The sequence below is a fragment of the Lycium barbarum genome, chromosome 9, assembly GCF_019175385.1.
Source record: "Lycium barbarum isolate Lr01 chromosome 9, ASM1917538v2, whole genome shotgun sequence".
NCBI classification, from domain to species: Eukaryota; Viridiplantae; Streptophyta; class Magnoliopsida; order Solanales; family Solanaceae; genus Lycium; species Lycium barbarum.
The window spans coordinates 62,698,025-62,770,113 of NC_083345.1; positions in this window are offsets into that span (position 1 = coordinate 62,698,025).

Below are 72,089 nucleotides of genomic sequence, written 5' to 3' on the forward strand. Positions count from 1 at the left end.
GATGAAATTCTTACCTTTTTCTTCCAATTCTCTCTTGCCGCAAACGTAGTCCTCTCGCTAAACTAATTATACCACGTCGGAGAGCATCTTGCAGTTGCTAAGAATTCAAGAAGAACAAGATTTTAGGATCAAAGTTGATGGACTTGGAATTTTTTTTTTCTTTTCTTTATGCTTGGCCGAATGGCTATTTTGAGGTGCTCTTCAATTTTTCTTTCTTGAAGATTCTTGAATGAGGTGGAAGAATAAGCCCCTCCTTAATATATATTAGTCACATGATTTTAATTAATGGGCTTGGGCTTTTTATTATCCCATGGCCGGCCACCCTCCTTAATTGGGCCTCAATTATATATATATATATATATATATATATATATATATATATCTTTTAGCCCAATTCATTAAGATCTTATTTTGTAGCTCACGGAACTAATTTCTAAAATTCCAATTCTGCCCTTGGCCTTCTTCCGTATTTCCGCAACAATATTTTGCATGAACAACACACATATATGAAATAAAATAAAATATAGTCCTCATTTCCAACAAAGCAATATTGTTTCAAATTTTCCAAATGCGCACAGATGCGGGATATAACAGATATAGGGAGAAAATACGGAAGATACCTGGAGAGGTCAACAAATATAAAAAGGACAACTGAGACGGCACCATATGAGGCTATGTATAGCAAGAAGTGTAAGTCACCAATCGGTTGGTTCGGTGTTGGCGGAACTAAGTCAATTGGCCCACGGCCTACAGGCAACATAAGCTTCTAAAATGGATATGTTAAGTGATCGTATGTGAAAACTATAAAGGAGACCTCCCCGATGTATTATAATACACCATGAGGCTAGTTCAACATTCGAGGACGAATGTTCTAAAGGGGGGCAGGATGTTATATCCCGCATTTTGTACATTCGGATAAATCAAGACAATTGCAAGAAGTTAAGGACAAGGCTATATTTTTACCTTGTTTAATACACAAGTTGTTTATAAAAAAATTTGAAGTGGGAATATTAAGAAAGGCTAGGGGAAAAAAGGGAAATTCGCAAGATGGCTCATGGAAAATATGGAGGAAGGCTAAGGGCAAATTTGGAATTTGGAAATAAATTTTCATGAATTACAAAATAAAAAAAAGGATGGGCTTGAGTTAATGGGCCATTTGGCCGTCCAAAATGGAGTGGGCTTAGGCCCACATAGAAGCTTAATGAATAAGATAAAAGATGACTAAGAGCCCGTTTGGATTGGCTTACAGCTTAAAGCTGTTTGCAGCTTATAAGCTGAAAAAAATAAGTTGGGGTAGTCTAACTTATTTTTTTTGGCTTATAAGCTGTTTCCAGCTTATAAGCTGCTTTAGATAAACTAAGTCAAATGGGTCCAATTATTTTTTTGAGCTTATTTTAAGCATAAAATGACTTTAAGCTGGCCAGCCAAACACTCAAAAAAGCTGAAAACAGCTTATAAGCCAACTTATAAGCCAATCCAAACGGGCTCTAAGTTATCATAATTTTCATCTTTATCCCTAGAAATTTCAAGAAACTTGGAGAACAAAAAGAGAAGGAGAAAAATAAGAGGCCATTCGTCCATACCCAACCATACAAGAACCTTGGAAAAAAATTGATCAAAAATTATTTTCTTCTAGCTAAACAACCAATTGAAAGGTCCTTAGCAAAGTGAAGTGGTCATTGGAGCAAGTAAAACATATATTCTTGCAAGTTACAAATCCTAGCCAAGTGAGAAGTTAAGGGGAAAAGGTAAGATTTAATCCTTTTCTTATATGTTATGGATGATTATGTATGTTGTAGTATGTAAAAGTGGATGAAATTCATGAAAATATGGATGTTATATGTGGCTGTGTATATGTAGTGTGTGGTCGGGTAGACATGGTGTGGTGTGGAAGAGAATGAATTAATTTTACTTAGTATTTTGGTTGTTGTTGTAATGGAATCTATGATGAGAATGAAAGTTTAATGATTCTGGTTGAAGTTGTAAGTGTTGGAGAGTTGTTTAGAAGCTAATGTGATGTTAAAAATCATTTCTTGTATTTATGGAAAATGATGTTGTTATTGTGTAAATTGTTGGTATGGTTCATGAACTTGAAGGAAGGAAATGTGTTGTTGTCGTTCTTGTTGCGTTTGGATGGTTTCGGGTGGAATGGCATATTGGTTAGATTATTTTGAATATTGTGCGGACTATTTGAAGTGTTCTTGAATTTTTTTGAATGGTTTTGGATTAGTATTTGAATATGTAAGCGATTATGAATTTAACACAAATCGAACGCCGTCGAAGTTTGTAGAAAGAAGTTGTTAACGTTGGAATGAGTTTTGGATTGATTGTTGATATTATTAGAATGACTGTTGATATTGTTGTTGATAAATTGGCCAAGTTAAATTCTCGGATTTGTTGTTGATGATATGGCCGAGTTGGATTCTCAAGGATGGTGTATTTACAGGGGAAATGCTGCCGAAATTTCTGTAAATAAAGTGTTGATTGAGGATTGGACTTCTAAGTAGCTATAACTAATGTTTTGTATATACTAATATTGTTGTAGATCTTGCGAAGCCAAGGATTTAAATTCGGATTAGCTTAGGAAGCGGGCAAGGTATGTAAGGCTTACCCTTTATTTCCTTTGGTGTGATCTTTGTGAAACGAACAGACGATATGTATATGTTTTCAAAGGAACTTCCATTCTTAGAGCCACTAGGATGGCTAACGTTCTTGATTTCCATAAGCTGTTCTATATGGTTTTGATGCGTATTTATGATGTCCGAAGTTCAGTTTGATATGTTTCCGAATGGCATTCGAAAGATAATTGATATGACTAAAGTTTTGATTTTCAAATGCTAGCACGTTCGATTATTCCATTGAGTCTTTGATATATTTTGATACGTATATATATGGTTCCAAAAGCTCTATTTTATTTGGTCCTTAACGATATTCGATAGGTACTTGACATGATTGTTGCTTTGATTTTCCAAAAATGGCTTCTGAAACGTTCGTAGACGGTTCTGTACTTCAAACGCTCATAACTTTCTTATACTAAGTCGGATTGACCCGAAACTGGTTTCTGAGCCTTCAGGTGTCGGTTTATGTACGTACCCATCGAGTCTTGAAAATTTATTCTATGTGCATATGTATATGAAGCAACGCCTTATGTGACTTATGATCTTATTCCATGTTCTCTTAACGCTGTTATTCGTTGCTAGTCTCATCTTATAATAATTGTTCTTTCAAGGTGAGACAAAGACATGATGATTATTCCATATTATATTCGGAGGTTACCGACCTTACGTCACTCCGATAGAGACATATCATTCTTTGGGCTCTCCTGCATGCTGCTTACATGATATATGTATATGATATATGTATATGATCCATGAACATGATATATGTATAAGTATATGGGGTAAGGGAAAAGGTGAGGCGCTATAGACGCATAGCCACCAGATCAGTTGGTATAATATGATATCGTCCCGGACGCGGGATATATGGATAAATGGATCGGGCTGCACGTTCCGCAGAAATATAATATATAAATGGATCGGGCTACACGTTCCGCAGCAATATAGTATATATATATATATATGGATCAGGCTGCACGTTCCACAGCATTATAGTATATTTATAAATGGATCGGGCTGCACGTTCCGCAGCACTAAGCATGCATGGTACCCGCCAAAAGGCACTCATATGTACAGGTTGCTCTTCTATCTCATGATATGTTCTATATTTCCTTTATGTCATTATTCATGCTATGTATCTCTCGTATGTTATTATTCATGCCTTACATACTCGGTACATTACTCGTACTGACGTCCCTTCTTGTGGACGCTGCGCTTTATGCCACGCAGGTAAGCAGGTAGACGGGTTCGATTCCTAAGAGCTCCACCAGCGGTACATTGAGAGCGCTCCAGTTGTTTCGGAGCTTCAGTTTATTGGTACTACTTTTGTGTATATATTTGGGCACGGCAGAACCCGGCCCTCCGTGTGAATATATGTATCTTGTTTAGAGGCTCGTAGAAAGATATGTACAGTCAGATGTTTCACACTCTTGTTCGCCCTTGTTGCTGTATAATTTGTTAGTAAAGCGTATTGACACTTGTTTACGAGTATGCTATTAATGATGGTGTTGAGTAAAGAAATGACGGTATCGTCTATACGGCCCACTCAGTAGTAAGAGTAAGATGCGAGATAAGAGGTGCTCGGTATAGTAGTATCGGTACCCGTCACGATTCCTAGTGGGGTCGTGACAGAGAGGCTGTTATACCCCGTATTTTTGTACGTTGGATTATTTGTAAGCTAATCGACATGAATTCAAGGACAAGGTTATTTTTGAGAAATGAGACAAGGACTTTTTAATCTCGATTTTAAAAAGTGCACGATTTGCTTGTAAATTTCAATTAGTGTGGAAATATTTGTGAAGATTAGGGATTAACTAACCATGACTAGATTATTAAGTGGGGATTAATGATTAATTAGCCTAATTAGTGTATTAGGTGGGCCACACGAAAATGTGGACAATTGTGATTGGGCATGGGTGAGGACATGTTAATGAGACACATGTCAATGGGCTGCCACATGTCAACATAATGGGCAGCATATATAGGTTAGTTGATGACCAAGCATAACAATTCATTTCATCTTCACCAAAGAAAATTAAGAGGGAGGAACTCCTAAGCTAGAGAGAGAGGGTCACGGCCATGGCCATGGCAGCAGCCCCTTGAGCTCACGGCAGCTGCTATTTTACACCATTAAAATTGCTATCTTGTCTTGAATTGAAGAAGGAAATATGACCAGCCATGGCTGCCAAGCTCACGGCCATTGCAGCCCTTGATCAACCTCAAGTGTTGCAAGAAAAATCAAGTTCCTAAGGTAAGGTTTAATTCCCTCTTACATGTTTATGAGTAGCACATATAAACTATTTGTCAATCAATATAACAGATTTAGAAATTTAAATTACCTGTAAGTATAGGGAACAAGTGAGGATATTTCTTCTTCATTTCGTCCTCTGCTTCCCAGGTCATTTCTTCTCTATTATTGTTTCGCCATAAAACCTTAGTAGAGGGTATGTCCCTGGTACGCAGCCTCCTCACCTGATGATCCAAAATAGCTATAGGTTGCTCTTCATAAGACAATTCCTCCGTCACCTGAATATTATCCGCTGGTAATATATCCTGGAAAAATCACCAACACATTTACGGAGCATGGATACATGGAGTACCGGACGTACTGCCTCCAGATCGGATGGTAAGTCTAGCTCATAGGCAACCTCGCCTATCTTCCAAATAATCTGATACAGCCCGATGTACCGCGGACTAAGCTTACCCTTTTTACCGAATCTCATTACACCCTTCATAGGCGGTACCTTCAGAAATACCCAGTCGCCAATCTGGAACTCTAACGGTCGACGTCATTTATCTGCATATGGTTTCTGTCGACTCTGGGTAGCCAATAACCGTTCCCGAATAAGTTTCACTTTATCAACTGCTTGCTGAATCATATCCGGCCTAATTAGTTTAGTTTCGCCCAGGTCGAACCAACCAATCGGAAATCTGCATTTTCTACTATATAGGGCTTCGTACGGTGCCATCTGAATGCTGGAATGATAACTATTATTATAATAAGGAAATTCAGTTAGCAGTAAATGATCACCTCAACTATCCTTGAAATCAATAACACAGGCCCATAGCATACCTTCCAGTGTCTGAATAGTACGCTCGGCCTGTCCGTCGGATTGAGGATGAAATACTGTGCTATGACTCACCTGAGTTCCCAGTCCTTCCTGGGATGATCTCCAGAAGTTAGCCGTAAACTGAGCATTTCTGTCGGTTATAATAGATACAGAATTCCCGTGAGGTCTTATTATCTCTTTAAGATACAATCTGGGATACTCCTCAGCCGAATAAGTAATTTTGACCGGACGAAAATGGGCCAATTTCGTTAATATCAACAATGACCCAAATAAAATCGTACCTGCGTGGAGTATGCGGTAAACCTATAATGAAGTCCATGTTAATCGTTTCTCATTTCCAAACTGAAATTTCCATTCCCTGTAGCAATCCGCCTGGCTTTTGATGCTCGATCTGGGCTTATTGGCAATTTGGACATTGGCCAACGAACTCGGCAATGTCTCTTTTCGTCCCGTTCCACCAGTATAAGCATTTGAGATCGTAATATATTCTAGTGAATCCAAGATGCACAAAATACTGAGTATCGTGCTTCGCCCATAATTGGTCGCTGCAGCCCTGCAGCGTCAGACACATATATCTACCTCTGTATAACAATACCCCATCAGGTGGAGCCTCAAACTGGGTATTTTTCTTATAAGGAGTATATCTCTGCACCATATTAGAATGGTATCCTTGAACTGACGCTAATTTACCTTTTCCATAATCGATGATTCAACAACTTCTCGGACAGAAACCCCCAATATTCCCAGAATCGTCCAAACGGACTCTAAGGCTAGCTAACTGACGGATTTCACGAACCAATTTCTCCTTTCTGGCTGCACGCCGGTCAAATTGCCCATGGGTTTGCGACCAAGTGCGTCTGCCAAAACTTTAGCTTTTCTAGGGTGATACAGAATATCGACGTCATAATCTTTCAATAATTCAAACCATCTTCTCTGTCGCAAATTCAGCTCTTCTTTGCTTAAAATATATTGGAGACTCTAATGGTCTGTACAAATATCAACGTGGACTCCATATAATTATGCCGCCATATTTTCAAAAACATGAATCACCGCGGCTAATTCCAGATCATGAGTGGAATAATTTCTCTCGTGCGGATTCTTTACAAATATGATTAAACACCACTTCGTACCGATAATCCATATGATTTCATGGCGTATCTTCTCATGTTTCATGTGATTAGTGGTCCATGAACTATTTTCTAGTATCTAACGAACCCCTTTCTTTCCTTCAAAGATTTCCAAACTACCAAGCACTGGTATTCCTATTACGATAATCGTTATTACCCGAAATATCCTTTGAGCCTGATAATCCTTTCCATTACTCTTTAGGAACCTAACTCGCAGCCATTTTCTTGCCTTTATTACTATAAAGGGGATTCAGATCATGACATAAACATATCACAATTCATATTGGCAAGAAGCATTTTCTTAAGGCATCTTTCATTCCTTCCCTTTATTCTCTTGGTATGTAGATACATTTAAGCTCTGGCCTCAGGCCAATAGATTTCCTTTCTTAACACCTAAAGATATTGAAATGCTGTTTTAAGTCCAACGTAATACGTTCTCCCCCCCCCCCCCCCCTTTTTAAGGGGCTGTACTTATACCATATCCATGCCTTTTCTTTACAATCTATAACTTGATTATCCTCGTACGAGACCTCAATAAAATCACGAGGCGATGAGAACTCTCGATCACATATTACAAAATCTTATCTGATAGCTGGTCCTCAAATAATGTAATTAATGTAGCAATTTGTCTTTTAGTAATCCTATTCTTCCTCATTGGAAGATGCGTCCAAATTATCCCTTCTTTCACACCCGTTCCTCATCTGTCGTTCTGCTTTCTCGATAATCGAATTACTTGATATTCAAATGATTCATTGTTCCATACCATAGGTTTTCCTTTTGCCCTGTACTATTACATTCCAGTTCCTTTTTGCAACTAATTTCGTGCTTTGGCCATCGGCTCTTTTTGAGGCTCTGCTTAGTTACGTTTCTTACCTTTAACTTTTCTGACGTTCTGGTCTCCTTATATTCTACTCACTTACTCTTTTTACTTTCTAAATATCGTTGTGTTATAAGTTTCCAATCTCAGCCTATAGAAAAGTCAATATCAATTTATTTCGTAACATTTGTACCATACTGTTACACCTCGGAAATTTTTCCGTACTTGTGTGATGAGTAGAACAATGAATGACTTGAGTGTATGGTGTTTTACTAAGTCGGGAATGGCTAATTTTGCATTTTTGGAAATAATAAAGTTGCAGAAACAATTTCACCCAGTGGTCGTATATGGCACTATACGGCCCGTAATGTGATTTACGGACCGTATAGTGCAATCGTCTTTCATTTCGTCAAAAATCTCAAGTTTCTGTTAAGTGTTGAAATGGTTAAAAACAACCCAGAATACGGCCCGTAAACTGGTTTACGGACCGTAAACCAGGTCGTAAACTGCCATGTCCACCAGCCAAACTCTCTGTTTTTGGAATGCTTAAATACGACCACAGTGGACGACCCGTAAATCAAAATACGGTCCGTAAACTGCAGTTTACGACCACTATTCATCCCGACAAAAATTCATTAAACATCAGCTTTTGAGTTATTAAAAGGAACTTAGGCCTCATTTTATTTCATTCTTCATTCATACAACTCAAGAACACTCTAGAACTCTCCAAATACTTCCTCCATAAGAATCCAAGAGAATCAAGGGAAAGCTAAAGATCAACAACACAAAACCTATGAAATCAAGTGCAAGAACACATCAAGGGATCATCTAAGTCAAGTAATTCCCAAGAAGGTGAAACTAGGGTTTTGTCCAGAGTGAAGTATTGCAACTCAAGACTTGTTCAACCAACATCCAAGGTAAGTTCCAGGATATATTCATGTTGTTCAAGGCATTGAAACGCTTAGACACTTGAAATGTAGAAGAACATAGAAATGGGTCATTATTAAGTAAATAGTGACATGAATGAATGATAGTGGAATTGAACTACGAATATTGGAGTGTTGTGAGTACAAATACGTTATAAATGATGTTTATATCATGAAACAAGCGTTAACGCATGAAAATGCAAGGACGAGTCATAAGGCTAATTATGAGGGAAATTGGAGGAAAATGGTGGATGGTGCTAAATGTACGTAAACGACGATTGTTGATTTCGATATTGTGAGTAATGCTATGAATGTTGGGGGTTAATATAAAACATGGAAAATAGTATAAACAAGAGAAGCGCTGTCCGACTTCTCCTAGAATTAGCGACGCGTTCGCGTTTGATCATAAAGAAAACAGGATGAAAGATAAAGGACGGGCATGAAGGAAAGGACGTAGAAATAAATTGACAAGGAGTGTAATATGAGGCAGATATTGTCACGACCCAGCTTTGTGGGCCGCGACTGATGTCCTATCTGGACAACCCAAACAGTCTTACATACTGACTCGTCATATTTTTATCTAACTCAGACTTTCATATTAATCATCTCAAACAGATTGAAAGCAAATATTATCTTAAGCGGTCGCACGTGCAAAAATTATCATATCATAGTCAGAAGGGGCGGCGGAATACACATCGCCGATTAGATATACACATATACAAACATACGGGCCATTATGGCCGCCATAACAGACGGGCATATCATAAAAAAACGAACACACACACGACCCATTACCCACATATATGACTACAGGCCTCTACAAGTCATAACAAAATCATATGACGGGACAGGGCCCCGCCGTACCCCAATAGTCAAATATACAGAAGCATATACATCACAAAAGATATGTACCAACATATGGGCTCCGGATCAAAAGGAGCACTCCGTAATAGCAGAATGTGTGGCCTACACTGGCAGATCACGAACCTCTGTACCTGCGGGCATGAAACGCAGCCTCCGAAGAAAGGGGGTCAGTACGAAAGATGTACTGAGTATGTAAAGCATAGAGTACAGAAATCCAAACCATAACTGAAATGAAGGGTACAGAGGGAGAATACCAGATCAATATATCAAAATCTGTACTGAAGGCATATGTACATAATGTAAACAGAAAATCATGCATAAGGCTCTGGAACGTGGTCACCACTCCAACGCTGGTGCCACAACAAAGCATACTCCAGAAGGTTTCAAATCTCCATACAACCCCGAACATAACATATCATCACAGTATATCGTATCATCAAAGCATATCATAGGCCATATCACAGCATAACTCCATAAACGGAACCCGGCCCTATGGCGAGGTCTCGGGAACCGTAACACATCATACTGCCGAATATATCATAGTACGCACGATTACAAAACCGGCCCGGGAACCGGCGAATGATATCATAGTAATAGGCACGAGCAGAGTAGTGCGGAAACCATATGCATATACACAATTAAATTCCAAGACTCGACAAATAAATACATATACATATATATATTGAGATCAGAAAGCTCAAAGAAAGTATCGAGTCTGTCGGAATTAGTATACAAAAGATATAGGCCTTTAAATTTACAAAACTTGCGAAAAATACCTCATAAGCCATTTTCTAAAAATTTAGTGTCATTCACATTAAGGAGCTTTCAGATAACTTATGGAGCAAATCAAACGGAGCCTTAAATTCATAGACAGAAGTCCTCTTTTTATATCATACCAAAATAGCTCAAGTAAGGCAAACGAAGAAAATCTCGGGACTAGCGGGCCCACCTCGGGTCAAATCGAGGTGGCGGACATAAATTACGAACATTAGACTCTATGGAGTCGTCCATGTAAGTTTCAAAATGATTCTATCGCATTTGCGCAAATTATGGATGTTCGAATAGTTTTCAAACAAAACATAAGAATTATAATTCAATTACATTGAATGAATAGTTCTTAAAATCAGACTCGGATTTCTATGAACAGAATTGCCCCCGAGGCTCAAATCTCAACCTAGTATGTCTAGGACATGCCAAAAGAAGGAAAGGGATAGCTTTACATACCTTATGTGTGTCTTACGCTTGCTTAAGCTCAAATCCCTTTTACTCCAGAATCTACAAATGGTCACAATTACCAAATGCAAATCATAAGCTCTAGTGACTCAATCTTAAACCATACTTGTCTACAAAAATTTGGGCAGCACCTCCCCTATAAATTCAACATCCCCGAGAATTAACTCGGCCATAATATCAACGACAACACCCACAACAATACCAACAACATCCAGAATCACAATAGAACACATTCTAACATAATTGCTCTTCTTTTCTACCTTATGCAACAACTCCCATTCTAACTTCACACTTCCAACCCAATATCAATGTTCTCATATTCATTTACTAATTCAAAGTTATTCAAACATAATTCAAGAACATTGCAAGCAATACTCAAGGATTCAAACAATCCGACAATTCCATATTCTATCCAAAACTTCTACAAATGCGACGAAACAACAAAGTCGCATTGTTTTCTTCCAAATTCATGAATGGCTACCATGATCCACATTTTAGAATTCTACTTTCATAGTTACATAAAAACTATATTAAAAGCATATAATTTCCCATAACATACAATCAATTTCAATGCCGACTTAAGTCGTTAAACCTTTATTTACGTCATAAATGCCATAACGACACAATTAACACACTACATGAATTTCATTTCATTTTCCCTTCACTACCACCCTACCACACGACCACATACTCTCCACACACCCACACGGCCATACACACACACATCACCATTTTCATGATTTTATGCATTTCTAATCATCACCACATATATACTTTTTCCACAACATAAAGGATGAAATTCTTACCTTTTGCATTCAATTCTCTCTTGCCGCAAACGTAGTCCTCTCGCTAAACTAATTATACCACGTCGGAGAGCATCTTGCAGTTGCTAAGAATTCAAGAAGAACAAGATTTTAGGATCAAAGTTGATGGACTTGGAATTTTTTTTTTCTTTTCTTTATGCTTGGCCGAATGGCTATTTTGAGGTGCTCTTCAATTTTTCTTTCTTGAAGATTCTTGAATGAGGTGGAAGAATAAGCCCCTCCTTAATATATATTAGTCACATGATTTTAATTAATGGGCTTGGGATTTTTATTATCCCATGGCCGGCCACCCTCCTTAATTGGGCCTCAATTTTATATATATTTTTTTAGCCCAATTCATTAAGATCTTATTTTGTAACTCACGAAACTAATTTCTAAAATTCCAATTTTGCCCTTGGCCTTCTTCCGTATTTCCGCAACAATATTTTGCATGAACAACACACATATATGAAATAAAATAAAATATAGTCCTCATTTCCTACAAAGCAATATTGTTTCAAATTTTCCAAATGCGCAAAGATGCGGGATATAACAGATATAGGGAGAAAATATGGAAGATACCTGGAGAGGTCAACAAATATAAAAAGGACAACTGAGACAGCACCATATGAGGCTTTGTATAGCAAAAAGTGCAAGTCACCAATCGGTTGGTTCGGTGTTGGCGGAACTAAGTCAATCGGCCCACGGCCTACAGGCAACCTAAGCTTCTAAAACGGATATGTTAAGTGATCGTATGTGAAAACTATAAAGGAGACCTCCCCAAGGTATTATAATACACCATGAGGCTAGTTCAACATTCGAGGATGAATGTTCTAAAGGGGGGCAGGATGTTATATCCCGCATTTTGTACATTCGGATAAATCAAGACAATTGCAAGAAGTTAAGGACAAGGCAATATTTTGACCTTGTTTAATACACAAGTTGTTTATAAAAAAATTTGAAGTGGGAATATTAAGAAAGGCTAGGGGCAAAAAGGGAAATTCGCAAGATGGCTCATAGAAAATATGGAGGAAGGCTAAGGGCAAATTTGGAATTTGGAAATAAATTTTCATGAATTACAAAATAAAAAAAAAGGATGGGCTTGAGTTAATGGGCCATTTGGCCGTCCAAAATGGAGTGGGCTTAGGCCCACATAGAAGCTTAATGAATAAGATAAAAGATGACTAAGTCATCATAATTTTCATCTTTATCCCTAGAAATTTCAAGAAACTTGGAGAACAAAAAGAGAAGGAGAAAAATAAGAGGCCATTCGGCCATACCCAACCAAACAAGAACCTTGGAAAAAAATTGATCAAAAATTATTTTCTTCTAGCTAAACAACCGATTGAAAGGTCCCTAGCAAAGTGAAGTGGTAATTGGATCAAGTAAAACATATATTCTTGCAAGTTACAAATCCTAGCCAAGTGAGAAGTTAAGGGAAAAAGGTAAGATTTAATCCTTTTCTTATATGTTATGGATGATTATGTATGTTGTAGTATGTAAAAGTGGATGAAATTCATGAAAATATGGATGTTATATGTGGCCGTGGATATGTAGTGTGTGGCCGGGTAGACATGGTGTGGTGTGGAAGAGAATGAATTAATTTTACTTAGTATTTTGGTTGTTGTTGTAATGGAATCTATGATGGGAATGAAAGTTTAATGATTCTGGTTGAAGTTGTAAGTGTTGGAGAGTTGTTTAGAAGCTAATGTGATGTTAAAAATCATTTCTTATATTTATGGAAAATGATGTTGTTAATGTGTAAATTGTTGGTATGGTTCATGAACTTGAAGGAAGGAAATGTGTTGTTGTCGTTCTTGTTGCGTTTGGAAGGTTTCGGGTGGAATGGCATATTGGTTAGATTATTTTGAATATTGTGCGAACTATTTGAAGTGTTCTTGAATATTGTTTGAATGGTTTTGGATTAGTATTTGAATATGTAAGCGATTATGAATTTAACACAAATCGAACGCCGTCGAAGTTTGTAGAAAGAAGTTGTTAACGTTGGAATGCGTTTTGAATTGATTGTTGATATTATTAGAATGACTGTTGATATTGTTGTTGATAAATTGGCCGAGTTAAATTCTCGGATTTGTTGTTGATGATATGGCCGAGTTGGATTCTCGGGGATGGTGTATTTACAGGGGAAATGCAGCCGAAATTTCTGTAAATAAAGTGTTGATTGAGGATTGGACTTCTAAGTAGCTATAACTAATGTTTGGTATGTACTAATATTGTTGTAGATATTGCGAAGCCAAGGATTTAAATTCGGATTATCTTAGGAAGCGGTCAAGGTATGTAAGGCTTACCCTTTATTTCCTTTGGCATGATCTTTGTGAAACGAACAGACGATATGTATATGTTTTCAAAGGAACTTCCATTCTTAGAGCCACTAGGATGGCTAACGTTCTTGATTTCCATAAGCTGTTCTATATGGTTTTGATGTGTATTTATGATGTCCGAAGTTCAGTTTGATATGTTTCCGAATGGCATTCGAAAGATAATAGATATGACTAAAGTTTTGATTTTCAAATGCTAGCACGTTCGATTATTCCATTGAGTCTTTGATATATTTTGATACATATATATATATATGGTTCCAAAAGCTCTATTTTATTTGGCCCCTAACGATATCCGAAAGGTACTTGACATGATTGTTGCTTTGATTTTCCAAAAATGGCTTCTGAAACGTTCGTAGAAGGTTCTGTACTTCAAACGCTCATAACTTTCTTATACTAAGTCGGATTGACCCGAAACTTGTTTTTGAGCCTTCAGGTGTCGGTTTATGTAAGTACCCATCGAGTCTTGAAAATTTGTTCTATGTGCATATGTATATGAAGCAACGCCTTATGAGACTTATGATCTTATTCCATGTTCTCTTAACGCTGTTATTCGTTGCTAGTCTCATCTTATAATAATTGTTCCTTTCAAGGTGAGACAAAGACATGATGATTATTCCATAATATATTCGGAGGTTACCGACCTTACGTCACTCCGATAGAGACATAACATTCTTTGGGCTCTACTGCATGCTTCTTACATGATATATGTATATGATATATGTATATGATCCATGAACATGATATATGTATAAGTATATGGGGTAAGGGAAAAGGTGAGGAGCTATAGACGCATAGCCACCTGATCAGTTGGTATAATATGATATCGTCCCGGACGCGGGATGCCCGGACGCGGGATATATGGATAAATGGATCGGGCTGCACTTTCCGCAGCAATATAATATGTAAATGGATCGGGCTGCACGTTCCGCAGCAATATAGTGTATATATATATATATATGGATCAGGCTGCACGTTCCACAGCATTATAGTATATTTATAAATGGATCGAGCTGCACGTTCCGCAGCACTAAGCATGCATGGTACCCGCCAAAAGGCACTCATATGTACAGGTTGCTCTTCTATCTCATGATATGTTCTATATTTCCTTTATGTCATTATTCATGCTATGTATCTCTCGTATGTTATTATTCATGCCTTACATACTCGGTACATTACTCGTACTGACGTCCCTTCTTGTGGACGCTGCGCTTTATGCCACGCAGGTAAGCAGGTAGACGGGTTCGATTCCTAAGAGCTCCACCAGCGGTACATTGAGAGCGCTCCAGTTGTTTCGGAGCTTCAGTTTATTGGTACTACTTTTGTGTATATATTTGGGCACGGCAGAACCCGGCCCTCCGTGTGAATATATGTATCTTGTTTAGAGGCTCGTAGAAAGATATGTACAGTCAGATGTTTCACACTCTTGTTCGCCCTTGTTGCTGTATAATTTGTTAGTAAAGCGTATTGACACTTGTTTACGAGTATGCTATTAATGATGGTGTTGAGTAAAGAAATGACGGTATCGTCTATACGGCCCACTCAGTAGTAAGAGTAAGATGCGAGATAAGAGGTGCTCGGTATAGTAGTACCGGGTACCCGTCACGATTACTAGTGGGGTCGTGACAGAGAGGCTGTTATACCCCGTATTTTTGTACGTTGGATTATTCGTAAGCTAATCGACATGAATTCAAGGACAAGGTTATTTTTGAGATATGAGACAAGGACTTTTTAATCTCGATTTTAATAAGTGCACGATTTGCTTGTAAATTTTAATTAGTGTGGAAATATTAGTGGAGATTAGGGATTAACTATCCATGACTAGATTATTAAGTGGGGATTAATGATTAATTGGCCTAATTAGTGTATTAGGTGGGCCACACGAAAATGTGGACAAATGTGATTGGGCATGGGTGAGGACATGTTAATGACACATATGGCAATGGGCTGCCACATGTCAACATAATGGGCAGCATATATAGGTTAGTTGATGACCAAGCATAACAATTCATTTCATCTTCACCAAAGAAAATAAGAGGGAGGAACTCCTAAGCTAGAGAGAGAGGGTCACGGCCATGGCCATGGCAACATCCCCTTGAGCTCACGGCCAACTGTTGTTTTACACCATTAAAATTGCTATCTTGTCTTGTATTGAAGAAGGAAATATGACCAGCCATGGCTGCCAAGCTCACGGCCATGGCAGCCCTTGATCAACCTCAAGTGTTGCAAGCAAAATCAAGTTCCTAAGGTAAGGTTTAATTCCCTCTTACATGTTTAAGTGATGATTTGGTCTTTGTATGAATTGGTGGATGCGGAATTGGATGCAAGAATTGTGTATGTTGATATTGAGACTTTGTTTGGGTCGTATAGGGGCTGTCTTAATCTACAAATAGTGAATTAATTTTAATTAGTGTTGTTGTTATTGTTGTCATTGATTATATAATGAAAACGGAAGAATTTGATATTTCAAGTTAAAGTTGTATTTGTTTTAAGGGTTGTTTGGGACGTGTTGTTGTTTGCGTTGAATTGTTGGACTATTATAGAGTCATTTCGATGAAGTATGGTCGTTGTAGATTATTAAGAGCAACTTGAATATGTCGTAGCCGTTATGCTAACGATTATTGAATGTTGTAATATGTGGGTTTATTGGAATGCTATGTGGGCTGTTCAGAGTATTCATGAATCATGTCTTAGCTAGTATTGGTATAGTATTTGAACGTGTGGTTGTTGATGTTGACTTGGTTGTTTTATAGTTGGCTTGAAAACGAGGGAAATGAACAATATAGGGGAAATGCCGCCCAATTTTTTAGAAATAAGCTACTAACGTTGGAATACGTTTTGAACCTTACTATAGCTTAACCATAGTTCTTAACGTCTTAATATAGGTTGGGACACTTCGGGCAGCGTATACGTATTGTATCACGGATAAGCGTTAAAGGTATGTAATGCTAACCTTTCATTCTTTTTGGCATGATCTTTACGAAACAAACAGACGACGTATATATGACTCCAGGAAGCTCCTATTCTTAGACACACTAGGATGACTAATGTTCTTGATTCCCAGAACTTATTTTATTATGTCTCGATACGTGTCTATGATTCCAGAAGTTCTATTTTGATATAATCCATAGTGACATTCGAAGGGTACTTGACATGACTGTTGTCTTGATTATCAAATGATGGTTCATCTTGATTATTCTATCGAGTCTCAGATGTGACTTAGTTTGCATATGGTTGCTCACTACTCTGCTCGTGCATGCCTCAATATATCTTTCACCGAGTCCCGGGCCGGGTATGTTTTCGTGCACAGTTTCACTGCATTGTTCACCGAGTCCCTCACTAGAGGGCCGGGTACGGTATATATATATATATATATATATATATATATATATATATATATATATATATATATATATGATATAATGATGTGATGATGTGATGATATGATGATATGATGATGTGATTATGGCGCCAAGGATAGCATGTGATGACTTTATTCACCGAGTCCCATAATGGGCCGGGTATGATATATGATATTTATATGCATGATTTACATTTCATAAGGCAAGTGTGTTGGTATTTTGAATGTCATACTTGTCTCCTGTGATCCCTATTTCAGTCGTGATCCTCTTTATTGTATTTCATGCTTTATATACTCAGTACATATCTCGTCCTGACCCCCTTTTCTCCCGGGGGCTGCGTTTCATGCCCGCTGGTACAGATACTCGATTTGGCGATCCTCCAGCTTAGGATTTCCACTCAGCTGTCTTGGAGAGCTCTATTGTTTCGGAGCCTAGATTTTTGGTACAGATCTCTTGATGTATATATATAAATGTTTATCCAGGGGTACGGCGGGGCCCTGTCCCGTCATATTTCACTATCGATACTCTTAGAGGTCTGTAGACATATGTGTGGGTTGTGTAAAAGTTTTGTTCAGCTGTGTCTATACGATGAGCTATGGATATGTTCGTCTGTAGTGGCAGCCTTGTCGGCCTGCATATGGTATTGATATATAGTGGCATCCTTGTCGGCTTGCGTATCATATTGACATGTAGTGGCAGCCTTGTCGGCTTGCGTATCATATTATGTTTTGACTAGTTGTGACTCCTCAGGAGACACGTTATCGGGATATATATATATATGATGACATTATGAACCTTTGGAGTTCTTTTGCAAGTTTCCATATTGTCCTTAGGTCCAGTTTGACTATATCTAACAGGTGCGTATACGAGTGTCCAGCTCGGGCACTAGTCATGGCCCACGTAGTTGGGTCGTGACAGAGGCATTCCTTCATTGTCCACTACAAACTCATGCCACCTTCACCCAAATGAAACCCTACGCCTTTGGAAGCAAGGATTACCCAAACACATGTGACAATGGTCTAATGGAAGTATATCACACCAAACCTCTTCTTCTTGGTAGTCGCGATGGGTAAAGAACACCTTCGCGCTCCTATCAACCAAGAACCCTCGTGAATCATAATAAGGGTCTTGTTTCATCATACACTTTATACCCAATTGTGCAACTGCTTGAGGTGCAAGGTAGTTGCCATAACTCCAATCATCCAACACAAGAACATACCCCGCACTACCAAGCAAAGTGATTTTTGTCTCAAGTATTCGCCTCTCCGGGTCATTTCTCACTTGAGATCTTGCATTCCCTCTACTTTCTTCACCTATAAACATTCCCCTCCTAGCATCCACACCATAACCATGAGAACATGGCACATTTGTTCTAGGATAAGAAGCATGATTCATTGTATTTCTTGAAGTAGGAAATCTATACTCTCTTCTCCTTCTCGGACTACTCCTACTTGGACCAATCCACACACTTATACCATTTTGCTTTGAATAGGAAGCTTTACCAGGCGATGTATGTGAATGTCTACTAGAAGACCCCATATAAGAATTATATGCAATCCCATTATCTTCACAAACATATTCACCGTGAATTGCATAGCCACTAGGCTCATCATCACCACATTCTTCCCAATCTTGCAAGTTCTCACCAAGTGGTTCATATCGAAAGTGTGAGGAAGGAGCATACCTCAATTTTCCCCCATGTCCATGGCATCTAGGATGAGACTTGTCATGACCAAGCTAGGGGCCGCGACGGGTACCCGGGGCCAGCCACCGAGCACCACTCGAGCTACTACTCATCTTACTCACTTAATGCTCTTTTACCAACTTTATACACTAATTGTAGGAAAATCATATTTTATATGGAAACATAAATGCTTTATATACATTTTCCTCTCGGCCATTAAAATAATATATACACATAATAGCATCTTGTGAGACCATCTAACCCACACTGCGTGTTATATCCCATATTTTGTACATTCTGATATTTCAAGATAATCGCGATAAGTTAAGTGCAAGGTTATATTTTTGATTTTGTTTAACACACAAGTTACTTAGGAATATTAAGGGCAAATTTGGAATAAGGAATTTAATTCTTCATGAACCACAAAAAGCCACAAGTGGTCGTGTGGCTTGGTGTGGGCTCCCACCAATGCCTTGGACAATTGCTTCAAGCCATGAGGTGGGGCATGTGTTCACTTTGTATGGACAATGTATTAATATATATAGATGAGTGATGACAAAGCAAGACTCATTCTTCATCTTCACAATTCAAGAAGCTTCAAGAGGGAAACATAGTAGTATTCGGCCATGGCTAGGAACATTGATGCCATAAAAATTGATCAAAAAAATAATTTTCTTCTAGTATTTCAACCAATTGGAAGGACCTTATTAACGTGGAGTAGTTGTTGGAGCAAGCAAAGCATTCATTGTGCAAGTTGTAGCCCCTAGCCAAGTTGAGAAGTTAAAGGATAAAGGTAAAATTTAATCTCCTTTTCTATGTGTTAGGGATGATTTGTGAGTATTGTAGTATGCAGAAATGGATGAAATTCATGAAATATGTGTGTGTTGGTTGTGGCCAAATGGGGGCTATGTTGGTAAGATGTGATGAATTGGTTTTATTTAGTATTTTTGGTTGTTGATGTTGTGGATTCCATGATGAAAATGAAGGTTTGATGGCTTGAAATGAAGTTGTAATCGTTGTGGGATTGTTGTAGAAGTTAATGTGACGTTAGCATGGTTTCTTATATTTGCATGAATAATGTTGTTAACGTGTGGTTGTTGGTATAATTCATGAACTTGGGAAGCGAGGAATGCGTTGTTATTGTTCTTATTGAGTTTGGAAGATTATATGTTGGGTTGTTGTGGTTAATTTGAATGTAAATGAAATGCCGTCTAATTAGGTAGAAAGGGTTGCTAACGTTAGAATACATTTTGAATTAATTGTTGAAGTTGTTAATGTGGTTGTTGGTATTGTTGTTGATGATTTGGCCGAGTTGAATTCTCGGGGTTGGTTGAAAATATAGGGGAAATGCTGCCCAAATTGTTGTAGGTGAATGGCTAGCTTAGAATCAGATTTCTAAACACCTATAGCTAATGTTTGCTATCTTCTGACGTTGTTGTAGATCTTGGGAAAATCGAGACCTAAGTTCGGATTAGCTTAGGAAGCGGGCAAGGTATGTAAGGCTTACCCTTTCTTTCTTTTGGCATGTCCTAGAGCTAAATAAGGTATGACACGCACCTTGGGGTAACTCTATTCTTGAATTCCAAGCTTGTTTATGATTCTTATTCACTTCTTGACATGAGCATACTTAGTATAGCCGAGCTTATTGTTATATCCCGTGTTCTCGTACGATTGGAAATCGAGAAATAATTATGACTCGGGTGTTAGAAGGACCTAATTTAATTTTTGTGAATATGACTATGTTGGTTGTGAAATCTTTAATGCTAAGCCCTCGGGAAAGGCCAAGGGTAAATTTGGAACTTCATAAATTAGTTTCGGGAATTACAAAACGGGACTTTTTAATTATTGGGCCAAGAAACCAAAATTTGTTAATTGGAAGCCCAAAGGAAAAGAGGGAGCCGGCCAAGCCCATTCTTAAAGGGTCATGTGCTATGCACATGACCCCTAAAAGGATATATACATGGATTGCACTTGGAAATTTCCATAAACCGACAATAATTCAAGAACATAGAGAGAAAAAGGGGTTCGGCCGTGTATAGGATAGAAAAAAAAAATCCCAAGCTTGTGTGGTGGTTCAATAATCCTAGTTTCTACATATTTGTGAAGTGCTCAAGACGCTCTCCGACGTGGTATAAATAGTTTGGCACGAGGACGACGTTTTCGACAAGTCGGGTTTTCAAGAAAAGGTAAGAATCTTGCCCCTCTAATGTTATAGAATTGCTATGAATGTGTTAAGGATTGGAAGTGGACGAGAATCCCGTAATTTAGACGTAAATAGAAAGTCGTGGGTGTGTGTTTGTAGTGTGTTTGGCCGTGAGCCATAGATAAGGAAATGGGCGTGAATTGATCTTGTTTAAGTTGGCATAATGTGTTGTTGAGACCCTTAGACCGTAATTGATTGATTGTTGAATTAAATTGGCGGTGGAAAATGAATTCGGATGTTATCGGAAAGTGTATATCCTTGGTATCTTTATGTATATCAATGTGTATTTTTGGTGCTAGAGACTTTAGATATGACTTTTTAACGATATGGGTGGATTTGGAATGAAACGACGTTAGTTAGAATGTTCGTTGTGAATTTTAGTGTTTTGAAGAATTATGGAAATAAATTGATTTTGGTGCAATTTCGTGTATGGCTTAGATTGAATTTGGAATGTGTTTGACTAGTGTTGAATGGTTAAATGAATACAAATTATGTGAATATAGAATCGGGATTTTGAACGTTTGAACGAAAAGTTGCCAACTTTGGAAGTCGTGTAGAACTTTAATACTTGAATGGTTTGATTGTTGTTTGGTTTGGTTGTTGACGTGTGGGCTGTTGTAATTGGTTAATTTGAGCCGCGCTATGCCTCGGGGACGTTAGATTTATAGGGGAAATGCTGCCGAAATTTCGGTAGGCAATTATGGAGTTTAAGGCATTCTTTGAGCCTAAGAATCTCATTTGGTAACTTTGACCAATTGCAGATTTTTGACGAAACGGGACGAGACATTTGGAAGAGCTTACGACGCCTGTGAGGTATGTAAAGCCTCCCACTCTTTCATTTGGCATATCTTAGTGTGTCAGTCGAATATGAGACCTTTCGGAGCATTTCTGCTCCTCGAAACCCGATCCACAGAAAAGTTACTATTCATTCAATTCTATTGTAGCCTAAAGACTCCAATTTGGCCAGATTGCCACTATTCGTCCGAAACCTATCGAAATGTGGTCGGGTAACCTAGAAATGATAATGTATGACCTTTGGCATATAAACGCTCGTAGAAAAACGTTCGCCACCTCACTTCGACTCGAGGTGGGCCCGCTACCCCAAAATGCCCGATTTGCCCTTCGGGCCACCTTTGATAATAAATTTGTACATACTACTTCGGATCCTTGGAACATCCTCCTACGGGGTAGGTTTGGACAATTCGATACGCTAACCTATGTTTTTGAATTATATGGACCATTTTGGAAACGTGTTGCGAAATGAAACTTTATGTCGACTAAGTATTCGACTATTTTGTAATATGATATGATTTATGAATTTACTTTGTTTTGAAACACTATTTTGAAAGACGATTTGCATTTGTTTGCTCACGACTCCGTTCGTGCCTTATTATGACTTCGTTCGCCGGTTCCCGGGCCGGTTTTGATTCGTGCGCCTTATGATAATTCGGCCGTATGCTGTGTTACGGTTCCCAAGGCTTCGCCATAGGGCCGGGTTCCGTTTGGAGTTATGCTGTGATATGGCTCGGGATGCGATACGCTCACCGATGATTATGATTATGTTCGGGGATGTACGGAGATTTGAAACCTTCTGGTGTTATGCTGTGTGTGGCGCCAGCGTCGGAGTGGCGACCACGTTCTTAAGCGTTTGCATGATTTTACTTGCATAATATATATGTATATGATTTCGATACAGACTTTGACATCTGATTTGCTTTCGATTTTGATTCATATTTCTGTACTCCGTGCTTTACATACTCAGTACATATTCCGTACTGACCCCCTCTCTCCGGGGGCTGCGTTTTATGCCCGCAGGTGCAGATTCCGGTGATCTTCCGCAGTAGGCTTCACCTATTTCTTTCTCGGAGTACTCTTGCTAGATCCGGAGTCCACTCTTGGTACAGACTCCTCCACTTTGTATATACTTTGTACATTTGACGGTTTGGGTACGGCGGGGCCCTGTCTCGCCATATGTTATGTTTTGAATTCGTAGAGGCCTGTAGTCATCTGTGTGGGGCGAGGGTCCTATGTGTATACTGTATGATTTTGCTTTCGGGTCTTAAAGCGGTCTGTTTGATATGATGGCCCCAAATGGCCCTTCTGTATATAGTTGTATATTGACCGGCGATGCCTATTCCGCCGCTTTGTTTGGGTTTGATTTGATATGACCGCTCAAGACATATTTTCGATATAAATTATGTTTGATATCACTTTTGTAAAACTATGAAATCAGTTTGGATTTGGAAACGAAAATGCGATTTGGTCTGGGTACCCAGGTAGGGTGCCAGTCGCGGCCCACGGGGCTGGGTCGTGACAAAAGTGGTATCAGAGCAGTTTGTCCTCGGAATGTCTACAGGCCGTGTCTCGTAGAGTCTTGTTTATCGATGTGTTGTGCACCACATCTATAAACGGGAAGCTACAGGGCATTTAGGACGTTACTTTCTTTGTAATCTTAGATCGTGCGATAGAGCTGAGCTATTAGGATTATTTTGGTCTGACTCGCCCTTGTGTTTGCAGTGATGCCTCCGAAGAAGGCTACGGCGGCCCAGAAGGGCAAGGCGAGGATTGGAGAGACTAGCCAGGCACAGCGAGCTACCCGGGCTCGTGTTTATGATTTGCCTGAGGATGTGCCACAGTCTGAGGGGTCTACTACACCCCCACCAGTACAGCCTGGAGTAGGACCTTCAGCAGCTCCAGGGGTCCGTGTACCCGCACCTGAGACTCCAGCTCCTCAGCCAGGGGCGGAGGATCGGACCTTGAGGGAGGCTGTACAGTTGCTGACTACGTTGGTAGCAGGGCAGGCTCGCAGACGCGGGCGGAGGGACGATGATGACGATGACAGGCGGGACAGCCTGAGAGTTCGGGAGTTTCTGCTATGTGGCCCTCCAGAGTTCTTCGGGTCTAAGCCCGATGAGGACCCCCATGACTTTATTCGGGGGATGCGACGCTCGCTGGATTTGGTCAGGGCTTCTGAGACCGAGTCAGTTGAGCTGGCTTCACACAGGCTCCGAGATGTGGCTACTCATTGGTACGAGACTTGGGAGCTGTCTAGGGGAGAGGGTGCCCCTCCAGCCACTTGGGATCAGTTTGTGACAGCATTCACCCGCCACTTTTTGCCGCCAGAGTTACGGCGGGCACGAGCTGATCGGTTTTTACGTCTGCAGCAGAGGGGTCGGAGTGTTCGCGAGTATAGCCTTGAGTTTGATTCTCTGGCCCGATATGCACCGGCCGTGGTAGCAGATATGTCCGATCGGATGCACCGCTATGTTATGGGATTGGACCGGTATTTGGTAGACAGCTGTATGGCCGTGTCACTGCAGACAGACATGGATATTTCCCGGCTTCAGGCCTATGCGATGGGTATGGAGGACCGTCGCAGATCTGATCCTGCTGGCAGAGATAGAGACAGGAGGCCGCCCAAGAGGGCTAGATCCGCGGGTTATTCAGGGGATTCTCGAGGCGGACAGCCTCAGCAGCAGCAGCCGTCTGACAGATATCTTCCTTCTTCCGGCCGGGGTACTCAGTCAGGCAGCCGGAGATTCGACAGTACGGGACCGTCTGGGGCCGGTCAGAGCTCCAGAGTGGCAGGTTCGCAGGTATCCAGGGGTCCCAGTCAGGCCAGACCACCTAGACCCCGTTGTCCACATTGCGGGAAGTCTCATCCCGGGGAGTGTTACCGAGCGACGGGAGCTTGTTTTACTTGTGGTGGTCAGGGCCACTTTATGAGAGACTGCCCATTGGCCAGTGGTTCGGGTAATGCGGCTCAGCAGACAGGGTCAGCCGCCGGTTCTTCCTCTGTTCCATCTGTTGCACGCCCTGGAGGGCGGGGTATTCCAGTACCGGCAGCACGCGGTCGAGGCCGCGGTGGCGCTTCAGGTTCTAGCGGTCCCTCGAACCGCATATATGCTTTGGCCAGCCGCCAGGATCAGGAGGCTTCGCCAAACGTTGTCACAGGTACATTACTGGTTTTCTCCAGATCTGTATATGCATTGATTGACCCTGGCTCTACTTTATCATATATTTCCCCGCTCGTTGCTAGTAAGATTGGGATAGTGTCTGAGCCTATAGAGCCATTTGAGGTAGCTACGCCAGTTGGGGATTTTATTATAGCGAGACAGATCTATAGGGATTGTTCTGTGACCATTTATGATCGTAGCACTAAGGCTGATTTGGTAGAGTTAGACATGCTCGAGTTTGACGTCATTATGGGTATGGACTGGTTGTCTTCCTGTTATGCTAATGTCGACTGCCAGCAAAAGGTAGTCCGTTTTCAGTTTCCAGGGGAACCAGTCATAGAGTGGTTCGGATCTACTGCATCGCCGAGGGGTAAGTTTATTTCATACCTCAAGGCTAAGAAGATGATCCAGAAGGGTTATATCTATCATTTGGTTCGTGTGCACGATACTGCAGCGGAAGTACCTACCCTTCAGTCTGTCCCGGTCGTCAGTGAGTTTCCAGATGTTTTTCCTGACGAGCTTCCTGGCCTTCCGCCGGAGCGGGAGATTGATTTTTCTATTGAATTGATGCCGGATACGCAGCCTATATCTATTCCTCCCTACAGGATGGCACCAGCTGAGTTGAAGGAGTTGAAGGAGCAGCTGAAAGATTTGCTGGATAAGGGTTTTATCAGGCCCAGCACGTCACCCTGGGGAGCGCCGGTATTATTTGTCAGAAAGAAGGATGGGTCGTTGCGGATGTGTATTGACTACCGGCAACTGAATAAGGTGACTATTAAGAATAAATATCCCCTTCCCCGGATTGATGACTTGTTTGATCAGCTGCAGGGTGCTAGACACTTCTCCAAGATAGATCTGCGCTCAGGCTATCACCAGGTGCGAGTACGGGAGTCTGATATCCCGAAGACTGCTTTCAGGACCCGGTACGGGCATTATGAGTTCAGAGTTATGTCTTTCGGGCTGACTAATGCTCCAGCGGTGTTTATGGATCTGATGAACCGGGTATTTCGGCCTTTTCTGGATATGTTTGTTATTGTATTTATTGATGATATCCTGATTTACTCGCGCTCAGCCGAGGAGCATTCAGATCATTTGCGGGCGGTACTTGGCATTCTCCGTCAGCAGAAGTTATATGCTAAATTTTCTAAATGCGAGTTCTGGTTGACTTCTGTGGCATTCTTGGGTCATATTGTCGGTGCAGACGGTATTCGGGTCGACACGCAGAAGATTGAGGCTGTGCAGAATTGGCCCAGGCCTACTACTCCGACGGAGGTGCGCAGTTTTCTGGGATTGGCTGGGTATTATCGCAGGTTTGTGGAGGATTTCTCTTCTATTGCAGCACCACTGACGAGGCTTACCCAGAAAGCAGTAAAATTCCAGTGGTCAGATGCCTGCGAGCGCAGCTTTCAGATGCTGAAGGAGAGATTGATTACAGCGCCAGTTTTGGCTCTTCCAGAGGGAGCTGACGGGTATGTTGTATATTGTGACGCCTCTGGTATTGGGATAGGATGTGTATTGATGCAGCACGGTCGAGTCATAGCCTATGCTTCCCGGCAGCTCAGACCGCACGAGAAAAACTATCCCACTCATGATGTTGAGTTGGCCGCGGTGATTCATGCTCTGAAGATTTGGCGGCATTATTTATATGGGGTCCATGTTGATATCTATACGGACCATAAAAGTCTCCAGTATATTTTCAGACAGAAGGAACTAAATTTGCGGCAGCGGAGATGGCTTGAGTTACTAAAGGACTACGACGTTGATATTTTGTACCATCCGGGGAAAGCCAACGTGGTAGCTGATGCGCTTAGCCGCAAGTCCGTGGGCAGTCTGGCTGATGTTCCACCTGATAAGAGAGATTTGGTTCGTGATATTCATCAGCTGGCCAGCCTCGGGGTTCGTTTGGTGGATTCTGGAGATTCTGGGATTTCTGTTCGTCCAGTTGCTGAGTCATCTATTATTCAGGAGGTAAAGCAGCGCCAGTTTGAGGATCCTCTTTTGATTCAGTACCGGGATGCGGCCCTTAATACGACAAAGACCCAGTTTGAGATCTCGCCTGAAGGGGTACTATTGTACGACGGCAGACTCTGTGTACCGGACGTTGCGGGCTTATGACGGCAGATTATGGGCGAGGCACATTGTGCCCGGTATTCTGTTCATCCTGGTTCCACTAAGATGTATCGGGATCTTCGGTGTTTGTATTGGTGGGACGGCATGAAGAAAGACATTGCTGAATTTGTTAGTCAATGCCCGAACTGTCAGCAAGTCAAGGTTGAACATCAGAAGCCCGGTGGGTTGCTACAGGAGATGGAGATTCCAGCCTGGAAATGGGAGATGATTAATATGGACTTCATTGTTGGGTTGCCGCGTACTCTACGCAGGTATGACTCCATTTGGGTTATTGTGGACAGGCTGACGAAATCAGCCCATTTCCTTCCGGTCCGGACTACTTATTCGGCTGAGGACTATGCCAGATTGTATATCAGAGAGATAGTCAGACTTCACGGAGTCCCGATATCTATTATTACTGACCGAGGTACCCAGTTTACAGCAAATTTCTGGAGGTCATTTCAGGAAGGATTAGGGACTCAGGTGAGTCTCAGTACAGCTTTTCACCCTCAGTCCGACGGGCAGGCCGAGCGCACTATTCAGACGCTCGAAGATATGTTGCGGGCCTGCGTTATTGATTTTAGGGGCAGCTGGGATGATCATTTGCCGCTTATTGAGTTTGCCTATAACAACAGTTATCACTCCAGCATTCAGATGGCTCCGTACGAGGCCCTTTATGGCAGGAGATGCAGGTCTCCTATTGGCTGGTTTGACGTGGGCGAGACTAAGTTGATTGGGCCAGATGTAATCCAGGAGGCTGTAGATAAGGTAAAGCTTATTCGAGAACGATTATTGGCTGCTCAGAGTCGACAGAAAGCTTATGCAGATAGACGACGTCGACCGTTAGAGTTCCGGATTGGCGACTGGGTATTCCTGAAGGTGTCGCCCATGAAGGGTGTCATGAGATTCGGTAAAAAGGGTAAGTTGAGCCCCCGGTACATTGGACCGTATCAGATCGTGCGAAAGATAGGCGAGGTCGCCTATGAGCTAGACTTACCATCCGACTTGGAGGCCGTACACCCAGTGTTTCATGTGTCTATGTTGCGGAAATGCATTGGTGATCCTGCCAGGATATTCCCAGTTGACGACATTCAGGTGACGGAGCAGTTATCTTATGACGAGCAGCCTGTATCTATTCTGGATCGACAGGTGCGGAGACTACGCACTAAAGAAGTGCCCTCCGTCAAAGTCCTGTGGCGCAACAATAATCGGGAGGAGATGACTTGGGAGACGGAGGACGAGATGAAGAAGAAATATCCCCACTTGTTTCCGACATCCGCAGGTAATCTAATTTCTTTTTTTCAGTTTGTTGTGTCGATTGCTAAAATAAATTACGTATGTCATTATTAAAAGGGACACCCCTGCCTTGATCATAAGACCTTATAAGATTAATCTAACATTCGGGGACGAATGTTCTTAAGGGGGGGAGAATGTTATATCCCGTGTTCTAGTACGATTGGAAATCGAGAAATAATTATGACTCGGGTGTTAGAAGGACCTAATTTAATTTTTGTGAATATGACTATGTTGGTTGTGAAATCTTTAATGCTAAGCCCTCGGGAAAGGCCAAGGGTAAATTTGGAACTTCATAAATTAGTTTCGGGAATTACAAAACGGGACTTTTTAATTATTGGGCCAAGAAACCAAAATTTGTTAATTGGAAGCCCAAAGGAAAAGAGGGAGCCGGCCAAGCCCATTCTTAAAGGGTCATGTGCTATGCACATGACCCCTAAAAGGATATATACATGGATTGCACTTGGAAATTTCCATAAACCGACAATAATTCAAGAACATAGAGAGAAAAAGGGGTTCGGCCGTGTATAGGATAGAAAAAAAAAAAATCCCAAGCTTGTGTGGTGGTTCAATAATCCTAGTTTCTACATATTTGTGAAGTGCTCAAGACGCTCTCCGACGTGGTATAAATAGTTTGGCACGAGGACGACGTTTTCGACAAGTCGGGTTTTCAAGAAAAGGTAAGAATCTTGCCCCTCTAATGTTATAGAATTGCTATGAATGTGTTAAGGATTGGAAGTGGACGAGAATCCCGTAATTTAGACGTAAATAGAAAGTCGTGGGTGTGTGTTTGTAGTGTGTTTGGCCGTGAGCCATAGATAAGGAAATGGGCGTGAATTGATCTTGTTTAAGTTGGCATAATGTGTTGTTGAGACCCTTAGACCGTAATTGATTGATTGTTGAATTAAATTGGCGGTGGAAAATGAATTCGGATGTTATCGGAAAGTGTATATCCTTGGTATCTTTATGTATATCAATGTGTATTTTTGGTGCTAGAGACTTTAGATATGACTTTTTAACGATATGGGTGGATTTGGAATGAAACGACGTTAGTTAGAATGTTCGTTGTGAATTTTAGTGTTTTGAAGAATTATGGAAATAAATTGATTTTGGTGCAATTTCGTGTATGGCTTAGATTGAATTTGGAATGTGTTTGACTAGTGTTGAATGGTTAAATGAATACAAATTATGTGAATATAGAATCGGGATTTTGAACGTTTGAACGAAAAGTTGCCAACTTTGGAAGTCGTGTAGAACTTTAATACTTGAATGGTTTGATTGTTGTTTGGTTTGGTTGTTGACGTGTGGGCTGTTGTAATTGGTTAATTTGAGCCGCGCTATGCCTCGGGGACGTTAGATTTATAGGGGAAATGCTGCCGAAATTTCGGTAGGCAATTATGGAGTTTAAGGCATTCTTTGAGCCTAAGAATCTCATTTGGTAACTTTGACCAATTGCAGATTTTTGACGAAACGGGACGAGACATTTGGAAGAGCTTACGACGCCTGTGAGGTATGTAAAGCCTCCCACTCTTTCATTTGGCATATCTTAGTGTGTCAGTCGAATATGAGACCTTTCGGAGCATTTCTGCTCCTCGAAACCCGATCCACAGAAAAGTTACTATTCATTCAATTCTATTGTAGCCTAAAGACTCCAATTTGGCCAGATTGCCACTATTCGTCCGAAACCTATCGAAATGTGGTCGGGTAACCTAGAAATGATAATGTATGACCTTTGGCATATAAACGCTCGTAGAAAAACGTTCGCCACCTCACTTCGACTCGAGGTGGGCCCGCTACCCCAAAATGCCCGATTTGCCCTTCGGGCCACCTTTGATAATAAATTTGTACATACTACTTCGGATCCTTGGAACATCCTCCTACGGGGTAGGTTTGGACAATTCGATACGCTAACCTATGTTTTTGAATTATATGGACCATTTTGGAAACGTGTTGCGAAATGAAACTTTATGTCGACTAAGTATTCGACTATTTTGTAATATGATATGATTTATGAATTTACTTTGTTTTGAAACACTATTTTGAAAGACGATTTGCATTTGTTTGCTCACGACTCCGTTCGTGCCTTATTATGACTTCGTTCGCCGGTTCCCGGGCCGGTTTTGATTCGTGCGCCTTATGATAATTCGGCCGTATGCTGTGTTACGGTTCCCAAGGCTTCGCCATAGGGCCGGGTTCCGTTTGGAGTTATGCTGTGATATGGCTCGGGATGCGATACGCTCACCGATGATTATGATTATGTTCGGGGATGTACGGAGATTTGAAACCTTCTGGTGTTATGCTGTGTGTGGCGCCAGCGTCGGAGTGGCGACCACGTTCTTAAGCGTTTGCATGATTTTACTTGCATAATATATATGTATATGATTTCGATACAGACTTTGACATCTGATTTGCTTTCGATTTTGATTCATATTTCTGTACTCCGTGCTTTACATACTCAGTACATATTCCGTACTGACCCCCTCTCTCCGGGGGCTGCGTTTTATGCCCGCAGGTGCAGATTCCGGTGATCTTCCGCAGTAGGCTTCACCTATTTCTTTCTCGGAGTACTCTTGCTAGATCCGGAGTCCACTCTTGGTACAGACTCCTCCACTTTGTATATACTTTGTACATTTGACGGTTTGGGTACGGCGGGGCCCTGTCTCGCCATATGTTATGTTTTGAATTCGTAGAGGCCTGTAGTCATCTGTGTGGGGCGAGGGTCCTATGTGTATACTGTATGATTTTGCTTTCGGGTCTTAAAGCGGTCTGTTTGATATGATGGCCCCAAATGGCCCTTCTGTATATAGTTGTATATTGACCGGCGATGCCTATTCCGCCGCTTTGTTTGGGTTTGATTTGATATGACCGCTCAAGACATATTTTCGATATAAATTATGTTTGATATCACTTTTGTAAAACTATGAAATCAGTTTGGATTTGGAAACGAAAATGCGATTTGGTCTGGGTACCCAGGTAGGGTGCCAGTCGCGGCCCACGGGGCTGGGTCGTGACACTTATTGTATGATTGAATAACGAGTAAAGCATAAAGAGTTCCTGTTCCTAAAAGAGTTCTATAAGGATTAATGTCCCTAACTTTCATAGGCGGTCTCAGATTGCTTTGAAACGTTCGTAGAGGTTTCTGTACAGAATAATGTCCATAACTTTCTTGTGCAAACTCAGATTGACTCGAGACGTGCTTATGATCCTTCCAGTGTCGATTAGTGTATTTACCTATTGAGTCCTAAAATTGATTTATGTGCATATGGTTTCTCACTACTCTGCTCGTGCATGCCTCAATATATCTTTCACTGAGTCCCGGGCCAGGACACGTTCTCGTGCGTACTCCACTGCATTGTTCACCGAGTCCCTCAATAGAGAGCCGGGAAACGTTATATGTATATACACTCTGGAGTATGATGTGTTATGGCGTTTTGATGTGTTATGGCGTTATGATTGGTTACGTAGTTATTCCCTATTCGGGAGTATGATGTGTTATGGCGCCAACGACGGGGTGGCGACCATGTTTTGTTCACCGAGTCCCATAATGGGCCGGATATGACATATGACATTGACATGCATGATTTTTGTTTTAAAAGTAAGCATTTTGGTATTCTGGATAGTGCACTTACTTTTTATATTTCTTGTTCCGATTATGGCTCTGTTTACTGTACTTCATGCTTTACATACTCAGTACATATTCCGTACTGCCCCCGCTCTTTGGGGGCTGCATTTCATGCCCGCAGGTACAGACGCTCACGTGGGTGACCCGCCAGCTTAGGATACGTATCCTGCTACTTTGGAGTGCTCCCTTGTTCTGGAGCCCATATTTTTGGTACAAACTTTTCTGTTATGTATATACGTCCTTTTTTAGGGGTACGGCAGGGCCCTGTCTCGCCATATGATACTGTTGCTACTCTTAGAGGCCTGTAGGCATACACGTGGGTCAATAATGGTTACTATATAGTTATGTCAACATGGTTTACGTTTTGGGCATTCCCCTACATTACGACAGCCTTGCCAGCTTATATGTGAGATTATGTGTAATGATTTTTGGGAACAATGTTTTACTTTGTGATTATAATAGTCTTCAGTAGGCTATCCGGGGGCAAGTTTTAGCTAGCAAGTGTGTACGGGTGCCCAGCTCGGGCACTAGTCACAGCCTACGGGGTTGGGTCGTGACAGAAGTGGTATCAGAGCGGTTCATCCTCGGAATATCTACAGGCTGTGTCGAGTAGAGTCTTGTTTATCGGTGTGTGGTGTACCACATCTATAAACAGGAAGCTACGAGACATTTAGGATGTTACCTTTCTTTCTTACCCTAGATCGTGCGATAGAGCTGCATTATTAGGATGGTTCCTCTCTAATAAATTGCTCTGTTTACAGCGATGCCTCCGAAGAAAGCGAACGCTGCCCAGAAGGGCAAATCAGTAGCAGGGGATACTAGCCAGCCTAGGAGAGTTACTAGGGCCCGCGCCCAGATCATGCCCGAGGTTGTGCTCCAGTCTGCGAGTTCTTCGACAAGGCCACTTCCAGAGGAACCTAGGGCAGCGACAGCTCCAGGTCGGGGGGCGACTCGACCGCCAGTCCCTGAGGTTCCAGCACCTGGGCCTCCAGCTCCTCAGTCAGTGGCGAAGGATAGAGCTATGAGAGACGCAGTACAGTTGCTGACTAGATTAGTAGCAGGGTAGGCTCGCAAGCCTAGGACAGGAGGTGATTATGTGGATACACAGGACAGCTTAAGGGTTTGCGACTTCTTGACTTGTAAACCTCCAGAGTTCTACGGGTCAAAGCCCGAGGAGGATCCCCAGGAGTTTATTCGACAGATGCAGCATACGCTGAGGATAATCAAAGCCTTTGAGACTGAGTCTGTCGAGATGGCTTCATACCGGTTGCGTGATGTGGCTGTTAATTGGTATGAGTCCTGGGAGTTGTCTAGAGGCGAGGGTGCTCCCCCTGCGGTGTGGGCTGAATTTACAGAGGCCTTTCTCGGCCACTTTCTTCCTCCCGAGGTGCGGCGTGCTAGGGTTGACAGATTCCTACAGTTGAGATAGAGGGGCAGGAGCGTTCGGGAGTACAGCCTAGAGTTCGACTCTTCGGCTAGATATGCACCCACTGTTGTAGCTGTTATGACTGATAGGATCCATCAATATGTGATAGGGTTGGATCGTTATCTGGTTGATAACTGCATGGCAGTGGCTTCCCAGCCAGGGATGGACATTGCTCGGGTGCAGGCATACGCACAAGGGATAGAGGATCGACACAGAGGGCGCCAGCCCGACAGAGATTATGACAGAGGCCAGCCCAAGAGGGCTAGATCGGCTGGTTATTCTGGGGAGTCTCGGGGCAGGCAGCCTCAGCAGCAGTATAGTAGATATCCTTCTCAGCCATCCCGGAGTACACCTCCACAGTTCACGGGTAGGCGATTCGATAGTACAGGGCACTCAGGAGCAGGCAAGAGTTTCAGGGCTTCGGGTTCGCAGGTGAGCGGAGGTTCCAGTCAGTCAAGGCCACCCATGCCTCGGTGTTCTCACTGTGGGAGGCCTCACCCAGGGGAGTGTTATCGTGCTACGGGTGCCTATTTTTCTTGTGGCCGTCAGGGCCATGTTATGAGGGAGTGCCCATTTAAGGGTAGTCCAGGTGGTTCAGCCCAGCCCACTGGGTCAGTCGCTGGTTCATCTTCCTCTTTTGTAGCCATGCGCCCTACGGGGTAGGGTATGCCGACACGAGTAGGCTACGGTGGAGGTCGTGGCGGACCTCCCAGTTCTAGCGGTCCTTCGAACCGCATATATGCCTTGGCCAGCCGACAGGACCAGGAGGCGTCACCAAATGTGGTTACAGGTATACTATTGGTCTTCTCCCAAAATGTATATGCATTGATAGATCCAGGCTCTACTTTATCATATATTTCCCCCCTGGTTGCTAGTAAAATTGGGATAAAATCTGAACCGATAGAACCGTTCGAGGTGGCCACACCAGTAGGAGATTCCGTTATAGCAAGGTGAGTATATAGAGACTGTTCGGTAGATATATGTAGCCGTTGTACCAAAGAGGATCTGATAGAGCTAGATATGACTGAATTTGATGTTATTACGGGTATGGACTGGTTGGCTTCTTGTTATGCTAACGTCGACTGTCAGAAGAAGGTAGTTCGCTTCCAATTTCCAGGAGAACCAATCATAGAGTGGACGGGGAGCACAACATCGCCGAGGGGTAAGTTTATTTCGTACCTCAAGGCTAGGAAGATGGTCAGAAAGGGATGTATCTATCATCTGGTTCGTGTGCATGATACGAAATCAGAGGCAACCACTCTTCAGTCAGTCCCAGTAGTTAATGAATTTCCAGATGAACTTCCAGGTCTTCCTCCGGAGTGGGAGATAGAGTTCACGATAGATGTGCTGCCAGATACTCAGCCTATATCTATTCCTCCTTACTGAATGGCACCTACGGAATTGAAAGAATTGAAGGAGCAGTGGAGGGATTTATTAGGGAAAGGCTTCATCAGGCCCAGCACGTCACCTTGGGGAGCTCCGGTATTATTCGTGAGAAAGAAAGATGGGTCGCTACGGATGTGTATTGATTATAGGCAGCTGAACAAGGTGACTATAAAGAATAAATATCCCCTCCCTAGAATTGATGACTTATTTGACCAGTTGCAGGGTGCTAAGTGTTTCTCAAAGACAGACTTGCAGTCAGGCTACCACCAGGTGCGGATAAGAGAGGCAGATATCCCAAAGACTGCATTCAAGACCCGATACGGGCACTACATGTTTAGGGTGATGTCCTTTGGGCTGACCAATGCCCCAGTAGTGTTTATGGACCTGATGAACCGGGTATTCAAGCCGTTCCTAGACATATTCGTGATTGTTTTTATTGATGATATCCTGGTCTATTCACGATCAGAAGAGGAGCACGCAGATCATCTGAGGGCGGTACTTGGGGTACTCCGGCACCAGAAATTGTATGCTAAATTCTCTAAATGTGAATTCTGGTTGACTTCAGTGGCATTTTTGGGGCATATCATTGGAGCTGATGGCCTTCGGGTGGATACACAGAAAATTGAGGCCGTAAAGGCTTGGCCGAGACCGACAACCCCTACTGAAGTACGTAGTTTTCTGGGGTTGGCAGGATATTATAGAAGATTTGTGGAGAAGTTTGCTTCGATTGCAGCGCCATTAATGAAGCTGACTCAGAAGGCAGCTAAGTTCCAGTGGACTGATGCTTGTGAACGAAGCTTCCAGTTGCTAAAAGAAAAGTTGACTACAGCTCCAGTTCTGACTCTCCCTGATGGACCAGACGGTTATGCCTTTTATTGCGATGCTTCCGGTGTTGGGATAGGTTGTGTATTAATGCAGCATGGCAGAGTTATAGCCTACGCCTCCCGGCAGCTCAAAAAGCACGAAATAAATTATCCTACTCATGATCTGGAGCTAGCAGCAGTAATTCATGCTTTAAAAATATGGAGACATTATCTATATGGCGTCCATGTTGATATTTATACGGACCACAAGAGCCTTCAATATATCTTTAAGCAGAAGGAGCTGAATTTGCGGCAAAGAAGGTGGCTAGAGTTGCTGAAAGACTACGATGTTGATATTCTATATCACCCTGGAAAAGCCAACGTAGTAGCATATGCACTCAGCCGTAAGTCTATGGGCAGCTTGATGGACATGCAGCCCGGAAAGAAAGAAATGGTTCGTGAGATTTACCAGCTAGCTAGTCTTAGAGTCCGTTTAGCTGATTCTGGAGACACTGGGGTTTCTGTCCGAGAGGTTGCTGAATCCTCTATTGTGGAAGGAATAAAGCGACGCCAATATGAGGATCCTGTTTTGGCACAGTATAGAGACACAGCCCTTGAAAAGGAGAAGACTCCATTCGAGATTACACCTGATGGAGTGCTACTACATAATGGCAGAATATGTGTACCTGAGGTTGCGGGGCTACGACGACAAGTTATGGGAGAAGCACATTATGCCCGTTATTTCGTCCATCCTGGATCAACAAAGATGTATCATGACCTCAGATGCTTATATTGGTGGTATGGTATGAAAAGGGACATAGCAGAGTTTGTCGCTCAGTGCCCAAATTGCCAACAGGTTAAGATCGAGCATCAGAAGCCTGGTGGGTTGTTACAGGAGATGGAGATTCCGACTTGGAAGTGGGAAGCAATTAACATGGATTTCATCACAGGTTTACCACGCACTCCACGGAAGTATGACTCCATATGGGTTATTGTTGATAGGCTGACAAAATCAGCCCATTTTCTTCCAGTCAGGACTACCTACTCAGCTGAAGACTATGCAAGGTTATATATTAAGGAGATAGTAAGACTTCACGGAGTTCCCACAGCTACTGTATCCGACAGAGGTGCTCAGTTTACAGCTAACTTCTGGAGATCATTTCAAGAAGGATTGGGGACCCAGGTAAGTCTTAGTACCGCATTCCACCCGCAGTCTGATGGACAGGCCGAGCGTACTATTCAAATGCTAGAAGATATGTTGCGGGCCTGTGTTATTGACTTCAAGGGTAGCTGGGATGATCATTTGCCACTTATTGAGTTTGCTTATAATAATAGCTATCATTCTAGCATCCAGATGGCACCGTATGAGGCTCTATATGGTAGGAAGTGCAGGTCACCGATTGGTTGGTTCGACGTTGGCGAAACCAAGTTAATTGGCCCGGACATGGTTCAGCAAGCAGTTGATAAAGTGAAGCTCATTCGGGAACGGTTACTAGCATCTCAGAGTCGACAGAAATCATATGCGGATAATCGATGTCAACATGTAGAGTTCCAGATTGGCGATTAGGTATTTCTGAAAGTGTCACCCATGAAGGGTGTTATGAGATTCGGCAGGAAGGGAAAGCTTAGCCCGAGGTACATTGGACCTTATCAGGTTATTCGTAAGGTTAGTAAGGTCGCCTATGAATTAAATTTACCATATGATCTAGAAGCAGTGCATCCAGTTTTCCACGTATCTATGCTTCGCAAATGTATTGGTGACCCTTCCAGAGTATTTCCGATAGATGATATCCAGGTGACAGAGGAGCTATCCTACGAGGAGCAGCCGATAGCCATACTGGATCGTCAGGTGAGAAGACTGCGTACGAAAGAGGTGGCTTCCGTTAAGGTATTGTGGCGGAACAATAACAGGGAGGAGATGACCTGGGAAGCTGAAGAAGAGATGAAGAAGAAGTATCCTTATTTGTTTCCTATTCCTACAGGTAAAATAAATTTCTAAATTGGTTATGTTGATTGACAGATGAACTGTGTGTGACAGCTATAAAGAAAAAAAAAGATTCCCCCGAAGTGTGTATAAGGCCCCATAAGACTAATTCAACATTCGAAGACGAATGTTCTAAAGGGGGGGAGGATGTTATATCCCGTATTTTGTACATTCGGATATTTCAAGATAATCGCGATAAGTTAAGGGCAAGGTTATATTTTTGATTTTGTTTAACACACAAGTTACTTAGGAATATTATTGGTATGGAATATTAAGGGCATATTTGGAATTAGGAAATTAATTCTTCATGAACGACAAATAGCCACAAGTGGTTGTGTGGCTTGGTCTGGGCTCCCACCAATGCCTTGGCCAATTGCTTCAAGCCATGAGGTGGGGCATGTGTTCACTTTGTATGGGCCATGTATTTATATATATAGATGAGTGATGACAAAGCAAGACTCATTCTTCATCTTCACAATTCAAGAAGCTTCAAGAGAGAAACATAGTAGTATTCGGCCATGGCTAGGAAAATTGATGCCATAGAAATTGATCAAAAAAAAATAATTTTATTCTAGTATTTCAACCAATTGGAAGGCCCTTATTAATGTGGAGTAGTTGTTGGAGCAAGCAAAGCATTCATTGTGCAAGTTGTAGCCCCTAGCCAAGTTGAGAAGTTAGAGGATAAAGGTATGATTTAATCTTCTTTTCTATGTGTTAGGGATGATTTGTGAGTATTGTAGTATGTAGAAATGGATGAAATTCATGAAATATGTGTGTGTTGGTTGTGGCCGAATGGGGGCTATGTTTGTAAGATGTGAGGAATTGGTTTTATTTAGTATTTCTGGTTGTTGATGTTGTGGATTCCGTGATGAAAATGAAGGTTTGATGGCTTGAAATGAAGTTGTAATCATTGTGGGATTGTTGTAGAAGTTAATGTGACGTTAGCATGGTTTCTTATATTTGCATGAATAATGTTGTTAACGTGTGGTTGTTGGTATAATTCATGAACTTGGGAAGCGAGGAATGTGTTGTTGTTGTTCTTATTGAGTTTGGAAGATTATAAGTTGGGTTGTTGTGGTTAATTTGAATGTAAATGAAATGTCGTCGAATTAGGTAGAATGGGTTGCTAACATTAAAAAACATTTTGAATTAATTGTTGAAGTTGTTCATGTGGTTGTTGGTATTGTTGTTGATGATTTGGCCGAGTTGAATTCTCGGGGTTGGTTGAAAATATAAGGGAATGCTGCCCAAATTTCTGTAGGTGAATGGCTAGCTTAGAATCAGATTTCTAAACACCTATAGCTAATGTTTGCTATCTTCTGACGTTGTTGTAGATCTTGGGAAAATCGAGACTTAAGTTCGGATTAGCTTAGGAAGCGGGCAAGGTATGTAGGGTTTACCCTTTCTTTCTTTTGGCATGTCCTAGAGCTAAATAAGGTATGACACGCACCTTGGGGTAACTCTATTCTTGAATTCCGAGCTTGTTTATGATTCTTATTCACTTCTTGACATGAGCATACTTAGTATAGTCGAGCTTATTGTATGATTGAATAACGAGTAAAGCATAAAGAGTTCTATAAGGATTAATGTCCCTAACTTTCATAGGCGGTCTCGGATTGCTTAGAAACGTTCGTAGAGGTTTTTGTAAAGAATAATGTCCATAACTTTCTTGTGCAAACTCAGATTGACTCGAGACATGCTTGTGATCCTTCCAGTGTCGATTAGTGTACTTACCTATTGAGTCCTAAAATTTATTTATGTGCATATGGTTTCTCACTACTCTGCTCGTGCATGCCTCAATATATCTTTCACTGAGTCCCGGGCCAGGACACGTTCTCGTGCGTACTCCACTGCATTGTTCACCGAGTCCCTCAATAGAGGGTCGGGACACGTTATATGTATATACACTCTGGAGTATGATGTGTTATGGCGTTATGATGGATTACGGAGTTATTCCCTATTCTGGAGTATGATGTGTTATGGCGCCAACGACAGGGTGGCGACCATGTTTTGTTCACCGAGTCCCATAATGGGCCGGATATGACATATGACATTGACATGCATGATTTGTGTTTTAAAAGTAAGCATTTTGGTATTCTGGATAGTGTACTTACTTTTTATATTTCTTGTTCCGATGATGGCTCTGTTTACTGTACTTCATGCTTTACATACTCAGTACATATTCCGTACTGACCCCCGCTTTTCGGGGGCTGCGTTTCATGCCCGCTGGTACAGACGATCACGTGGGTGACCCGTCAGCTTAGGATACGTATCCTGCTACTTTGGAGTGCTCCCTTGTTCTGGAGCCCATATTTTTGGTACAGACTTTTCTGTTATGTATATACGTCCTTTTTTAGGGGTACGGCAGGGCCCTGTCCCGCCATATGATACTGTTGCTACTCTTAGAGGCCTGTAGACATACATGTGGGTCAATAATGGTTATTGTAAAGTTATGTCAACATGGTTTACGTTTTGGGCATTCCCCTACATTACGACAGCCTTGCCAGCTTATATGTGAGATTATGTGTAACGATTTTTGGGAACAACGTTTTACTTTGTGATTATAATAGTCTTCAGTAGGCTATCCGGGGGCAAGTTTTAGCTAGTAAGTGTGTACGGGTGCCCAGCTCGGGCACTTGTCATGGCCTACGGGGTTGGGTCGTGACACTGCATATCTACTAGCCTCTACTAACATACTAAATATATAGACGGAACAAGACTCCGCCGTGCCCAAAATATGCATATATACCAAAAGGAGAATCACAAGCACCTCCGAACAATGGAGTTCTCTCAATCAGCTGACAGCTACTAAGAATCTAGATCAAGCTCACCTCCATGTCTACCTGTGGGCATGAACACAGCGTCCAAAGAAAATGGACGTCAGTACGAATATTGTACTGAGTATGAGAGGCATGAACAATGAAGAAAGACAACAATAATATAATGATAACATCAATATGAAACATGTTGATCTGAGTGACAATCATAAGAGAAGTAATGCATGCTATCTTACTCATACTCATCTTCATATCATATATGCACAATATGTAAACTGCCCGTCCATATCGGAACGGTGTGATAATCAATAACAATAGCCCGCGTCCAGGCCACCCGCGTCCAGGGTACCATCTCATGCCGCCCACTAGTGGTGTCTGCCCATGCCAAATGGTCATGGTGTATCCGTATAGCTGCCCGCCTTAGCGGTGACTGCCCGGCCAACTAGGCACGGTGTGATATTATCATAACATGCTCATATTATTATAGTACATGCATAAAGCTCAAGATCAACTATACTCTATCGGGGTGACGTAAGGTCGTGATCCCTTGATTTCATTATGGAGCAATGATTGAAATTTTGCCTCACCTTGAAGGAATTAGTACATAAGGTGAGTGTAAGCAATAAATAACATCATTATCAATATGGCATCATCATATCATATATCTTATCTTACATAGACGTTTACGGATATAGGCTTTTAGCTTTCCGTAATGTAGGAACTCCTGGAGAGGAAAGGAACTTATGTTATAGGATTCATGCCATTAGAAAGAAAGGACTAGCCTCACATACCTTTGTCGTTTAGTTGAGCTATCGTTCGCTTGCTCTCCTTAATGTCACATCGCTACCTTCACGAAAGAATCCGTATTAACGTTAGTTAGTCGACTTAAGGAATACGTCACTATTTATAGAGAAAGTTGGGCAGCACTTCCTTTACTTATACTACTTTTCCCATAGTCCATATCAACTCCCAACGTTCTCAACAACATCCACAATATTACAATCAACAACCATCATTTATATATTCACCACATTCCACCATTTTTCTCTAATTTCCCCACATTTGTCCTTATAACTCATTATTGTGTTTTCGCACATTTAATACATGTTTCATGATATAAACATCATTTATAACGTATTCTGTCACGACCCGGCTAGGGGCCGCTCGTGCTATCATTTACCTAACCCATTTAACAATCATTCATCTATTTCCGGTTAACTTTAAAAAGAGGATTTGCTTTTCATTACAAAAATATAACGCGTTGATACAAAAACATATTTCAATATACTTATACACATGCGTACTACCCACGTTGTGGAACCACACAACCCACATCGATCATCTACGAGCCTCTATTGAGTGACATACAAATATATACACAAAAGGAACAACCAATTAGCACCTCCGGAAGATGGAGTGCTCTTCAGCTCGGCTAGTGACTCCTATCAGTCTGGACCGCTTTCCCGTCTACCTGTGGGCATGAACACAGCATCCAAAGAAAAGGATGTCAGTACGAGCATTGTACTGAGTATGTAAGGCATACATCAAGAAATAAAATAGGAATAAGAAAGTAAAGTAAGTACAAGGAGATAATCGATAACGGCTTGCCTCTTAAGGCGGATCCATGCATGCATACTCATAAAGCATCATGTAGTAAATTGCTGCGGAACGCGCAGCCCGATCCATATGTCATTATATGTTAGTGCCGAGGAACGTACGGCCCGATCCATAAATATAATAAGTTAGTGCCGAGGAACATACGACCCGATCCATAACCCATATTTCCCGCGTCCGGGCAGCCCGCGTCCGGACATCCTGCGTCCGGGTTGAAATCATGATATGCCAGCTGACCAGGTGGCTATGCGTCTATAGCGCCTCACCTTCCCCATATCCCCTGAATACATATACATATCATATACTTATACCATATACTTAGCATGCTTGAGAGCCCAAGGAAAAGCCGTTAGTACGTCGAAGTGACGTAAGGTCGAAAGCCTCCGATTATGTTATGGAGTAATCATCGTCGCTTTGTCTCACCTTGAGGGAACAATTATTATAAGGCGAGACTATCAATGAAGAATAGAATTAAAAGAAAGCATAGAATAAAATCATGAACTTCATAAGGCATCCATTCATATACTTTGGAAGATATAGAAATAAAGTCACCATCCATGAATAAATTGAGAACTCAGTAAATAGCTCGACGTTCTCATATAGTCCTTGAAATCGTAAACTTGAAACTTTTAAACATAAGAGTTGTTGTCATCATGGTCAGCATAATAATATTTTCACTTTTGACATCATCATTGTTATTGAAAACAATATCCACGGTCGTTATCATGAACGCTCACATAATCACAACCTTTGGTTTTGGAAAATAGGAGTACTTTGGAAAACATTTATGGAATATCAAGAAGGAAATCATGCTTCGGAATCTTAGACTTTTTAACCTTTGATAGCAAGGAAATGATGGGAGAATTTATGAAATCGTAAGCTAGGGATCATGCCTTTGAAAGAAAGGGAATAGCCTCACATACCTTCGACGTTTACAATTCATATTGCTTGCTCGTTCTCCCTTAATGCACTCGTATATACCTTCAAGAGAATTCATGTCGTCGTTAGCTATGTAATTATAAGAACGGACTACTATTTCTAAGGAAATTTGGATAGCACTTCCTTCATTTCCAATACTTTTCCCATGTTTCATTTCAACTCTCATACATTCGTAACGACACTCACAATATTACTTTCAACAATCATCACTTATACACTTTTGAGAAAAATCTACCATTTTCCTCCAATTTCTCCACATCCATGGTTATAGCTTGTTATCACGTTTTCTCGTATATAATACTTATTTCATGGTCTAGACGTTATTTATAACATATTCACAACCGTAGCTTATCAACATTCATGACTCCATTCAACTATTATTCAATTGTCCCACTATTCACCCATGCAAGGCCCATTTTCTATGTTCTTATACATTTCAAGTATCTAAGCCTTCCAATACCTTGAACCATATGGTATAGTCATGAAACATACCTTGGATGATGGTGGAACAAGCCTTGAGCAACAATACTCTTTTTATACCAAAACCCTATTTCAACCCTTTTGAGATTTCTTGAAGAAGATGACTTCCAATAGAGCCTCATGCACTTGCTTTCATGAATTAGATGTTGATGATCTTGGTTTCCCTTTGATCTCTTGAATTTTGTGGATGAATATTTGGAGAGCTTCTAGAGTGTTCTTGAAGGTTGTATGGATGAAAATGAAATAAAATGAGGCTTTGGTCCCTTTTAATAACTCAAAGTTGATCTTTAATGAATTCCAGTCGGGGTGAACAGTGGTCGTAAACCAAAGTTTACGAGCCGCCCTCCCTGGTCTTATTTAAGCATGTCCAAAACAGAGAAGTTGGCTGAAGAATATTGCAGTTTACAATCGAGGTTTACGGTCCGTAAACCAGTTTACGGGCCGTATTCCAAGTCGTATTTAAGCATTCACACACTTTAATAGAAAGTTGGAATTTGAAAGGCTGGAGGACGATGGTGGTTTACGGTTCGTAAATCACTTTACGGGCCGTAAATCACTATACGACCACTGGGCTGCATGAAATTCTACAACTTTTCCATTTCCAAAAATTCACGAATCATCACCCCTTGCTTAGTAAAACACCCCACACTCATACCCTTGTCGTTCTATTCCTTGTACATGTACGGGGACTTTTCCGAGGTGTAACATTCTTCCCCCCTTTTGGAACATTCGTCCTCGAATGTTAAATCAACGGGGATTCTAAGAAAATTTTGCCAGAGTTTCCTCTGTCGTATAGAACTACCAACTTGTCACAATAACCCATAATATCATCGTCTCACAGGGCTATAACACAATAACAATATGTCCATGGTCACACACGTCCCAGAAGTCAGAAGTAAGCATACATATTGTCATGAACTTTTCCTGGAGATTCGACTAGGTGCGGATACTTGGCTTCCGCATTCACTTTGGCTTCCCTAGTATTTCTTCCCGATTATTGTTTTTGCCACCAAACTCTGATTTAGGCCACCTCCTTATTTCGAAGTCCTCGCACTTACCTATCTAATGTGGCAAAGGGTACTTCCTCACACATCAACTTTCTTGTCATTTGAGCATCATTTTATTGACATGCTCCTAGTGGGAGTTCTAACATATTTATAAGCTACCTTGCTTGTTGCATACAATCTTATAGGATCTAATGCATCGGAACCTAACTCCCCCTTTATTCCGTGATTCTATCGCTCTCGTAGGTTGTCATATCCTCGGGCTTCTATGGTGAGTATGTAACTTGTACTTATACTATGCCCCAAGAAATTATTCTATTTGTCTCTCACATCAATTCCAACTCGACATTTCAGTTCCGTTTACCATATACCCTCCTTCAACTTACCCCGGGCATCATGACTCTCACCCTTACTTTACCTCTTACTCCTCTCCTAAGTGTTCACTTGGTCTCATTGGAGACGCGTAAATATCTACGAATTACATACTCTTTTTGCGCGATTCGCATTCGTACCCATCCATCTGTATACCTGTATCCATGTCTGTCTTCGCATCCATAGTCATATTCATGGGTATGCCATATCCATGGTTATATTCATCTAAGTGTCAATATCCTTCTCAATGACCTTTTCGCTAATGCCCTTACCTCGAGAACGGGGTAACTTTACAATAAGACCTATGTTAATATCATGAATTATTCTGTGTCTCAGGCCTGCATGCCTTCTTCTTGGGGCTACTGTCACCCACTATATTCACAACATTCTCCGGGGTCATATTTTCATTTGGGCTAAAAGAGTATTCAATCCCGGAAGTCATTAAATCAATATAAGGACAGAGAAACGAGAGTTTCGATTTTGCTGGAAGAGTAATAGTAACTAGTCAGTACTCCCTAAACTGATTCCAACTCTCCTCCAACCATGTCACACAATCAGAGTTTCGCAATTTTATTCCTCGTTTTGCGCCGCTTGGGACCTTATGGGACACAACGTCTCACAGATCGGCCTTATACTTCACTACGAATTCATCTGAGATTTATAATTTAGAGGGACGATGAGGTGGTATAATCTTAAGGAATTGTGGGTCCACCTCTGCCCGTCACCAGTGTTTTACTATATTTGCCGACTCACGGCTCTTCTTCTTCCCCCTTCTTCTTGGTTTTGCGTGTCCTTATTCTACCGTTTTTAGTCAATACACTCCCGTAGGGTTCATCATTTCAACCTTCACACTGGTGTCCTCTCTATTTGCTTCCCCCCCCCCCCCCTTTTAAGGGTTTTACCCGTACCTTTAAATCTCGAATCCACGTACTCCTGGCTACACTACGCCTTACTTATTCCGTCCCCTAGAGTCTATGGCTATAACAATTCATACGTGGAGTCTTGGAGTCTTAGCGTACTCGCCTTACAGTCTTATAACCAAGAAATGCACCCGATATAACACTCCGAGCAAAAACGTACGTTACTTAGCTCATCCAGTAGTTATGTGTCTGTATCTGAATATGCTCCGATTAACAACTTCCTTCCCCATAGGGATGCTTACATTCATAGTGGGTCTAGCTATCCATGCCACCCATCTAATGTCACTTTCCCTCTTCTTCGGCGCTCAAAATATGCTTGTAACGCCATCTTCGTTTCCCTAGGGCTTAGGTCTCTCTTACGCCGCTAATGCGCCCCATGCCTCCTTATTCTCTTACTCTTGTTTGCGCTTGGAACCGATTTCATATCCGCATTGTACCACTATCATTATCAGTTATAACTCTACTTCATCGCTTCATCGTCGTACAGTAGACCCATAACTCATGATCATCTTTTCCTCTTCAACTCTTTACCTCATTCACTTCACTCGTTCTAACTTGGTATGGGATATTTGTAGGAGATATGTTCTCCTTTAACTACCACGCCACTATTCTTTAGGCACTCGTACTTCGTACATTTTCTCTTTGCTATCTTATCTCCTCCCACTTAATAATCGATCCTTGACTCTTCGCATGAGGAACCATATTCTTAACTTAGTATCGCTTTGTTCTTTAGGATACACCAGCTGTGTCAATCTGTCCCTTGCTGCCTAAAACTAATTCTATCCGTCCTGATCATCCCCCATCTCGCTCCTATCGCGTTGACCTTCCTCCTACTAATTATCCTACTTTAATTATTTGTCTTTACCGTAGTCTCGGCCTTATACGCCCAACTAAAGATATCATCCATGCCCTTAGGCGTCTTCTCGCTATACTTTACATAACAATTCTTGTTACGACTCATTGTACCCAGATCATAATCCACCCTATAGAGTGACACTTCTTGATCTCGTTTGCAAACCTGCTCATAACATAGGGTAGCCTCATAAAGCAGGCATATTCAACCTGTTATCCCTTTTAGTCAGTCACATTACATTTACCATATGGATTATTTGCACACGTATTCACATTAATCATAAAAGGGTGCTAGCAATATACCTGGAGTAATATCAGGGGAAGACTCAGGATCTCGTCGTTCAGCTAACGCTTGGGTATGATGCTGGGATCCGCTTGGACTAGGCGTTCTTCGGTCTCTACCACTGCTTACTGGCCCCTGTGGCCCTGACCTTGGAGGGCGTGTCAATGATGAAGAGCCCGTTACCATTCCCGTAGTCCGAACCTCACTTTTACCACGTAGCGATGGACAATTTCGCTTTAAATAGCCTGGCCTAGCACAGCCTTAACAAACATCCGAGCCCCGGCGACACGGTCCCCAATGTAACCTGCGACACCGAATACATCGTGGTACTGGTGACCTCTTCTGACCGGAATCACTCTGAACCCGAGAACGAGGAACTCTGAGACTCTGGGATGACCTTGAATAAGCAGGTCCATCAAATCTGGGTCTGGGAAACTGTGGAGGTGCATCTCTAATCTCACGGTCAGACCCAAAGGAATTAACTCCCTTTCTCCAACCCCTGTCATCGTGACTCGCATTCTGCCGCTGAGTCTGAGTGGTTACCAATTGAGTCAGTAAAAGAATGGCCTGTCTCATCTCTTGGCCCGCGGTATCTTGCTGTTATATCCCGCATTTTTGCGCATTCGAAAAATTTGAAATAATGTTGACTTGTAAGAAATAAGGCCACATTTTGATTTTTATCTAATATATATGTGTTGTTTATGAAAAATATTGAGACGGAAATATCGGGGAAGGCTACGGGCGAAATTGGAATTTCAGAAACTAGTTTCATGAATTACAAGAAGTAGCCAACTAATTGGGCCAAAAAATAAAGAGAACAAAAGGCCCAACTCATGTGGGTGGCCGGCCAAGGAGAGGAAAAAATGGGCCAAGCCCATGTCAATTATGCCCATTAATTAAATAAATGAAAAGGGGGCCAACAAGTCTTCATTTTTCATGAAGTTTCAAGAACAACCAAGAAGACAAAAATTGAGAGAAAATAAAGAAGAGGCCTCACGGCCAAGGAGAAAAAAAATTGAGGGCTTCCAATTTTGATCCAAAAATTGTAATTTTCTTGTATCCTTACTAAGCTCAAGACCCTCTTCAACGTGGTATAATTTTTTAGGCGAGAAAACTACTTTTGTGGCAAGTGAAAAATTTAAGAAAAGGTAAAATTCTTTCCTTTTATGTTATGGAATATATATATATATATGTTGTAGTATGTGGAAATGAGTGAAAAGTATGAAATTTGTGTGTGTGTGGGGGGGGGGGGGGGGGTGTTATGGCCGTGAGGTACCTCATGGTGAAGGGGAGATGAGTTGATTTTATTTATTATGTTAATTGCGTTGTTGTGACCTTGTGATGTAATCGGAAGAATAATAGTCAAGTTGGCATGAAAATTGTTGTTAAGTTGTTGTAGGGAATTTTATGATTTTATTGTGAATTTATGTAATTATGGAAATGGAATTGTTAAGGTGTAGATTGTGGTTGTTGTTGATGAGAATGGGATGAGCATTATGGAGTTGTGATGTGTGTGTGCTTAGTCGTGTGTGTGTGTGAAGTAGTGTATGGCCGTGAGCCATAGTATGGTGAAGGGGAGGTGAAGTGAAGTTCATTTAGTTGGTTAGTTGTGTCGTTGTGACATTTATGACGTAAATAAAGGTTTAACGAGTTGAGTTGGCATTGAAATTGGTTATAAGTCGTTATGGGAAATTATGTGATTTTTATATAGTTTTTATGTACTTACGAAAGTAAGATTCTAGAATGTGAATTAATGTTATTGTTATTCAATTTGGAAGAAGACAATGCGATTTAGTAGTTTTGTCGCATTTGTAGAAGTTTCAGATGGAATATGGAATTGGCGGGAATACTTGAATCCATGAATATTGTTTGGAATGCTATTGAAATATGTTTGAATAATCTTGAATTAGTTAATGGATATGGAAAATGTTGATACTAGTTTGGTAGTGTGAAGTTGGGATGGAAGATATTGAACTATGTAGAAAAGAAGACTATTTATGTTATAATGTATTTTGTGATGTTGCTGGTATTGTTGGGTTGTTGTTGTTGATATTTTGGGCCGAGGTGATTCTCGGGGATGTTGAATTTATAGGGGAAATGATGCCGAAAGTTCGGTAGACAATATGAATTTAAGACTTGAAATTCTAAAAGCTTGAAACTTATATTTGGCAACTATGACCAATTGTAAATTTTGGACGAAATGGGGATTGAGTTTGGACGAGCGTAAGGCGCAAGTGAGGTATGTAAAGCTACCCCTTTCCTTCTTTTGGCATGTCCTAGATATACTAGGTTGAGATCTGAGCCTCGGGGACAATTCTGCTCATGGAAATCCGAATTTGATTTTTGGGTACTATTCATTCAATATAATTGAACTATAATTCTCATGTTGGTTGGAAAAATGATCAAACATCCGCAACCTTCGTAAACGTAATCGCATGGCTCTGAAGCTTTCATTGATGATTCCATAGAGCCTAATGTTCATGATTCTTGTCAGCCACCTCGACTTGACCCGAGGTGGGCCCACTAACTCCGAGACTCCTTAGTTTTCCCTATTTGACTTATCCTTGCATGATATCGGAAAGAGACTTTTTTTTATGCCTTTAGCTACTAAAGAATAATGTTTGGTGGCTCCGTGCTATTCTGATTTATGTTTTGAACTATAAATACGATTTCAGAAGTACTTTTGTGAGATAAACTCCGTATTGATCAGTTGTCCGGACTAGTTTGCCTAACGGGTTGTCATATAATTATATCGAGTTTCATAAATGTTTTGATATGTAAATTGCATTAGTTTCTGCACTACTCTGCTCATGCCCATTATTATGATATCGTTCGCCGGTTCCCGGGCCGGTTTTGTGATCGTGCGCACTATGATATATTCGGCAGTATGCTGTGTTACGGTTCCCGAGACCTCGCCATAGGGCCGGGTTCCGTTTATGGAGTTATGCTGTGATATGGCTTATGATATGATGTGTGTGATGATATGTTATGTTCGGGGTTGTATGGAGATTTGAAACTTTCAGGATTATGCTGTGTTGTGGCCCCAATGTCAGAGTGGCGACCACGTTCCTAAGCCTTATGCATGATTTCTTTTACTTGCATTATGTACATATGATTTTCGTACCGGTTTTGACATACTGATTCGGTATTCCCTTCTATACCTTATGCTTCAGTTATGGTTGGATTTCTATATCTTCTGCTTTGCATACTCAGTACATATTTCGTACTGACCGCCTTTCTTCGGGGGCTGGGTTTCATGCCCGCAGGTATAGACGCACAGTTTGGTGATCCACCAGTTTAGGACACCCTCTTCTGCTGTTTGGAGTGCTCCTCTTATTCCGGAGCCTACATTTTGGTATATATGTCTTTTGCTATGTATATGTTTTTATACATTGACTATTTGGGGTACGACGGGGCCCTGTCCCGTCCTATGTCTTCGTTTTGATTTGTAGAGGTCTGTAGTCATATATATGGGTCGTGGGTCTTACGTGTGCTCGTCTTGTTTATGGTTTGTGTCTTAATGCGGTCCGGTTTATTATGGCGGCCAAAACGGCCCATATGTTTGCATATGTACATATGATCGGCGATGTGTATTCCGCCGCCCCTTTTTGTTCTGATATGATATCTCTGTACGCGTGACCGCTCAAGATAATAATTATTTTCAGATCTGTTTAAAATGATGAATTTGAAAATTGACCTAAGCTATAATATGACGATTTGGTATGTTTGTCCGTTTGGGTGCCCAAGTAGGGCACCAGTCGCGGCCCACGGGGCTGGGTCGTGACAAAAGTGGTATCATAGCGGTTTGTCCTCGGAATGTCTACAGGCTGTGTCTCGTAGAGTCTTGTTTATCGGTGTGTAGTGCACCACATCTATAAACAGGAGGCTACAGGACATTTAGGGCGTTACCTTTCTTTGAATCTTAGATCGTGCGATAGAGCTGTGCTGTTAGGATGACTCTGTTCTGATCAGTTGTTGTGTTTTTCAGTGATGCCTCCGAAGAAGGCAACGGCTTCCCAGAAGGGCAAGGCGGTGATGGGAGAGACTAGTCAGATGCCGAGAGTTACCCGGGCTCGTGCTCAGGATTTGCCCGATGTTGTACCCCAGTCGGAGGGTTCTGCTACACCACCGGAGGAGCCTGGAGCAGGTCCATCATTAGCTCCAGACGCTCCAACGCCCGAGCCTCCAGCTCCTCAGCCAGGGGCGGAGGATAGGACGTTAAGGGAGGCCGTACAGTTGTTGACAACTTTGGTGGCGGGACAGGCTCGCAGACGCGGGCTGAGAGGTGATGATGATGATGACAGACGTGATAGCTTGAGGGTTCGTGATTTTCTGACATGTAGTCCCCCAGAGTTTTTCGGTTCTAAGCCCGGGGAGGACCCCCACGACTTCATTCGGGGGATGAGGCGCTCATTTTGACTGGTCAAGGCTTCAGAGACCGAGTCCGTTGAGTTAGCCTCGCATAGATTACGAGATGTTGCGGCTAATTGGTATGAGTCCTGGGAGCTGTCCAGAGGAGAGAGTGCTCCCCCAGCTACTTGGGATGAGTTTGTGGCCGCTTTTCTCCGCCACGTTTTGCCCCCGGAGTTACGGCGGGCGCGGGTTGATCGATTTTTGCAGCTGCGGCAGAGGGGTCGAAGTGTTGTGAGTATAATTTAGAGTTTGATTCTCTGGCTCGATATGCACCCGCGATAGTAGCGGATATGGCGGACCGAATGCACCGGTACGTGATAGGATTGGACCGCTACTTGGTTGACAGCTGTATGGCGATGGCATCGCAGATAGAGATGGACATCGCCCGGTTACAGGCTTACGCGCAGGGGATGGAGGACCGGCACAGAGGGGATCAGTCGGGCAGAGATCGTGATAGGAGACCGCCCAAAAGGGCCAGGTCAGCTAGGTATTCTGGGGAGTCTCAAGGCGGGCAGCCTCAACAGTATATTAGACAGTCTTCTCAACCGGCGCAGAGTGCACTCCCGCAGTCTATCGGGGAGGGATTTGATAGTGTCAGATACTCAGGAGCAGGCCAGAGTTCCAGAACATCAGGTTCGCAGATGACCAGGGGTTCCAGCCAGTCCCGACCACCCAGGCCCCGTTGTTCTTATTGTGGGAGATCGCACCCAGGGGAGTGCTACCGAGCCACAGGAGATTGTTTTTCCTGCGGCCGTCAGGGCCATGTTATGCGAGATTGTCCGATGGTGAGTGGTTCTGGTAGTACAGTTCAGCCGACGGGATCAGCCGCTGGTTCATCTTCTACTCCCTCAGCTATGCGCCCTGCAGGGCGGGGTATGCCGGCACCGGCGGGCCGCGGTCGAGGCCGTGGCGGTGTTTCAGATTCTAGCGGTCCTTCGAACCGCATATATGCATTGGCCAGCCGACAGGACCAGGAGGCGCCACCAGATGTGGTTACAGGTACATTGCTAATCCACTCCTGAAGTGTATATGCGTTAATAGATCCAGACCCTATTTTATCATGTATATTTCCCCCCCCCCCCCCCCCTGGTTGATAGTAAAACTGGGATAAAAACCCGAATCGATGGAGCTGTCTGAGGTAGTTAATCATGCAAATGAAAAGTGGATGTTAAGGATTTAAAAGGCTAACCCGATGACTGTATAGTCGTAAAAGTAAAGGACTCTCTCTAGATCGGAGTGAGATATGTTACGAGGACGTTTTGGAAGTTGTTAAGACCCCGACTTGCCTTAAATTACGTGATGAAGGTCGTGCGGGGTAGTGGATGTAGTTATACCGGCATTGTCGCACAAAAATTTATCAAAGTTTCGAGGTTAAGCGTGCTAGGGCCAGAGAAATTTTAAGATGGGTGACCCCCTGGGAAGTGTACAAAAATTTTCATAAATGTGGGTATGAAAGACAGATGTGAAAGTTGGGTAACCTGAAAGAAATTAGCATATATGAAGTAGTTAGAAATCTTAAAGAGGTCGCGTAGAATGAAACGGACTAGACTGGTGAAAAGGAAATAAAGCAAGTACGTAACAGGGCATAGCAATTGTAGCATTTGAAAAACTCTGAAGGAAGGGAAGAGACCTCCCCGAAGTATGATGAGACCCCCTTAAGGTTAGCTGAACATTGGAGGACGAATGTTTTAAAAGGGGGGGGGGGGGGGGAGATTGTTATAACCCGCATTTTTGCGCATTCGACAAATTTGAAATAATGTTGACTTGTAAGAAATAAGGCCACATTTTGATTTTTATCTAATATATATGTGTTGTTTATGAAAAATATTGAGACGGAAATATCGAGGAAGGCTAAGGGCGAAATTGGAATTTCGGAAACTAGTTTCATGAATTACAAGAAGTAGCCAACTAATTGGGCCAACAAAAAAAAAAGAACAAAAGGCCCAACTCATGTGGGTGGCCGGCCAAGGAGAGGAAAAAATGGTCCAAGCCCATGTAAATTATGCCCATTAATTAAATAAATGAAAAGGGGGCCAACAAGTCTTCATTTTTCATGAAGTTTCAAGAACAACCAAGAAGACAAAAATTGAGAGAAAATAAAGAAGAGGCCTCACGGCCAAGGAGAAAAAAATTGAGGGCTTCCAATTTTGATCCAAAAATCGTAATTTTCTTGTATCCTTACTAAGCTTAAGACCCTCTTCAACGTGGTATAATTTTTTAGGCGAGAAAACTACTTTTGTGGCAAGTGAAAAATTTAAGAAAAGGTAAAATTCTATCCTTTTATGTTATGGAATATATATATATATATATATATATATATATGTTGTAGTATGTGGAAATTAGTGAAAAGTATGAAATTTGTGTGTGTGTGGGGGGGGGGGGGTGTTGTGGCCGTGAGGTACCTTATGGTGAAGGGGAGATGAGTTGATTTTATTTATTTTGTTAATTGCGTTGTTGTGACCTTGTGATGTAATCAGAAGAATAATAGTCAAGTTGGCATGAAAATTGTTGTTAAGTTGTTGTAGGGAATTTTATGATTTTATTGTGAATTTATGTAATTATGGAAATGGAATTGTTAAGGTGTAGATTGTGGTTGTTGTTGATGAGAATGGGATGAGAATTATGGAGTTGTGATGTGTGTGTGCTTAGCCGTGTGTGTGTGTGAAGTAGTGTATGGCCGTGAGCCATAGTATGGTGAAGGGGAGGTGAAGTGAAGTTCATTTAGTTGGTTAGTTGTGTCATTGTGACATTTATGACGTAAATAAAGGTTTAACGAGTTGAGTTGGCATTGAAATTGGTTATAAGTCGTTATGGGAAATTATGTGATTTTTATATAGTTTTTATGTACTTACGAAAGTAAGATTCTAGAATGTGAATTAATGTTATTGTTATTGAATTTGGAAGAAGACAATGCGATTTAGTAGTTTTGTCGCATTTGTAGAAGTTTCGGATGGAATATGGAATTGGCGGGAATACTTGAATCCATGAATATTGTTTGGAATGCTATTGAAATATGTTTGAATAATCTTGAATTAGTTAATGGATATGGAAAATGTTGATACTAGTTTGGTAGTGTGAAGTTGGGATGGAAGATATTGAACTATGTAGAAAAGAAGACAATTTATGTTATAATGTATTTTGTGATGTTGTTGGTATTGTTGGGTTGTTGTTGTTCATATTTTGGGCCGAGGTGATTCTCGGGGATGTTGAATTTATAGGGCAAATGCTGCCGAAATTTCGGTAGACAATATGAATTTAAGACTTGAAATTCTAAAAGCTTGAAACTTATATTTGGCAACTATGACCAATTGTAGATTTTGGACGAAACGGGGATTGAGTTTGGACGAGCGTAAGGCGCAAGTGAGGTATGTAAAGCTACCCCTTTCCTTCTTTTGGCATGTCCTAGATATACTAGGTTGAGATCTGAGCCTCGGGGACAATTCTGTTCATGGAAATCCGAATTTGATTTTTGGGTACTATTCATTCAATATAATTGAACTATAATTATCATGTAGGTTGGAAAAATGATCAAACATCCGCAACCTTCGTAAACGTAATCGCATGGCTCTGAAGCTTTCATTGATGATTCCATAGAGCCTAATGTTCATGATTCTTGTCCGCCACCTCGACTTGACCCGAGGTGGGCCCACTAACTCCGAGACTCCTTAGTTTTCCCTATTTGACTTATCCTTGCATGATATCGGAAAGAGACTTTTGTTTATGCCTTTAGCTACTAAAGAATAATGTTTGGTGGCTCCGTGATATTCTGATTTATGTTTTGAACTATAAATACGATTTCAGAAGTACTTTTGTGAGATAAACTCCGTATTGATCAGTTGTCCGGACTAGTTTGCCTAACGGGTTGTCATATGATTATATCCAGTTTCATAAATGTTTTGATATGTAAATTGCATTAGTTTCCGCACTACTCTGCTCGTGCCCATTATTATGATATCGTTCGCCGGTTCCCGGGCCGGTTTTGTGATCGTGCGCACTATGATATATTCGGCAGTATACTGTGTTACGGTTCCCGAGACCTCGCCATAGGGCCGGGTTCCGTTTATGGAGTTATGCTGTGATATGGCTTATGATATGATGTGTGTGATGATATGTTATGTTCGGGGTTGAACGGAGATTTGAAACTTTCAGGAGTATGCTGTGTTGTGGCGCCAATGTCGGAGTGGCGACCACGTTCCTAAGCCTTATGCATGATTTCTTTTATTTGCATTATGTACATATGATTTCCGTACCGGTTTTGACATACTGATTCGGTATTGCCTTCTGTACCTTATGCTTCAGTTATGGTTGGATTTCTATATCTTCTGCTTTGCATACTCAGTACATATTTCATACTGACCCCCTTTCTTCGAGGGCTGCATTTCATGCCCGCAGGTACAGACGCACAGTTTGGTGATCCACCAGTTTAGGACACCCTCTTCTGCTGTTTGGAGTGCTCCTCTTATTCCGGAGCCTACATTTTGGTATATATGTCTTTTGCTATGTATATGTTTTTATACATTGACTATTTGGGGTACGGCAGGGCCCTGTCCCGTCCTATGTCTTCGTTTTGATTTGTAGAGGCCTGTAGTCACATATGTGGGTCGTGGGTCTTACGTGTGCTCGTCTTGTTTATGGTTTGTGTCTTAATGCGGTCCGGTTTGTTATGGCGGCCAAAACGGCCCATATGTTTGCATATGTACATATGATCCGCGATGTGTATTCCGCCGCCCCTTTTTGTTCTGATATGATATCTCTGTACGCGTGACCGCTCAAGATAATAATTATTTTCAGATCTCTTTAAAATGATGAATTTGAAAATTGACCTAAGCTATAATATGACGATTTGGTATGTTTGTCCGTTTGGGTGCCCAAGTATGGGCACCAGTCGCGGCCCACGGGGATGGGTCGTGACACTTGCAAAGGAACGGGGGGTACTGGAGCTAAGATCGAGGCTTCCCTCTGATCCTTAAAAGTGGGCGAGGTATGGGAAAATTGAAGTGGGGCATTATTCTGGGGTTCACCCTCCTCCATATCCGTAGACGGTTCTCGATCAAGCCCTTCTTCAACCACCATCTTGCCCTTCTGGGCCGTCGTAGCTTTTCCCTTCATCGGTTTTTGCTGAAATGACAACACACCGTTAGGGGAGAGATAGTCTTATAACACAGCTCTATCGCACGATCTACTAAGAAGAAAGATGGTCATGTTTCCTAAATTCCCGGTAGCCTCCTGTTTATAGATGTGGTGCACAACACACCGATAAACAAGACTCTACTAGACACGGCTCGTAAACACTTCCTAGGACGAACTGCTCTGATACCACTTCTGTCACGACCCGGCTAGGGGCCGCGACGGGTACCCGGGGCTAACCACCGAGCACCGCTCGTGCTATCATTTACCTAACCCATTTAACAATCATTCATCTATTTCCGGTTAACTTTAAAAAGAGGATTTGCTTTTCATTACAAAAATATAACGCGTTGATACAAAAACATATTTCAATATACTTATACACATACGTACTACCCACGTTGTGGAACCACACAACCCACATCGAGCATCTACGAGCCTCTATTGAGTGACATACAAATATATACACAAAAGGAACAACCAATTAGCACCTCCGGAAGATGGAGTGCTCTTCAGCTCGGCTAGTGACTCCTATCAGTCTGACCGCTTTCCCGTCTACCTGTGGGCATGAACACAGCATCCAAAGAAAAGGATGTCAGTATGAGCATTGTACTGAGTATGTAAGGTATACATCAAGAAATAAAGTAGGAATAAGAAAGTAAAGTAAGTACAAGGAGATAATCGATAACTGCTTGCCTCTTAAGGCGGATCCATGCATACATACTCATAAAGCATCATGTAGTAAATTGCTGCGGAACGCGCAGCCCGATCCATATGTCATCATATGTTAGTGCCGAGGAACGTACGGCCCGATCCATAAATATAATAAGTTAGTGCCGAGGAACGTACGGCCCGATCCATAACCCATATATCTCGCGTCCGGGCATCCCGTGTCCGGGATGAAATCTTGATATGCTAGCTGACCAGGTGGCTATGCGTCTATAGCGCCTCACCTTCCCCATATTCCCTGAATACATATACATATCATATACTTATACCATATACTTAGCATGCTTGAGAGCCCAAGGAAAAGTTGTAAGTACGTCGGAGTGACGTAAGGTCGAAAGCCTCCGATTATGTTATGGTGTAATCATCGTCGCTTTGTCTCACCTTGAGGGAACAATTATTATAAGGCTAGACTATCAATGAAGAATAGCATTAAAAGAAAGCATAGAATAAAATCATGAACTTCATAAGGCATCCATTCATATACTTTGGAAGATTTAGAAATAAAGTCACCATCCATGAATAAATTGAGAAATCAGTAAATAGCTCGACGTTCTCATATAGTCCTTGAAATCGTAAACTTTAAACTTTTAAACATAAGAGTTGCTCTCATCATGGTCAGCATAATAATATTTTCACTTTTGACATCATCATTGTTATTGAAAAATATATCCACGGTCGTTATCATGAACGCTCACATAATCACAACCTTTGGTTTTGGAAAATAGGAGTACTTTGGAAAACATTTATGGAATATCAAGAAGGAAATCATGCTTCGGAATCTTAGACTTTTTAACCTTTGATAGCAAGGAAAAGATGGGAGCATTTATGAAATCGTAAGCTAGGGATCATGCCTTTTAAATAAAGGGAATAGCCTCACATACCTTCGACGTTTACAATTCTTATTGCTTGCTCGTTCTCCCTTAATGCACTCGTATAGACCTTCCAGAGAATTCATGTCGTCGTTAGCTAAGTAATCATAAGAACGGACTACTATTTCTAAGGAAAATTGGATAGCACTTCCTTCATTTCTAATACTTTTCCCATGTTTCATTTCAACTCTCATACATTCGTAACGACACTCACAATATTACTTTCAACAATCATCACTTATACACTTTTGAGAAAAATCTACCATTTTTCTCCAATTTCTCCACATCCATGGTTATATCTTGTTATCACGTTTTCTCGTATGTAATACTTATTTCATGGTCTAGACGTTATTTATAACATATTCACAACCGTAGCTTATCAACATTCATGACTCCATTCAACTACTATTCAATTGTGCCACTATTCACCCATGCAAGGCCCATTTTCTATGTTCTTATACATTTCAAGTATCTAAGCCTTCCAATACCTTGAACCATATGGTATAGTCATTAAACATACCTTGGATGATGGTGGAACAAGCCTTGAGCAACAATACTCTTTTTATACCAAAACCCTGTTTCAACCCTTTTGAGATTTCTTGAAGAAGATGACTTCCAATAGAGCCTTATGCACTTGCTTTAATGAATTAGATGTTGATGATCTTGGTTTCCCTTTAATCTCTTGAATTTTGTGGATGGATATTTGGAGAGCTTTTAGAGTGTTCTTGAAGGTTGTATGGATGAAAATGAAATAAAATGAGGCTTTGGTCCCTTTTAATAACTCAAAGTTGATCTTTAATGAATTCCAGTCGGGGTGAACAGTGGTCGTAAACCACAGTTTACGAGCCGTCCTCCCTGGTCGTATTTAAGCATGTCCAAAACTGAGAAGTTGGCTGAAGAATATTGCAGTTTACGATCGAGGTTTACGGTCTGTAAACCAGTTTACGGGCCGTATTCCAAGTCGTATTTTAGCAGTCCCACACTTTAACAGAAAGTTGGAATTTGAAAGGATGGAGGACGATGGTGGTTTACGGTCCGTAAATCACTTTACGGGCTGTAAATCACTATACGACCACCGGGCTGCATGAAATTCTACAACTTTTCCATTTCCAAAAATTCACGAATAATCCCCCCTTGCTTAGTAAAACACCCCACACTCATACCCTTGTCGTTCTATTCCTTGTACATGTATGGGGACTTTTCCGAGGTGTAACATATTCATAATCACATCACGTCACATTCATGATTCCATTCCACTATCATTCAATGGTGACACTATTCACCCATTCAAGACCCATTTCCCTTGTCTTTCTACAATTAAGGCTTCTTAGTTTCCTAATACCTTAAATAACATGATAAAGTCATAAAACATACCTTAGATGATGGTGGAACAAGTCTTGAGTAGCAATACTCTTTTATACTAAAAACCCTACTTCACTTCCTTTGCAATTTCTTGGTATAGATGAACTTTGGTGAGTTTCACACTCTTGATTTCATAGATTTGGGTGTTATTGATCTTGATTTTTCACTTGTATTCTTGTATTGGATGAGTTTTGGAATGTTCTAGAGAGAGATTGGGTCGTGGAGAGAGAAGGGGAAATAAATAAAATGGACTTGGATCATTATTTTATAAAGTTGAAATCTGTCCCGACATCATTATACGGTCCGTATAATAGACCTTAAAACTGCTCCAGTGATTACCCTTTTCTGTGTCAATTTGACGGTGCATTATACGGGCTGTATAATTTTATACTGTCCATATAATTGACCGTAAAATCATCCCTTCAGCAACCTCATTCTGCCTCATTCTGTGAATCTTTTACGGTCCATTATACGGCTGTATAATGTTATACGGTCCGTATAATTGACCGTATAACCTATCAGTTCACTGAGTCTTATTCTCGTCATTTCGTTTGATCTCCGATCCTTATGGAACCTTCTTAACAATTATTTAGCACCTCGATACCAGTCTAAAGGGCATTGTCCCTCGTCAAAACACCATATACGTCATACCCTTCATTGGCCTAATAATTGTATGCTAGCGGGGGAAATTTCCAAGGTGTAACATTCTTCCCCCCTTTGGAACATTCGTCCCCGAATGTTAAACGCTCGGGATTCTAGAAATTATTTTACCAGAGTTTCTCCTGTAATTTGGCATTACCAACCTGTCACAACAACCCATAATATCATTGCCTCATGGGCTACATTACAATATCAACATATCTATGGCCACACACAACCCAAAGAGTAAAATAAAGCATACATACCTCATCTTGTCGACGTTTCACCATGAACCTCTTCTGGAGATGGGAATAGATGTGGATACTTGGATTTCATCTTCTCTTCCGCCTCCCAAGTCATTTCTTCCCGATTGTGGTTCTGCTATAAAACTTTGACTGATGATACCTCTTTATTCGGAAGCCTTCGCACTTGCCTATCTAGAATGGCAACAGGCACTTCTTCGTATGTTAGCTTCTCTGTCACTTGCAAATCCTCTATCGGGACAATCTTTGTGGGATGTCCGATACACTTGCGGAGCATCAATACATGAAAAATTAGGTGCACTGATTCAAGTTCCGAAGGCAAGTCCAATTCGTAGGCTACACGGCCCACCTTACGGATAATTCTATAAGGTCCAATATATCTTGGGCTCAACTTCCCCTTTATACCAAATATCATTACCCCTTTCATTGGCGATACTTCCAAGAATACCCAATCATTGGCCTGAAATTCCAAGTCTCGTCGGCGATTGTCCGCATAAGACTTTTGACGACTTTGGGCTGTTAACAATCGGTCTCAGATGATTTTAACTTTTTCGACCGCTTGTTGAATCAAGTCGGGGCTTATTAATTATGCCTCTCCTGTTTCAAACTATCATATTGGAGATCTACACTTCCTTCCATATAAGACTTCATATGGAGCCATTTGAATACCGGAATGGTAGCTATTGTTGTAAGCAAATTCAATAAGGGGCAAATGCTCATCCCAACTACCACCAAAATCTAGCACACATGCTCGTAGCATATCTTCCAAGGTCTGAATAGCACGCTCGGCTTGTCCGTCGGTCTGTAGATGAAACGTCGTGCTGAGCTTCACTTGAGTACCTAGACCTTCTTGAAAGGACTTCCAAAACGTGGTCGTGAACTGTGATCCTCTATCAGTAATAATAGACAATGGAATACCATGAAGTCGCACAATTTCCTTGAGATACAACCTGGCATAATCTTCCACTGAATACATGGTTCTAACTGGGAGGAAATGAGCGGCTTTCGTGAGTCTGTCCATGATCACCCATATAGAATCATACTTCCCTCGTGAACGGGGTAATCCCACGATAAAATCCATATTAATTATTTCCCATTTCCACGTAGGAATTTCCATTGTTTGCAACAAGCCCCCTGGCTTTTGATGTTCGGCCTTCACTTGTTGGCAATTTGGACATTGTGCTACAAAATCTGCTATGTCCCTCTTCATGCCATCCCACCAATATATCAATTTGAGGTCATGATACATTTTGGTCGCACCAGGATGAATAGAATACCGAGAATAGTGTGCTTCCTCTAAAATCCGTTGGCGCAAATTTGCCACGTCCGGTACACATAGCCTGCCTCGATATCTAAGGATTCCATCTATGGAAACTTCAAATGGGGACTTCTCCTTTTCACGAGATAGGTCTCGGTAATGGATTAACTAAGAATCTTCATATTGTCGTTCCTTCACTTCTATATTCAAAGATGACATTGTGGGGTCATTAATGCTGATCCCTGTATCACCCGAATCCATCACACGTACTCCCAGATTAGCTAGTTGGCGGAGCTCACAAGCCATCTCTTTCTTTTTCGGAGAAACTTCACATAGACTGCCCATTGATCGGCGGCTAAGTGTATCGGCTACTACGTTTTCTTTGCCGGGGTGGTACAAAATGTTCACATCATAGTCTTTCAACAATTCTAACCACCGCCTTTGCCGTAGGTTCAACTCCTTCTGTTTGAAAATATGTTGGAGACTTTTGTGATCTGTGTAGATATCAACACGCACACCATACAAATAATGCCTCTATATTTTTAAGGCATGAAAAACCGCGGCCAATTCGAGATCATGAGTTGGATAATTCTGTTCATGTTTCCGCAACTGTCTCGAAGCGTATGCAATAACTCTGCCATGCTGGATTAATACACAACCTAGTCCCATACCGGAATCATCATAATATACAACATAGCCATCTGGCCCTTCTGGAAGTGTTAACACTGGAGCTGAAGTTAATCTATCTTTCAACTCTTGAAAACTACGCTCACAAGCGTCGCTCCACTGGAATTTTGCCGACTTCTGGGTTAGCTTCGTTAATGGGGCTGAAATGGATGAGAAACCCTCTACAAATTTTCTATAATAGCCTGCCAAACCTAGAAAACTATGAACTTCTGTGGGCGTCGTAGGCCTTGGCCAAGTCTTCACGGCATCAATTTTCTGAGTGTCGACTCGAATGCCATTGTTTGAAATAACATGGCCCAGAAATGTAACAGAGTTTAGCCAAAACTCGCACTTTGAAAATTTCGCATATAATTCTCGAGCTCGAAGAATGCCAAGAACAATCCTTAGATGATCTGCATGTTCTGATTCTGTGCGGGAATACACCAGAATATCATCAATAAATACTATCACGAAGAGATCCAAAAATGGCTTGAATACATTATTCATTAAATTCATGAACACTGCCGGGGCATTCGTCAACCCAAACGACATCACGCAGAACTCATAGTGGCCATACCTCATTCTGAAGGCTGTTTTGGGAATATCTTCTTCTCTAATTCTCACTTGATGATAACCAGATCTCAAATCTATCTTGGAGAACCTCTTGGCACCCTGCAGTTGATAAAACAAATCATCAATTCTATGGAGGGGATATCTATTCTTTATTGTTACCTTATTCAGTCGTCTATAATCGATGCACATCCATAGAGATCCGTCCTTTTTTCTCACAAATAAGACCGGTGCTCCCCACGGCGATGAACTGCCAGTCCATATCGGAACAGTCCATCACTCATACTCGGAACAGTCCATCACCCTGCACTCATACTCATCATCATATCATATATGCATAATATTTAAACTGCCAGTCCATATCGGAACAGTGTGATAATCAATAACAATAGCCCGCGTCCAGGCCTCCCTCGTCCGGGGTACCATCTCATGCCGCCCAGTAGTGGTGTCTGCCCATGCCAAATGGTCATGGTGCATCTGTATAGCTGCCCGCCTTAGCGGTGACTGCCCGGCCAACTAGGCGCGGTGTGATATTATCATAACATGCTCATATTATTATAGTACATGCATAAAGCTCAAGATCAACTATACTCTATCGGGGTGACGTAAGGTCGTGATCCCCTGATTTCATTATGGAGCAATGATTGACATTCTGCCTCACCTTGAAGGAATTAGTACATAAGGTGAGTGTAAGCAATAAATAACATCATTATCAATATGGCATCATCATATCATATCTCTTATCTTACATAGATGTTTACGGATATAGGCTTTTAGCTTTCCGGAATATAAGAACTCCTGGAGAGGAAAGGAACTTATGCTATAGGATTCATGCCATTAGAAAGAAAGGACTAGCCTCACATACCTTTGTCGTTTAGCTGAGCTATCGTTCGCTTGCTCTCCATAATGTCACGTCGCTACCTTCACGAAAGAATCCGTATTAACGTTAGTTAGTCGACTTAAGGAATACGTCACTATTTCTAGAGAAAGTTGGGCAGCACTTCCTTTACTTATACTACTTTTCCCATAGTCCATATCAACTCCCAACTTTCTCAACAACATCCACAATATTACAATCAACAACCATCATTTATATATTCACCACATTCCACCATTTTTCTCTAATTTCCCCACATTTGTCCTTATAACTCATTATTGTGTTTTCACGCATTTAATACTTGTTTCATGGTATAAACATCATTTATAACGTATTCATAATCACAACACGTCACATTCATAATTTCATTCCACTGTCATTCAATGGTGACACTATTCACCCATTCAATACCCATTTCCCATATCTTTCTACAATTGAAGCTTCTTAGTTTCCTAATACCTTAAATAACATGATAAAGTCATAAAACATACCTTAGATGATGGTGGAACAAGTCTTGAGTAGCAATACTATTTTATACTAAAAACCCTACTTCACTTCCTTTGCAATTTCTTGGTATAGATGAACTTTGGTGAGTTTCACACTCTTGATTTCATAGATTTGGGTGTTAATGATCTTGATTTTTCACTTGTATTCTTGTATTGGAAGAGTTTTGGAATGTTCTAGAGAGAGATTGGGTCGTGGAGAGAGAAGGGGAAATAAATAAAATGGACTTGGATCATTATTTTATAAAGTTGAAATCTGTCCCGACTTCATTATACGGTGCGTATAAATTTATACGGTCCGTATAATCGACCGTAAAACTGCGCCAGTGATTACCCTTTTCTGTATCAATTTGACGGTGCATTATACGGGCTGTATAATTTTATGCAGTCCGTATAATTGACCGTAAAATCATCCCTTCAGCAACCTCATTCTGTGACTCTTTTATGGTCTATTATACGACCGTATAATTTTATACGGTCCGTATAATTGACCGTATAACCCATCAGTTCACTGAGTCTTATTCTCGTCATTTCGTTTGATCTCCGATCCTTATGGAACCTTCTTAACAATTATTTAGCACCTCGATACCCGTCTAAAGGGCGTTGTCCCTCGTCAAAACACCATATACGTCATACCCTTCATTGGCCTAATCATTGTACGCTAGCGGGGGAAATTTCCAAGGTGTAACAAGACTCTTCATGCTCGTATCCACCATAGGACTCTTCATCATAATCATCTACTCCTTCTCCTTCATAAGCCTCATGAGGTGTTGCCTCACAATTTCCCTCGGAGTAGTATTCTTCACCCTCATACAAGTTATGATCATATCGACCATGTTCCTCATACGACTCATGAGCACCATCACCATCATATTCATTGTAAGAATAGTGATGCTCATATCCCATGTTGTCTCCCTCATAGCCTCTGTCACCCTCATAGTCATACCCTCCATTGCTAAAGGCATAACCCTCAAAATCATCTCCACAAGACACGGAAGATATGGATGACATCCTTATCTCTTCTTCTCCTTATGTCTCCTCTTCGTGTACCTACAAAACGAGCAAACAATATTAGTAGCAAAGGTTCCTCACGCCACTCGTATTTGCACTCAAGCTTACCTCTCAACCTAAGCTTCTTCCAAGGTTGGTCAAGAACCCTTTTAATCCAAATCAATTCACAAGATTGCTAACCTTTGTGGAGGAATAGATTCTTATTAATAGAAAGACGGATGACTCGATAAAGCAAAAGGACTTGAGCCAAAAAGATTCAACGATATCAAAACCAGAAAAGCTTGAAAAGAATTGGCACGAATGAAAGACGGACTCAAGAACTGGCATACACAAGTAGAAGAATTACTAAATGAACACTAGTTGAAGAATACATGAAACGAAATGCTAAAATCGGGAACGAAATAAAATTTCGGGCCCGGGTAGGTGATAACTTAAAAACACGACTGTGAAGCCTCAATTGATCCAAGGTATCAATTTGAAATAACGAAATTTTTTAAAATTCTATACTTTTTTTTTGCTCCCTACCAAAGGATTAGGGACCCAAAACAAACAAGCAATCCCAAGAAATTTTCTGGAATTGAAATGAATTAAGAACAAGATTTGAGACTTGAGAATGAGATGAAAGTGAAAGGAATCGAAGTTGAATCAAGATACAAATACCTTGAAATGTACTGTTGATACTTGGATTATACGATTGGAACTTGATTTATATGGACCAATTGTCCGTCAAACAGTAACAGTATGTAGCAAATTTGGACTTCAATTATACGGTTGGCCAAAACAATTATACGGTCCGTTAATTTTTATACGAACCGTGAAATTGTAATCGTAGAATAGAAACAGTAAGTGGGCAACTTGGCGTCCAATTGACGGAAGGATTATACGGACCGTGGAATTTTATACTGTCCGTATATTGGCACCGTATTTTAGCAACAGTAGCTTAAATTCGTGGCTCCCAATTCACGATGGAAATATACGGTCCGTGGATTTTTATACGGTCCGTATTTTTGGACCGTATTCCCCACAACAATGACGTCTTGTACTTGTTCAACTCGATCTTTGGTTGGATTTTCTGAAATTTCCCTTGACTTGTTGGACCCACACAACCTAGTATTTTCTCCTTTGGGGTAGGAAAACACCTTTTGACAACATTGGAAAAATTATTTTTGATCAAATGCAACCTTGGGTCATCTTCTTCCTCATCAAGATATGAAGATCTTCAAGAACATCAAGAACATTCAAATTTTCAACTACTTCAATTCCAACTCCAATTGACCCCAAATTTTGGATCTAGCCTCCCCTCCACCTAGAGAACAAAGCCCACTCCAAATTGAGAGTAATTGAAGACCCACTTGCTTGTCCTTCATGTTCTTCAAACCTTCAAAATCCAAAAATGGTAGATCCCTCAAATTAACTCCAAATTAACTAAAATTTCGGATCTAAGCTGCTTTTCTCCTAAACAACAAGACCAATACCAATCACAACTCAATTTTATCAAAATCAACCAAACCCACTTGAGTTCTTCAAGCTTTAATGAAGCTTCAATGGTGAAAACTTCAAAACCCACCCAAATAACTTCAAACTTCGGATTTAGATGTATTTCACCTCAATAATCTCAAATTCAACTTCAAAACACTCAAGCAAACAACAATTTCAATTTTCAATTTTTTTTTTGGGATTTTCGAATTTTGAGCCTAGGATTAGAAATTATAGGAACAATCGCTTAGCCTATGCTCTGATACCAAATGATACAAATCGATTTGGGGATGAAGCCAAATCAATTCAAACGCGGAAAATTAAAGGATACGAAGAAAAAGGGATGAGAAAAGAGGATAAAAGTAAGACCCAATCAGGGCAAATTTATGGAAAAACCTAAGTATATTAAACTTAGACCCTTCTAATCGAATCCGATCCTAAAAGAACCACTACTATTTGACACTCAAGGCAAGAGATTCAATTTGAATCCACAAATGAAAATCTCTTCATGAATATCAATGGACATAAAAGGTTCACAAACCAACAATGGATTCCACCATCATATTGACTAAAATAGCCCTAGAATCTACCTAACAACCTATCACTCAATTTAGAGTATCATAATTCATCATCCAAAATCTAAGTAATGAAATGAAAGACAAGCTATATATACAAGCTAAGTAAACAAGACTAATAGGAAATTACAATGCTACCCTTAATAAAGTAAGGGTCTTGTTTGGCTAGTCTTCTTAGTGTAGTCTTCAATTCAAGAATTGGCCTTCAATGGCCAAACACGCCCCACTTTGCATAGATGGCCCTCTAATCAAACTGGCATGCATGGCCTTCTTGAAAGCATAACCTTCTTTGCACAAATAGCCGACTCCCGACCTTGTCCAAGTTTCCACATGTAGCCAATTTGCAGAAATGTCCCTATTTGCACGTTTGGCCACTTTGCACATTTGGTCCCCTTTTTAGTAGCTTCTTCTTCAAGCCTCTCCCAAGCCACCTCCCACACATCATAGGCCTCATTGTGGGGCTTGAATGGGCCTCCAACGGCCTTCAACGCCATCCTTATCATCCATACTGCTTGTACAGCTTGAAGTTCTATATCTCAGCCATGGATGTAAGTCTTGAAATGAGGTGTGCCAAGTAGGATCATATCACCCATGCAAGAAGCCAAGAAACCATTTGTGAAGAATTCTCAAGTTGAGAAGCAAGTTGACAAACAACCTCCGAAGTTTTCTCCAAAAGAAGGAGGTACGAAAACTCTTATTCAATGTTTTAAATGTCATGGCTTCGTTCATAGAGCAAGCGAATGCCCTAATCGTAGAGCGTTTATTTTTAGACACACTTATAGTGAGGATGAGGAAGAATGTGAGGAAGGAGATGATGAGGGCGATCATGAGAATGAATAACATGATAGTGAAGGGGTTGGTATTAAAGGTGATGATGAGCCTATTGTACCTCTCTATGTGGTGCGAAGAACCATGATAAGCAAACCAATGGACGACCCAAGTCAACGGGAAAATATCTTCCATTCCAAGTGCATCATTAACCAAAACACTATCATCATGATCATTGATAGTGGGAGTTGTGCCAATGTTGCTAGTACCACCCTTGTTGATTTCTTGAAACTTCCCACCACCCGTCATGAAAACCCTTACAAACTTCAATGGCTCAATGAATGTTGTGAATTGAAGGTGACTAGGCAAGCTATCATCAAATTCGCGGTTAGGAAGTATCACAATGAGGTGTTATGTGATGTTGTTCCCATGCAAGTCATCTTCTACTTGGCCGACCATGGCAATATGATAGGTCCGTCAACCATAATAGGAGAACTAACCAATACACCCTTGTCCACAATGGTGTCAAACATGTCTTGAATCCCATGACCCCCTCCCAAGTGGGTGAGATCTATAACAAAATGAAGGAGTTAAAGGAGATGGGTCATGGTGCATTGCAAAGGAGGAATGTGGGGAAAGAGGGAGTAGAGGAGAGTTGTGGAAATAAAGGAGAGCTTAGAGGAAAAACCAAGGTGCCTCTTTTGGCGAATTATGGGGAAATTAGGGAGGAATTGGGGAAGCGTCAACCGATGACTCTCCTCATGCATAGGGATTATGCATTGCACACTAATGAGCTAACACTTTCTTTTCCTAGTTCTATTTCTTCTCTTTTGCAGGAATTTGATGATGAGTTCCCAACGGAACTACCAAAAGGGTTACCACCCTTGAGGGGAATTGAACACCAAATTGACTTTGTTCCAGGTTCTCAATTGCCCAACAAACCGGCTTATAGAGCTAACCCGGATGACACTAAGGAGTTTCAAAGGCAAGTGGATGAGCTCCTTGAAAAGGGAGTTGTGCGAGAAAGTATGAGTCCTTGTGCCGTGCCCGTGATCTTGGTGCCAAAGAAAGATGGATCATGGCACATGTGTGTTGATTGTCGAGCCATCAACAAGATAACGGTAAAGTATCGCCATCCCATACCTCGTCTTGACGACATGCTTGATGAGTTGAATGGTTCATGCATATTCTCTAAGGTAGATCTTAGGAGTGGGTATCATCAAATCCGGATGAAACCCGAAGATGAGTGGAAAACCGCATTCAAGACAAAGTTTGGTCTAGATGAATGGTTGGTGATGTCTTTTGGTCTCACTAACGCTCCTAGTACTTTCATGCGTTTGATGAATCATGTCATGAAGCCTTTTATTGGGAAATTCGTGGTTGTTTACTTTGATGATATTTTGGTGTATAGTAAAACCATGGATGAGCATGTTATTCACTTGAAATATGTGTTTGAAGTGCTTAGACAAGAACAACTTTATGCTAATGTTATTAAATGCTCTTTTTGTGTTGATGAAGTTGTTTTCTTGGGTTTTGTTGTGAGTTCAAGGGGCGTTGAGGTTGATGAATCCAAAATAGATGCTATTATGAATTGACCGACTCCTAAATCCATTGGTGATATTAGAAGTTTTCATGGATTGGCTAGTTTTTATAGGCGGTTTGTTAAAGGGTTTAGTACCATAGCCGCTCCTTTGACCGAGGTAATCCGAAAGGATAAACTTTTTTCTTGGGGTGTGGAGCAAGCAATGGCTTTTGAAACTCTAAAACAAATGCTTAGCTCCGCACCGTTGTTGCAATTACCCGATTTTGACAAAATCTTTGAAATTGAATGTGATGCTAGCAAAGTAGGTATTGGTGCCGTTTTGATGCAAGACCAAAAACCCATTGCCTATTTTAGTGAAAATCTTAAGGGTGGGACGTTGAACTACTCCACCTATGATCTTGAATTGTATGCTTTGATTAGAGCTTTGGGTAATTGGCAACACTACATGTGGCCTAAAGAGTTTGTGATTAGGACCGACCATGAGTCCTTAAAACACCTCAAGGCCCAAGGAAAGTTGAACAAAAGGCATGCTAAATGGGTTGAATTCCTTGAAACCTTCCCTTATGTAATCCAATACAAAAAGGGAAAGGAGAATGTAGTGGCGGATTCCCTATCAAGGAAACATGTTTTGATTAATACCTTGTCTTCCAAATTGATGGGTTTTGAAAGCTTGAAGACATTGTATCCCGAGGACCCCATCTTTGCCAAAATCTTTCTAGATTGCGAAGAGTGGGAAAGAGAGAGGTGGATTAGGGATAGGTCTTCTACTCCCTATTCTAGGTTTGACGGTTTCTTGTTAAAAAACAAGCGTTTGTGTGTGCCCATGAGCTCTTGGAGGGAATTATTTGTGAGGGAGGCATACAATGGGGGATTGATGGGACATTTTGGGATTGATAAGACTTTGGGGATTCTTGAGGAGCAATTTTACTAGCCTCATATAAGGAGGGATGTAGCTAAGATTTGTGGCCAATTGTTATATCCCGTATTTTTTCACGTTGGATTATTCGTAAGCTAATCGACATAAGTCCAAGGACAAGTTTATTTTGAGACAAGGACTTCTAATCCCCAATTTTAATAAGTGCACGATTTGCTTGTAAATTACAATTAGTGTAGAAATATTAGTGGAGATTAGGGATTAATTAACCATGATTAGATTATTAAGTGGAGATTAATCAATAATTAAGTTAATTAGTGTGCTAAATGGACCCTACTACAACATGGCCGAATCTGATTGGTTCATGCCATAGTGGGACACATGTCATTGTGGCTGGTGGCATATATAATCTTGGTGGTGACTCATTTAATCAACTTCATCTTTACAAAGTCATTTGAAGAAAGAATATCACACAGCCATGGCTGCTCTTGAAGCTCATGGCCAGCCCTCTTCAAGATAATTAAATTGCTAATTTTCATCTTAGTTTGGAGGTTTTATTTATTAGATTTTCGGGAAGGCTTCTCTATAGTTCATCCTATTCTCCTTCTTCAAAGAACTAAGGTAAGAATTCAACAATCCTTTTAAATCAGTTCATCTTTAACTTGGGGGAGATTTCACCTCAAGTTCTTCTTAGTGTAGAAATAAAGGTTCATGTAGTGTATTTGAGGATGATCTGGTTGTGTTGAAGGGTGGAAATATAGTTATAAGTATGTGTATGTGTCGTTGTTCTTGTTGTTCATGGTGGTAGTATACTCTTTTCCATGTATTTGTGATCTTGCAAAGTAAAGGTCAAAAATTGTATTTTTGATGTTGTAGTTTGGTAGACTGTTTTGAGCTTGTTAGTAAAATGATATTGAAGTAGTTTTCTTGTATATGGATGGTAGTTGATGTTGTTGTCGTGTTGTTGTTGATATGGCTCATAAATTTGGAAGAAAGAAGTGTATAAGGTATCGTATATGAAGCGTATATTGGTCTGTTTTGTGTATAATCTTAGATGTTAATGATTTGAGTTGAAAAGGGATTAAGAGAGGTTATTGGGTTGTCGTCGTTGTTATTGGTTTTGTTTATTGAGTGGTGGTTGTTAAATATTATGGGAAATGTTGTCCGTTTCATTTTCGAACCAAATCATCATTAATGTACACAATATACGAAAAGCCCTCTTAAGTTGTGTGCGTATTCCTGTGGTTATAGGTTTGGCATACTAATTGTGGAAAGTTCGTGATTAAGTTGAGTTCCTAGGATGACGTAAGGTATGTAAAGCTAACCCTTCTTTCTTTTTGGCATGATCTATGTGAGACAATCAGACGACGAATGTATAAACTCTAAAGAAGCTCCTATTCTTAAAGACACTAGGATGGCTAATGTTCTCGATTTCCAGAAGCTATTTCATTATGTCCTGATACGTGTCTATGATTCCTGAAGTTCTATTTGATATAATCCATAGTGATATTCGAGGGGTACTTGACATTATTGTTGTCTTTGATTCTCAAGTGTTAGTTCATTCTAATTATTCTATTGAGTCTCAGATGATGATTTAGTTTGCATATGGTTGCTCATTATTCTGCTCGTGCATGCCGTTAATATATCTTTCACTGAGACCCGGGCCGGGTATGTTTTCGTGCACAGTTTCACTGCATTGTTC